General features: G+C 43.2%; 1 protein-coding gene across 2 annotated transcripts; it reads left to right on the forward strand.

Annotated features, from left to right (window-relative positions):
• The first annotated feature begins 17,406 nt into the window (after window positions 1-17,406).
• On the forward strand, window positions 17,407-60,278 carry LOC147449786 (serine/threonine-protein phosphatase PP-X isozyme 2). Of its 2 annotated transcripts, XM_086522141.1 has the most exons (10): window positions 17,407-17,763; window positions 20,218-20,370; window positions 21,177-21,239; window positions 21,394-21,479; window positions 21,590-21,665; window positions 21,746-22,011; window positions 22,114-22,192; window positions 50,951-51,149; window positions 59,570-59,656; window positions 59,740-60,278. In XM_086522141.1, the coding sequence occupies exons 1-10, from the start codon at window positions 17,623-17,625 to the stop codon at window positions 59,742-59,744; spliced, it is 1,155 nt and encodes a 384-aa protein (XP_086378267.1). In that variant the 5' UTR covers window positions 17,407-17,622; the 3' UTR covers window positions 59,745-60,278. The 2 variants fall into 2 exon arrangements, with proteins under 2 accessions (XP_086378267.1, XP_086378268.1); XM_086522142.1 differs by lacking the exon at window positions 50,951-51,149 and having other exon boundaries at window positions 17,413-17,763.
• Window positions 60,279-72,089: the final 11,811 nt, after the last annotated feature.

The following is a 72,089-nucleotide window of genomic DNA, read 5'->3' on the forward strand; positions in this document are numbered from 1 at the left end:
ACCCACCCCGCTTCCGTGACCACCGGGACCCGCTCAACCTCGCCTGCATCCACGTTTGCACTTATCTTGTCCCGCACTCGTTGCCTCCGTGCACACACTCTCTAACTAGTCTCCGCTCCTTAACCTCGTGTGACCCAACCCCTGCGCGCGCGCGCACACACACATAAAACAAAAGCAAAACAAACAAAAGAAGAAAAGACAAAAGACTTAAAAAAAGAAAATACAAGAAAGTTAACACACAAACAAACATACATGCAGCACATACACAAACACACATACATTTTCTCTCTCGCGCACACACACAAGAGACAAAAATAAAAAATTAATTTAAAAAATAAAAAATAATGATTAAAAATTAATCAAACAAAAGTTTTTGTTTTGTTTGCTTTTCTATGTTTTGTATCTCTTTATTGCATTGCACATGCATCAAACATCCGCACACGCCCCCGTTTATACGCATTTAAGCACGAATAGACGCATTTAGAGCCCCGAGAGTTAAATTTCATCCGATTTTGTCTATTTGAGCCGTTTTTAACATATTTGAGCCAGATCACACACACAGACCTTGTTTGAGACAGATTTTGATTTTGGATCTACGATTTTTCTTTACACGCTGTTGCACGCGCAATACTACATTTTGGCTCGATTTGACCGCAGAGTCCCACGATTGACCATATTTGACCTCGACTTGCGATCGAGATTCGTATTGGCCTTGATATTGACCAAATTTAGCTAGTTAGAGCTTGTTCCCACGCGAAATCTCGATTTGGCCACTTTTGGCTATTCTTAGCACATCAACGCGCGATTAGAGCTCAATTTGGTTACTAAACCTACATTTGGCTACGCCTTTGACCGAGTGACCGATTTGAGAGCTAGATTACACAGAGAGATCCCGATTACCATTTGGATAGCCATTCATTTCCAGATTATGCCTTGCACCTAGTGCATTAATTTAGTGCCCCCTAACACCAGATTTGACCTAGACTGCTAGACTTTGGCAGTCATGGATCTTGAGGCCATATTTGATCGATTATTATGGATCCATGGCGAGTTAGATGGATTACATGTGTCCATCCATGTAGATACCCATCAGAGGTATATCCAGATTCAGCCCATAGACAACCAAGCCCCCAGATTTCAGATGCTTAGAGCTCGGGCACATGCCACATTGCCAGGTCATCTTCTTGATGGTGTCGGTATAGTATATAGACACATGACGGAGGATAGTCTGGAGCATATCACTTTAGCCCATCTTGAGGATTGCAGAGACACACTTGAGCTGCCACAGACTGCATCATTGTGAGTGTGTGACACTAGATCCATATATGCAGATGAAGATAGGAGGTTTTACATGAGAGTGCTTGCTAGCTCTGGAGAGTATCCCTTCTATGATACACTGATTGTGATCCCCCCAGGTTTCTTCAGAGGTACCTACAGGAGTGTCCATGATGATTCTACATATGTATTACTATGTGGACTACGATATTCTCCTTCACGGCCTAGTGATACTGAGCATACAGTAGATATGATGACTATGCAGCCTATAGGACTTCAATCACCTCCAGGATTTCCATCCTCACCACCATCTAGGAGACTGACCTCATCAGAGATCATAGTAGAGGCTAGGGCAAATATGGAGCGTAGGATGCAGAACCATACTAGTGCACACCCAGAGCTACGAGCCACAGAGACAGATACACCTCCGATTTTGATTGTTCCTACTATTAGCACACATGCTAGAGAGGTTGTAGACATGGTACCACCTTCCACATTTCCAGCCATGAGCACACCAGATATTGAGCTTTCCAGCTCACATGCACCAGATTCACTGATGATTGCTAGATCACCTAGAGCCACCATGCAGCCACGAGGCGAGCCTAGGGTTGACACTCAAGTATTGAGGACCGAGATGAGATTGTGCTACATTTTGTACGTCATAGAGGAGCCATGCCTTGGTTTCTTGACCATGACGGACATTCATATACCAAAGGTACCTTCTTAGACGACATAGACCCTTCTATATGGCAGATAGCCAAAGTTCAGAGGAGACATTTTGGTACAATTGAGTTCTTTACCAATGAACTCAAGGGCACATACATGTCCCTGCCAACCAGCCCATATGATGCTATTGACAGAGCACATCCCGATGATTGTTTAGATACCCATGTACATCCTAGCATAGTGCAGTTATGTAGATTGGAGCACACATTGACTTATGTTGATGATTGTGGGTGTAGATACAGATATGAGAAAACGAGATGGTATATTGATCCAGCCATGATTGTTATGGCATATCTTATTGGAGATCTTTGCGATAGGATTTATAGGACCCATTGGGTGAGATTACTATTTGATGATTGGATTACCCTATTCTCGACGGCATGGCCATGATACTAGACAGATACCCATTGAGAGTTCACATACACCTCTTGGACAAATATCCCCTACGAGGTCACCTCCCAGAGCTTCATCACCTAGACAGATTTTGCCACAGAGCATAGTTGATCAGCTACGATCTAGAGTGATTGAGATGAAGAGGATGAATGCTGAGATTGACAATAGGATGAGTACACTAGAGGGCCGTACCATGGAGCCACTTACATTGCCAATTCCAGAGATTGATACTTGTTCTACGAGGGATGTATAGCCTAGTGAGATTTCTCCTACACTAGACACGAGCACTGAGCCACTAGAGATTGATAGAGTGCCAGATTCCATAGCTATTATTGACGATCCCCTTGCACCTATCATAGAGGTAGATGTCCCACCACATCCTATACATGAGGAGATAGCCGATGCACACGACCATGAGAGTCTTGACATTACTACAAAGCCTTTAGAGACCGAGATACCTATAGAGACAGATGCCTGCATAGAGACACCTACTCATGAGCATTCACCACCAAATTCATTGATGATTGAGCACACAGACCCCCCATGTGAAACACGGACATATGAGGTATTTAGAGACCATGACTCTCACCCCCCGAGTGTAGACGTCACACATCAGGATCCAGAGACCCCTTTGACGAGAGTGACTTCTACCATTGTACTTGAGATACCCCAAGAGGTAGAGCCTACATCAGAGGATGTTCCCACCAGAAGTAGTCCCACCCATGAGCCACCTAGGACATATCAGGCCTATAGCTCATCATTGAGAGCTTATGATAGGACTACTAGAGATGTTTATGTGCCTCACATGATGACACTTGTTAGACCTTTAGCTAGTGTCGACATGCCAGTTTGGATTGAGAGCCACAACACACATGATGGACTATCACATGGTTGGCTCACATCTAGGCAGTCACTAGAGGCACATGGATTCTATAGAGGACATAGACAAATTTGGGTTCGTAGATCACAGACCATTGCACATCCTCCTAGATCTACTACGATTTCTTTGACCACACCTATGCCACAGAGATCTAGACCCATTTTCATGACCATTAGAGAGGCCTACTCCAAGCCGAGGACATTCATGAGCTAGATATCCACGACCACATATGAGAAGATCTCGACATACCTTCCTTGAGATACCACGGAAATTGAAAATTTGGCTACCAAAGAGCCTTACACTTATAGCACCACAGGGTGCCATGAGCCATAGCTCAATAGAGATTCCTATTGATCATGCTATTGATTTAGAGCTAGGCAAGAGTCATCCACTGAGGGATTCTAAGCTACAAAGTTATTTGACGACACAGGCTGATGTCCTTCCTAGACCCATTACTTGTGCTATAGATTCTACCATCCATATGGAGCTAGGTGCTAGCCAGCCATTGACCATTCAACAGAGAGCTAGAAGATTACCAGCTTTATTGTTTGGAGAGAGTTCTCTTCTCCCTCCTTATTGCACTAGACCATTGGCTTGAGCATATTGACTATGGTGCATTAGCTGCATGCATTTATACTAGAGGAACTTTTTTCCTACGAGTTTCCTCTCTAGGTATCGAGGTTTGAGACCCTAGTTTAGGATTTCTTTCATTTTGTAATAAAACTTTCACTACTATGCTGACACACCTTTCTAGGTGGTAGTGTCTTGCCTTATGATTTTGCAGCATAGATGGACTTCAGCTTCCAGATTGCATGGTTCCATTGAGCTTCAGAGTTATATGCCAATTTCCACAGGTACTAAGGATCTGCATCATATTTCTCCAGGTGTATCAATTCCTATGCTATATGTTTTTGTACACCTATATTTGCGTATTGTGGTTTTTCATGGTTTGACTGAGTCCATTTTATTATGTCTTGTTATCTACCAGAAGAGATAAATAAGTTTGTACATGCTTTAGTTAATTAACATAGAGTTTAGTCTTAATGATAAGCCTTGAGGTTAGGAGGTTGTGACTTTAGGTTAACTCATTTACTTGACCTACTAGTCCTAGTTGGTAGAAGTATTTAAATGTTTGAGACCTTAGGAGGGTTTTAGGCATAGAGAGGCTTGCTCACTTCACAACAAAGAGCACTAGTAAGAATACAAAGGATATGGAAGCACAAAAGTGCCACAAGTGTAAAAAATTAAGCTGGAGGAGAAATCCCAATTGGATTTTGGTACTTCACTCACGTATAGCCTATGGTATTAGTGTCCTAGAGATTCCTAGTGGGGCGCTTTTCCTTGAGAAGCAAAAAACCTCGGGCATACAAAATAAGCACTCACGAAAAATACTCTTAAAAACATTGTGAAAAAAACACGAAGAAGAAAAGAGCAAGAAAAATGAAAGAGAAAAAGAAAAGACTTCCATTGAGCTTAAAGTAAAAAAATTCAAGCTTTTGTTTAGAGTTGTATAGTTACTTCGCTTATCTCTGCTCATAAATACAAATAGGGAATCTTGTCTTTAGATAATTTTTCTAACTTAACTGGTACTAGAGTGATTGTTTTAACCATTTGTCATAGCTAACTAACTGATAGACTCATCCATAAGCCCAAAACTCTTGTTTAATTATTTTTAGCAAGTGCAATTTATTTGTCTTTTATTAATAGTTTAACAATTCATAATTCTTTGCACTTAGTCATTCCATGATGTGCTTTACTTTGCCTTATGACTTATTTGCCACATGATTATGCTTGCTATTTCATTGCCTTTTGTATTTTGCAGGCACATTCTTCCTGGAGCGTTCACCACGACATATCTTTGTCAGAGACGACAAAGCCTAGAAAGGGGGTAATGTTGGATGTATCCAACGTCAGTAGCCATTTTCACCTTCTCATGGACATTATTTTTCCATTTGCTATGTATATATTCATGGGCTCGCATTGAGTTCCAAGTTGTATCTGTTTATTCACTTCATGTACTTTGGACGGCCGGCCATAACTTTTAAAACCCTAGGTATATAAGTGAATGTAGCTCATGTGAAAGGGCATATCATTTTGAGAGAAACCTGGAGTAGAGAAGAAGAAGGAGGAGGCTATGGAGGTGGAAGCATGGAGCCGCATGTACTCTCTTCACGGACTAATTGTATGCATGCAATGAAGATGAATCCTTTTGCCTTTCTCTTGCTTTTCATTAAGCTGTGTATTAGTGTCTTGATGGTGTAGATTAAGAACTAATCACTCTCTAATTCTTGATTACCTATTGTATGTTTGATTCTAGTAGTGTGTGCATGATTAGATTAGTGTGTAGATTAAGGATTTGTGCATGCATTGCTCTAATCATAACTCATTTCTCGAATCATAACTCCATGATCTTGGGTGAGCTTGTGGTTAGGATGTGACCACAAGGATTAGTAGACAATGCAATGATTAGCAACCTTGATTAGCATAAGGGTTAGCGTGTGTGCATACACTAATCCCCTTCATTAGTTCTCTCTTCTTCCTATTGTAGGTAATCTCATGTGATTTCCCCACTCAATTCTATCTCATTTCTTTCACACAATCACCCATGTGTGATGTTTCCATGCCCTAGCTGGGTCGCTACCATCCTTGGATTGATAATTTTGTTGATTCTTTGGAGCTATGCTACGAGGGAGTTAACACCACAACTACATTTGCAAAATTCTACCCACACTTGTCACACAAAGTGAGCTTATACATCCCACAACACAAAATACTAGATGCAACAATTTCATCATCAAAACTGAGATCATGAAATGTATATTTGTCATCCACAGATTTGACAATAAGACCAATTCTAGCAAGTGTGGATACAAACAAAAGATTCTTCTTGATCCTAGGTACATAAAGTGCATTAACAAGTGTGAAAGAACTACCATTTTTACCAGACAACACAATCTTTCCAGCTCCATGGACCAAATAAGAGGCATTGTTGACACAAGTGACTATATTCCCATGAGGGACAGCCTCAAGAGAGGTAAACAAGTCGTGATGAGAGGTAATGTGCTTTGTAGCATCACAATCAAAGTACCACACATATGAATTTGTAGCAACTGACATACATGCATCATTGACATAAGGATCATAAGTACATTCTGCACTGAACGTCCACTCTGCATCTACATCGTCATCACAATCTCCCTTCGTAGAGTATTCTACAATAGCTGCACTTGAACTAGCCTCTTTCTTCTTCGCCTCTTTTGCCTTCAATTTAGGACACTTCTTGATCAAGTGATCATTAGCCTTGCAATAATGGAAACGCATCTTCTTTTTTTCCTTTTCAACAAAATTCCCAGACGAGGTGTTTCCAGTAGAAACATTGGAAATGTGTGATTTGCCACTCGCTAAAGAACCATGAGAAGTAGCTATATTGTTGTTACCACCTTTTCTTTGAGCAACAATAAAAGTCTGCTCAACTGCACATTGTTTAGCCTTGTTCTTTCTTGAAAGTAATCTTGCAATAGCAACATGCATAATGCATCAAACTTGACAATATCTGGATTTCCTTGGGTTATAAGTCTCCAAGAATTAGCAAAAATCTCGTAAGAATCTGGCAATGCATCAAGAACAGTCTGCACAAGGAAACTGTCAAAAATGACTTTGCCTGCAGAATGAGTTGCTTATTAGTATCCTTGATACCAACAAGGAAAATGTCCATGTCATCTTCCTCGTGCATAATCTTCAATTCCAGCACTTTACGTAACAATGCAATTTTAGCCTCATTGCGACTTGCATAAAGACCAGCCACAATATCCTAAGCCTGCTTTGCTGATTAAGCTGAATGAATGTGATGTGAGGAGTAATATTGCGCTTCATAGATAATGCGATCAATGCATCAGACTATGCATCTCTAACATCCCAATATGAAATTGCTCAATCATAGGCAAAATAGCTCTAGCAGTAGTAACCATGCCGCCAAACCCTACAACCTCCTCAATAGAGCCTGTATACACAAAATCAGGACGTACATCAATGCCTTGCACAAAATTCAAAATTCCCTTTGACACAAGAACATGTTGCATCATGTAAGCGCACATTGGGTAATTGTCTCCATACAATTTATCCTCAACAACAAACATCTTGAATACATATGTGTTGTTGTCAACCATGGCGAGTGCCTGCACCTGATGTGAAAGCTGCCCGAAAAGAGGAGAAATGAAGCAGAACAAACACGTGCTATATAGAACAATCCAAAGAAGATTGTAAGGGACATGTTATGCACAAAATTACACTGATAGAAATTATGCAAAAAAGAACAAAATTTCATGCACAGTACTGCTTGTAGTGGAAACAGAGGTTGAAATGAGCCAGAATGAAAAATCTTAGCAGATCAAGCTCTATGAAATCTCCCAGAGTATTTTTTGACCTACTAATTCTCACAAAAGTTCACCCAAATCATAAATAGTGAGGAGGCAAGTGTTGGCGATGCTGACAACTATGCCCGAGAGGACGCAACCTGCTCTGATACCAATTGCTGGAAAATAGGGTTGCAAAGAAACACACACAGCTTGGAGAAGATGAAGACGCTCAAGGCACACAAGAGTGCAACAAAGATGTGGTAAATATCTTCCTAAGTAAACGGGATGGTATTCATGATCTGTGTTATACTACGGATGCAGTCAGGGCACTATGAACTAGTTTAACACTAGAAGGTAAAGCTTATAAATGGTGGGTGTCACTCAAGGAGAAGGGCATTGTACAATGCTCATGGGCTACCTTTGAGGATGTGTTTAGAAATTAAATTTTTATCACTAATGAGAAGGACATAAATTGGATTGCATGGGACAAGTGCTCTATGCATCAGCATAAGATACTACTTGAGTATATCTCGCATTATAGAGCTATCATTCTCAAGCTGGAGGGTCTATATGCCTTCCAACAGGTATGTGGATTCATTTGTGGGCTAACTCTGGGGCTTAAGAAGCATGTTGAGACCCAAGATCCTAAAACGCATGAGGAAACTATAGTGTAGACTCATATCCATGATGATCAAGAGAAAAAAGCATTGCATAGAACACATATGCCCGACACTTCAAATGCATGTGCATCTCATAGTCATAACAACAGGAGATTTATGGTAGCCTTGTCTAATGCGTTCAAAAAGTTCAAGGGACCTAGAGGTCATTTTTCAAGTGAGTAATTTGAAAACGCAAAGAATGATAAATTATATTTTAATTGCTTGGGAAGTGGACATGGAAAAAAGGATTGTCCCAACAAGAAATCTACTGCCCAAGATAACTAGAAAGTTCTGCACATGGTGCATTTGCTTCCCCTGGAATCCTCTTCTTGCTATTCCAATGTGAAAGTAACACGTGCCAAAACGGTTCACGAGAGATGTATCACGGCCTCTATGTGGCTGTAATGGAAATTGCCTATGAACTTTGAGAGTAGCCGAATTAGGAAATTAGGTGAAGCACTTTTGAGAGATTCTTTGTGAGCATAGCGGTTGAACTGAATTGATGGTAGCAACATAAACATGGTACTTAGTTAACTTGGCATGAGCAATACTTTTGCAAGAGAGAGAGAGAGTTTAGAGAACATGAAAATAGTTGAGAACCGGATTCATATGGAGCCGGTCCCCCCTCCAATAGGCATTTGTATTATAGTTTCTCCCATCAAGAGAGACTTGGTACAATACAACCTTTGTGTTCCTTGTAACCTAGGTGATGCAATGAAGATGGCAAGTTTCATGCATCACAAGCATAACATAAACTTGGAGAAAGCATTAACTATCCATAGCCTCAGTCCCAAGGCCTCAAACACCTTCGAAGGTGGAGAGAGCTAGCGGGGAATGAGGATAGGGAAGAGGAAGAAGAAACATCCATAGGAGAAAGAAATAGTTCCTCACTTATCATTACTCTTCTTGCTAGCATACATAATAGCATAGTAATGAAGATGAAGAAGATGGCAAGCTTAAGCATTGAAGCATGACTCTTGGTTGGATTTGCATTCCATAGCCAAGAGTGTTGGTGTAGGCTTTCACTCTCACAAGCTTGGAGAAGGAGGTGGTGTTCCTCAACTTTCACCGAGTGAGAATGGCTTTTCAAATCAGTGTGTGTGTGTGTGTGTGGAGTATATCCCCCTAGCACCCCCCCCTCCTTGCTTTGGGCGAGTGGTGACCTTTCTGCATGTTGCAAGCTCATTGGACCTCTCCCCCTAGCCAATCACATGCAGCATGCAGTCAAGTACATGGGTAGTCTTTTGACAAGTGTCCTCCTTACCCCTTAGAGAGAGAGAGCTTGAAAATATCTAGATTTTTGTTAGATGGAAGTAGAAGCTCATTGGACCCCTCTTTAGCCCAACCAATAGCATTCAAGCACACCATGTGGTTAAGCTTAGTGAGAGTCTGGCATGTGTCCCATGTGCTCTTTTAGAATTCCCCTAACTTTTAGATTTTTATGCATAGGAAGTTTCTCAAGCAACTTCCTCATTAAGTGTGTAGGTTCTCTTTTTGACTCAAGCATCTTACCCCCCATGCATAGGAAGCTTCTCAAGCAACTTCCTCATTAAATGTGACAAGTACCTCAAGTACGTTAGTCATCAAGCATGACAAGCACCTTAGGTGGAGTTCCCACCTCAAGTACAACCCTAGCTTGCTTAAACTAATCTCAGGTTCCCACCTCAAGCACATCCCTAGCTTGCTTAAGGTTTCCACCTCAAGCACAACCCTAGCTTGCTTAAGTTTAGGTCGGGTTCCCACCTCAAGCTTAGCCCTAGCTTGCTTAAGGTCAAAGGACTTTTAACACTAACCATTGGAGGTCTCTAATGAAGCTAACCCTAAGGTCTTTTAAGCTTCATTAGTTAACCTTGCTCTTTGATAGACCATCTCTCATTTGGGCCCCTTTACCATTGGCCCCGTGTTGAGATAGATCCGTAAGCACATGTCTATATTCTGACCCTTGTTCTCGTTTATTATCCCATATTAAATGATCAATTTAATATGAGAAAATCATTTGGGTTGGTTAGATATTAGATATTTAATGACAGTGGCAATCGAGTTTTGGATCACACAAGGTAGTGAGAATGCATGGGTCTATCCAAGGTCACAAGGTGAGAATAATGGTAGATGATGGAGCTTCTCACAATCTCATTAACTATAAGTTAGTGAAACGTCTCAATTTGCCTAAGACCCCTAGTTCCCATTGCTACAAGGTATTTATGATAAATGGCCATGATGCGGAAGTGTGGGATACACATGTAAAGAGAGTGCCTCTTGAGATTCAAGGGTATTTGATAGCTTTGGATTTTCAAGCAATGAATGTGGATAGAGTGGATATGGTGTTAAGTTGGGAGTGGTTGTATGGGTTAGGGTCATCATTACATCATAGCTATGAGCATGTGCATTCAATGGTGTGCATGTGCTATTTTTGGGGGAACAAGATGTGCCTTCCTCACCACTTATTTGTACAACTAAGCTTATGAAGCTCTCTTGTAATGATGAAATAGAAGAACTCTTTTTGTGTTGCTCTTTGTGTCAAATTTTTTACCAAATGTCGGTGATAATTCAATTATAATTGATGATTCCTCAATGCCACATGCTTCTTTCCAATTCTCTTACTACTCCTCTGTCACCACAACCCACAACAAGCAAATATTTATAGTCAATTAAAGATAATTTTAATTGAATACAGATGTATTTCTAAAGATTTACCTCTTGGGTTACCACCAATACATTCTGTGCAACAAGCCATAGATGTGATTGCAGGTAGTAAGCCCATTGGTTAACCACCCTGCATAATGAGTCATTGTGAGGCTATTGAGGTGGAACATACACTTGTTGACTACCTCAATAGAGGGTTTATTCAACCTAGTTCTTCACCATGGGGGTACCATTAAGAATAAGTATACACGCTCATATTTTTATGAAAATGGATTTACAATCAAGGTATCATCAAGTGCAAATTTGAATTGTTGATATACCTAAAACAACTTTCCAAACAAAGTTTGGACATTATCAGTTTTGGGTTATGCCTTTTGGCTCAACCAGTGCACTAGCTACTTTCATGATGCTCATGTATAGTGTTTTAAAAGCATATCTTGGTAAGTTTGCCTTTGTTTTTCTCAACGACATTTTAGTGCACAATACATATGAAGAAGAGCACTTATGATTTCATATCAATGGCCTTTTTGCCAGGAGTCCATGTGTCATTTTCTATAAGTGCATCATATTTTGATTGCATGGCAGTCATCCAATTTTTTGAATTTTTTGGTTCATCAAAAGACAGAGATTCCTCAATATCACATAAACTAGACACAACCAAAGCATAACAATATGATGCATAAGATGCTTGGAAAGAACCTAAACAAGTACGACTAGACAAAGGTGCATCCAATTTACTATCACACAAAATATGCACTAGCCATTTTGGCATACCTCTAGCCTGCTCATTCTCAGGCCTTTCCTCATCAAGTACATTTGCATCAATAATAGGCTGATCTGTAACATTTTCAGAAACCCCCATAGGTGATACATTTTCCTCACTGGAATTTACATTCGAGCTTCCACCACTGAAATGAGGCAACAAAGTGTTATAAATGTCCTGTGAGCTTACATTATTGTCTCTAGTACATGACAACAAGGGTTGAACAGAATCTTCCACACACACAACATGCCCGTGAGACCAAGATACGCTTTGTTTGAGGATGATAAAACCTGTAACCTTTGCTTTCAGCACTATAATCAACAAAAATACATTTGACAACTTTATCATCTAATTTTTTGTGATGTGTTTGTGGCACCGCCAAAAACACTAATGTGCTCAATAGAAGGCTTTCAATCATGCCATGCTTCATAAGGAGTCATAGACTGCAAAGTTTTTGTAGGACACATGTTAAGTACATAAGTGGCACACATGATGGCCTCAAGCCAAAACTAATGTGGCAAAGCTTGACTTTGACCATACATCGTGCCATTTTTGTCAGTGACCTATTTTTCCTCTCAGCAACACCATTTTTTTGAGGCGTATACGACATTGTACATTGGTGTTTTATCCCACGACTAGCCAGAAATGCATTAAATTTATGAGAAATATACTTCCGCCTCCTCGATTTGAACGGAAGGTGCCCATAGTACATTTCAAGACGTTTTCAACCATAGCCAAAAATTGTTTGAAGCACATAAACACTATGAACTTTGCTTTAAGTGGATACATCCGTGCATGCCTAGAGTAATCATCAATGAAGGTCACAAGTAGAGGTAATTGCCCAAGGATGGAGTTTGCATGGGTCCACAAACATCACTATGCACAAGCTGTAATCTACATGAGACCCTAACTGATCCATCCTTTGGAAATTTTGAACACTGCATCTTACCCAAATACAGCCTTCACAAACATGTTTGATAGGTGCTTCAAGAGGCGGCAAAGAAGCAAGAATATCAGATTTTTGCAAACGTAGCAAACTGGAAAAATTCAGATGCCCAAAACGTGCATGTCAAAGTTTTGCATCTGGAACAACCTTAGAATCCACAATAGCATTTGCAAAATTTTGTCCACACTTGTCATAAAAAGTGAGCTCATAAAACCCACATCATAAAATTCCATATGCAACAATTTCATCACCAAAACTGAGATCGTGTATTGTACGTTTGTCATCCACAAATTTGACTACAAGACCAAGTCTAGGAAGTGAAAATACAGACAAAAGATTCTTCTTGATCCCAAGTACATAGAGCGAACTAGGACACAAGAGAGGAATCCTTGAGAAATTATCTCTCTCTCTCTCTCTCCCTCTATCTCTATATCTCTCTTCCTCTCTCTCACACACACTCTCACCTCATTCACCCTCTCTACTCCTTCCTTTCTCTCTCTCTACACCATTGCCATTTGCAGTAGTAAGCAGAATCCTTCTAACTCCCTTGACCAGATAAGAGGCATTGTCGGCACAAGTGATTGGATTCCCATGAGGGACATCCTCGAGAGAGGTAAAAAAGTCACAATGAGATGTAATGTGCTTTGTAGCACCATGTCAAAGTACCACACACAAGCATCTGCAACAAACAACTGACAAACATTCATCATGGACAGTAGGATCCTAAGTGCACTCTGCACTAAAAGCCCATTTTGAATCAACATCAGCATCACAACCTCCTTTCATAGAAGACTCAACAACGACTGCATTTGTAGTGGAAGCAGCCTCTTTCTTCTTAGCCTCTTTGGCCTTTAACTTAGGAAACTGCTCGATCAAGTGATCATTAGCTTTACAACAATGGCAATGCATGTTCTTTTTGCCCTTTTCACCAGAATTCCCAAATGAATTGATGCCAGCAAAAGCATTAAGAACATGTGATTTACCACTTGTAAAAGAACCATGAGAAGTGGCTACATTGCTATTACCACCTTTTTTTTTAGCAGCAACAAAGGCATGCTCAACTGCACGCTGTCTAGTCCTATTTTTTTCTAGATAGTGAATCTTGCAACAACAATGTGCATAATGCATCAAACTTGACAACTTCTGGATTTCCTTGGGTCATAAGTCTCCAAGTACTAGCAAAAGTCTGGTAAGAATCTAGCAAAGCATCAAGAACAGTCTATACAAGGGAAATGTCAGAAATGACTTTGCCTGCAGAAATAAGTTGTCCCCATCCAATCTATCCTCAGCAGAGCAAACATCTTGAACACACATGTGTTGTTGTCAGCCATGGCAAATGCTGTCCCTGATGTGAAAACTGCCCGAAAAGAGGAGAAACGAAGTGGGAACAACACGTGCTATATAGCACAAACTGTAGAAGAATGTAAGGGATCTATTATGCAACAAATGGCACTCACAAAATTTTTACACAAAATGACAAAATAGCATGCGTAGTAGTGCTTGTAGTGGAAACAGAGGCCGAAATGAGCCCGAATCAGAAATCTGAGCAGACCAAGCTCTATGAGCACACCCAAAGTATTTATCGACCAGTTGATGCTCGCCAAAGCTCACAAAAATTGAAGAAACTGAGCAGGCATGGGGTAGAGATGATGGCGACTAAGCCCAAGAGGATGCAACTTGCCTTTAATACCAATTGTTGGAATTAGGGTTGTAAGAAAACACACACAGCTTGGAGAAGACTAAGGAAGCTCAAGGCACACAAGAGAGAGTTTATTACTTAGTGTGCAATGGAAAGATAGATAGCCCTAGAGTGATGGGTGTGTGTACAATGCACGAGGGAAAAAACCTCCTGGTGAGGAGAAAAATGCGTCGGCGGTCCTAAGTGTGTTCACCCACATCCCTACCACATGTATATGGTAACAACAATGTCTAGAGGTGTGTGTGTGTGTGTGAGAGAGAGAGAGAGAGAGAGAGAGAGAGAGATTTATTTCAAAGGAAAGTAAGAGCACTTTCTTATACTCTTACTTTCCTTAGTCTAAAATTTGAACAAAAAGGGGGTATAGTCCATACCACTAGCGCTAGTGGTATGCCCCTTTTAGCCTACCTCAAAGGGGTGAGGCCTTAGTGATACCTCCCCTTTTTGCTAATGAAAGAGGAAACATTTTTGTTTTCTTGACACAATTTTTTGATTGGTTGCTAGAAGGAGAAAACACTCATTACACAAACAAGAAAATATATTCACATAATCATGGAGAGGAGACTCATGACTGATATTAACACTAACACTGGGTAGGCTCGTTTCATTGAAAGGTGCTCTTGAAATCTTTAGAAGTCACACCTTGCAATGACACCATGTTGATACCTCAAAATGAAATAAAATATTTGGGTCTATCATTTCTCTCTCTCTCTCTCTCTCTCTCTCTCTCTCTCTCTCTCTCTAGGATAGCATTTTAGGCTGGTGGAAGGCCGAGGGTTGAGGCCCTTCTTTTTCTTTGTCTCTCTCATAGTAATAAGATCTTGTCAAATGTTGCTCTCTCTCTCTCTCTAGGATTAGCATTTTAGGCTGGTGGAAGGCCGAGGATTGAGGCCCTTCTTTTTCTTTGTCTCTCTCATAGTAATAAGATCTTGTCAAATGTTGCTCTCTCTCTCTCTCTCCCTCTCTCTCTCTAGGATTAGCATTTTAGGCTGGTGGAAGGTCGAGGATTGAGGCCCAACTCTTGTAAATTATGAGTTATTTGCCTGACAATCGAGACTATACATATAGTTGAGGCATGCAGACTCCAACGTGAGGAAGTATTTTCTCCGGGCATCAAATTAAACTAGCATCAACAATCATTCTTTTAATTCAACAAGCTTGCTTCAACGATCAGATTTACTGATCAATGAGCTTGGTTTAGTGATTAAATTTAAAGAGATTCCCTGAATGAGCTTAGTTACGATGTGGTATCCATGTTGTATATGCATGTGCAAGCATACACACATACAAACAAACAATTTTAGCTAGCTTGAGAGTGCAACAGACACGAGTTCTCTTATACAAACTCAATATAATATGCATTGCATATTGTGATCCATATAATCTCATTTTTGCCCCTAGTAGAGTGGCACTCAATGAACAGAGGTATCCTCCCGTCAGTTACAGTAGGCCTATGTGGGTTTCCCCTCTTGCTGTCTTGCTCCTCTATGTATATTTCCATCTCTCTCCTTCTCATCGTTGAGACATGGCGACAACAATGCTCATCGAAACCATGACCATTGAAGTAATACGTAACACCCGTAATCTGCAATGCTCACAGATAATCAATCCGCTTGGTCAAAGCCCAATCAAGTGAAAGCCACATCAATTTGCTGGTTTCTATGTGTGAGTGCTCGCTCTTGTACCACCAGTGCTGTCAACCAACCATGCACTGCTAATTCCTTTAGCTTTGCCGAAACCACTTTGCTACTAACCATGCAATTACGCTTCTTTTTTAATCCACCATGGTGACTATCCCGCCCTACTGTATGCCGACTGACCTTGGAGCGTTGTCGAGAGCTAATACTTGCTAGTCCTTTGCAGAGTGCAGGCTTTTTAGTTCAAGCCCAATGAAAGGGTTGTTGGGATTATCTATGGGCCCTTGTGGGAAATCCTACTTGAGATTAGATATCCCTGACATTGTCTGTGATTCATGTATCCAAAGGTAATATTGTAGTGTGTCCCAAAGACCAAAATGCATCTCTACTAAGGTAGGTCAAAATTCTCTATGAGACTGATGTGTGGGGATGTTGATGAAGTACTGAAAGTAAGCCCTAAGGTCTAGTCTTTCTCTTATAGAATGAGCTTGATATAACTCACTTTGTGTGGTGATGAAGTGAAATTATCGTTTCTTCTACATTATGAATGTCACCGTTGTTAATCTTGCCTACTCGTATAAGAGGTATGATTTGCTACTATTATACAAATAATAGACTCAAAGAAATAGGCCATCATGCCTATTGAGATCAAGCTTATGTGACTAGTAAAAAATGAAAGGATAAAAGTGCCTCTTCTACTCATCAATTGGTAGTTGTTGTTTTAGAACTAAAAAGCCACAAAGGATGAGGCTAAGTTAGAGAAGAAATTATTTTACAAGTATTAAAAGGCACATGTCACACACACACACACGTGTGTGTGTGTATGTAGACATACATACATACATACTTCTATACACCCTTGAAGGTGTATCAATTGAATTCATTGATTACAAATGGGAAGAAGAATCAGATGAACCTAAAGGGGATATGACGACTGGCGAAACCAGAGTAGGAGTCAACAATTGGTATATATATATATATATATATATATATATATACATGTATATATCATACATATCTATGTGGAAATATGTATATAAATAAGAATAAATACACATACATATGTGCATGAAATAATTGTTAAATACATAATACGTAAATACAATTATCAAATGCACATGCACAAATATATACCAAGGCCACTTGTCCTCTCTTCAAAAACTGATTGGGGGAGTGATGATCCATCTGTCACTTCCTCCACACAACTGTTCTCCTTAATCGATTGTCATCGATATTCACAAACTCTTCTAGATTTATGGTTGAAAAATGTAACAACATCCTCCTGCCATGTCTTGAGAGACAATCTAACGAATGGTCTCAATGCTATGCGTGTGTGTACACACACACACACACACACATATATATATATATAGATATATCATTTAAACATATATTCATTATTCATATTATTTATAATTCATTTCCTCCAACCCGTCGGAAGATCTTTTTCTCACCAATCCTACGAATAACAGTTCGTGCTAGAGCTTGCACAGCGAGCAGTGCGTCTGCGCCTGCGTGTCCCCGAATGATCGACCAACAACTCGAAGGCTGGAGGAACAGGAAGCGAAGCACGTCATCGCTCGTCCGATCCAATTGCTGCCGTCTTCTTGTTTTCTGTGCTGTCATCCAGGCTTCGCGCCTGCGAGGCCATGTCCGACCTCGACCGGCAGATCGAGCAGCTCCGGCGATGTGAGCCGCTCAAGGAGTCCGAGGTGAAGGCCCTTTGCCTCAAGGCAATGGAGATTCTCGTCGAGGAAAGCAATGTCCAGCGTGTGGATGCCCCTGTCACGGTAAACATTCACTACCGTGCCTGTTTCTGTTAACTGTAGTGGGTATTTCCACTGGGTGAGAAAAATCCACATTTTTTTTGCCCCAGTTCTTGACTACTTGCAGACTACCCTGGCTTTAGCTTGGCTTTATATAAGTCCCCACACTGATCACTTTGTTTTTAGGGTTTCATGGCTACCTCATGTCATGCTTAAATGTTCCTTTGTTTTATTGTGGCACTCGTGATGACAGGACCCAACACCTGCAAAGAATGTGCATAGGATGTTACGTGCATCGAGATAATTGTAATGACGAGCCTATCGAAGGACTTACGTCCGCCCAATTTCGCGTTAAATTATTACGTGAAGATGAATGAATCATATCATATTCACAAGTCTATTTTTCAATTTTGATTTCTTGCATTTAGCCCTTTGTCGGGTCTGATGACAAAAACTACTATGGGACTCAGCATTCAACTCATTGTACTTCACCAAAAAAATAGTGGATACTCAAGAGTCTCTTGGTTTGAGTGGAGCTAAGGCCTTGCAGAATTTTAATATTTGGAATTTCATTATCTAACTTTGAGGTCTTGATCCTCCAATTTGTCATGCTGATTACCCTTAGCCTAGTGGTCACAGGATTTGCTTACTTTTACTTTTATATACTAAGTAAGCTTGATTGAGGTTGTTGATTTGGGCTATGTCATCTCTATAGATAGTGTTTCGCTGGACCCCGCAAAGGTAAAACAGGTTTTATTTGGGAGTTGCCCAAAACAACATATGATGTGCATTCATTTCTAGATTTGCGTCAGGAATATAGTTCGGATATAAAAGATTTTGCACACATTGCTGCACCAAGGTAGGATCCGTACGTACGTACTGAGCTGTATAGTACGGTACGTCCGTACCGTACGGATTCGTACTGAACGTTTTTTTTTTTTTTTTTTTTGGGTGTGTTTGGGCGGAGTGCTGTGGGTAATGTGTGGAATTAAACCCTATTGTGGCAGGAATTTTTGGTTTGCCCTTCTTTAGCCTTATCCCGACACCTAGTTTTGTAGACATTTCGACACAACTTGCATTTGTAGAGCACACATGAACGTCATTGCGGTGGTGAATATAGGAGGGCAAGCACGATCAGGAACTCGTATGAAAGCTTTGCCTTGGTTTACAGAATAGTGAACTAACATCCAGGGAGTGATACTTATGAATTTTTTATCAAGTACAGACCGTATTGTAGGTTTTTGGCATTTAAAAAAAAAACCTACGAATTTTACGTGCCTAACAACTCTATCCATTCGGTACTACGTACAGGTCGTACCGAATACGTACCGTACCTTACGTACCTTCCACCTTGTGCTGCACCAATGATGTTTTGCAAGGGGTTAAGGCTCGCCGTCAGGGCGTTGTCTTGCCCGAGACAACCATCAAGACTTTTGAACCTTTCAAGGTTGCGGTGACCACTGCTCCCTGTCTCATCCTTGCCTCTTGGGATGATCCCTTTGAGATATTAGGTATGGACGGATGCGAACAACATCACTATAGGAGCTGTGCTGCTGTAGCATGGCCGCACAATTGCATTTCTTTGTAGGAAGTTAAATAGTGCAGACTGAGTGTACGATAAGAAACTTCTCATTATCATTCATTCTCTAAGCATTGGAATGAGTTTTTGTATGGTAGAGATTTTATTGTTCATATTGAACATCAAGTCCTCAAGTGGCTCAAGCTATGCCTGGTGCGCATTGGAGCGATTGCTAGGCAAGGTGGTTTGAGTTCTTTTAGCAATCTGGTGATTTGATTGAATATATTCCTGTAAAGCTAACCCCATTGCAGAAGTTTTAAGTTGCAAAAGACAGATTTTGACGCTCGAGTCAAGTTCCAAAATCTTCAATCTCTACCGCCTCACATGCTTTTGGTAACAGCGAGACATGAATAGGATGTCTTATGTATTGTCCGAGTCATGTATGTTAAAGGGTCGATCTTCGCATCCTATTTAGATAGAGTGTGAAGCTAAGGTCGTAGAATCGTGTTCAAACGTGTCTAGTAATGCTACATTCGGGAAGCTCTTTATAATGTGCATTCTTGAGCGAAGAAGAAATTGAACCTTTGTTTTGCATTTCTATAATGATAAGAATTAGTAGATTTTAGAATTTAGTCATTGCACATTTTCCTTATCTCCTTCCTGTGAATGACTTCAAAGTTGATTTTTTGTAAAATTTTATCTGAATTTCGTTGAAGTAAAGCTTCTCCCATTTATTTTACCATTTATCGTGCATTTCAGTTTTAGGTGATTTTTTTTTTGTGTGAAAACCATAGTGTAAATTAAATGTCACTTGATAGTGTGTAATGTTTATTAACCATTTCTCTGCCTCTTTTTATAGTTAGTAAGAGTCAATATTTCTAACCTTATGATGAATGTGATAATTGGACACCGGGGTTTGATTAGACATATGATCATAAGATGGTCTTTGTACATTGCAGATTTGCGGTGACATACATGGCCAGTTCTATGACATGAAGGAGCTTTTCAAAGTAGGAGGGGAATGTCCGCAAACCAACTATCTATTCTTGGGTGATTTTGTTGACAGAGGATACTATTCTGTGGAGACTTTTTTATTACTTCTGGCGCTGAAGGTGTGAGCTATATCCTGGCTATTGGACTATTAAATTGGGGTCCTGTTTGTTAAATATCACTTGCCCTTGTTTTGTCAACGGTTTTGCCAGTTGTGAATGTATTTCAGAAAGTTCCCTTTAAAGGTTGAAACCAAAGCTTAATGAACTTGGCTATCCAGTTCCCGCAATCCCAAGTTCTTGAGTGTTTTTCTGGAAGGTGTTCCAACTCAAGCTTGAAATAAAAGTTCAAGTTATTGGTCACATGGGATGATCTTTCTCCTAAAGAACTAATAATCATTTCATATAGGGAAAGGCAACTAATATAGAGCAATTGCAAGGTTGCATACTACAAAATACAGTTGGGGAATCAGAACTTGTTACGGAGAGGTGTGGCAGTACTACTTTTGATGCCCTTCTTTTTTGGGATTTCAAACTTTGAAATTGAAGCAGACTGTAGATTCTATGACTCAAGAAGCTCGGACATGAAAGGCTAGAAGTTCCTAGTTGGAATTCATAGGAGTTTTGTATGTGGTTTAGTAAGGAGGTCATAATGATAGCCATGTCAGTCATTAATGTGGAACAAGGACTATGATTATCTTCAAAAGAAGAAAGGCGGGGCTGTAAATGTAAACTGGCTGATGGGGACAGGGTGTTCATTGGATGGTATATTTGGAGTAAGTCTTTCCACTGTAAATAGACCAATATTGCCAGGGCTAAGCAATCTAGCTTTTCTTGATATCTTTTGACTTGTCTTACGCTCTGTCTGGTATTTTGTTGCATTTTTGGGTTAGCTTTGGTGCTCAGTTGTTCTATTCGAAGTGTTTCAGGTTAGATATCCAGATCGAATTACACTTATTCGTGGCAATCATGAAAGCAGACAGATCACTCAAGTTAAGTATTGGGCTCCCCTTTGTGTATTGAATAGCAAGTTGTCAAAGCTGCATTGGTTTGGGTTAATGTTAATCCGAAGGTTGCCTTGCATGGCGTTATCAGACATGTAAATCAAGCTGTTTTATGAAACTTTTTTTTCAAATGATGTTGCAGGTATACGGTTTCTATGATGAATGCCTTCGCAAGTATGGTTCAGTCAATGTGTGGCGTTATTGCACAGACATTTTTGATTACCTGAGGTATGTTGGGTGTCACCTGCATTGGATCTTCGGTCATACTCAAGAGCTTCCTTGTATGTGCTGTTTTTCCGTCTTTGCCAAAATCCTGGCTGATCAGATCTTTGTGGCAGCCTTTCAGCATTGATTGAGAATCGAATTTTCAATGTCCATGGTGGCCTTTCGCCTAATATTAACACCTTAGACCAGGTAGTCTTGTGCACAGCATCAACTTATGAATTTTGTATTTTATAACCAATGTATTTATTTTCAGCTGTTTGGTTGAACAGATTAGGACAATTGATAGGAAGCAAGAGGTACCTCATGAAGGGGCTATGTGTGATCTTCTCTGGTCAGATCCAGAGGCAATTGAAGGCTGGGGTTTGAGCCCAAGGGGGGCAGGGTTCTTGTTTGGTGGGAGCATTGTGACTCAATTCAACCACACAAATAAGATTGAACTAATATGTCGTGCACATCAATTGGTAATGGAAGGCTACAAATGGATGTTTAATAGCCAGATTGTTACTGTCTGGTCAGCTCCGAACTATTGCTACAGGTGCAAACCAAAAATCCAGTATCTATGTGAATGTATCCAGAAATTTCTGAATATCATTGTTGTGCCTTACACAATCGCTCCGTTGGAAATTGCTTGGCACAGATGTGGCAATGTAGCAGCTATTTTGGAGCTGGACGAGCATCTGAACAAGAAATTCAGGGTTTTTGAGGCAGCACCGCAGGTAAGCAATCAACAAGAAGAGTTTCTTTTTCTTCCCTTGCAGGGCGGGGGGGGGAGGGGGGGTTTCTACCCTGCATAACAACTGATTGAGGTGTTTTTAACCTCTCAGGCGTAATTCTCCCTGTCATTCTGTAATATATGTTTCCCCAGAAACTACCATGTTTTGTCACTAGTGCTACAGACATTCACTCTAATCAGTAATCGGCGCCTACACATCCTGTTCTATATGCAGAAATTAGGGCGTGTTGCAACTTTTCTGCATCCCAGTAGGGGCTACATTTGGGGGAGCCATCAAGTGGTTGCAGGGCCACTCTCAGCGGCCTCCTGCAGCTCTTTACATGCCCCAATACTTATGGCTGGCAGACAGCTAGACTGTGGGCCCATACAAGGGTAGTTTGCAGTAACCAAGGCAGTTATGTAGCCTGGCAGGTGCCCATCTAAAGAGGATCTACAGCCAAGTGACCTCTTGCTTGAGGCTATCTCAGCAAGCTGAGGCCCAGTTTGAGGGTGGTTACAATTTCCAGGGCACTTTCTTCAGCCCAGCCCGGGCAGCCGTAGTCATGGCCGTAGATCGGTTGAACCCACCAGGTTTTAGGCTCCCCCCTAAGGTGGATTATGGCTGCTTCCCCACAGTTGCAGCCAGCCCTTTTTATAGCGGTTCAGTCCTGCTGTTAACAAAGTGCGTATATAGGTTCCAACATAGGGGAAATTTTGCAAAGATGAAGCATGCCCTCTTAAGATGCCCTCACTCGCGGTAGATTACAGCTACAAATGCCTCCTGCATACCGCTGACGTGACTTTTGACATAGGCACAATATGTGTGAGAGAGAGAGAGAGAGAGAGAGAGAGAGAGAGAGAGAGAGAGAGAGAGAGAGAGAGAGAGAGAGAGAGAGAGAGAGAGAGAGAGAGAGAGAGAGAGAGAGATTGATTTTAATGCCTTTGTGAGGCCGAAGTAGGCCTATGAGACAAATCAAGTATACACGTGTGTGTGTCTTCCATCTATTGGAAAAGACAAATCAATCCAAATTGGTACAAAATAAAGAGAGAACCTTGGTGTAGTATTGTAACAAACTTGGACACCCCAAGTCAAGATTCTATCGCGACACAACAGAGATTCACTTCAAAATAGTTCACAATTCACAATTAGGTTGACACGGCCCAGCGTAGTTCCGTTCCTAGAGGTATTGGCCCCAAAGATTGGCGCCCCTTTCAGTATTTCTTTTTGTACTAATTCGTGTTTAAAGTACAAGAGAGTGGGTAGGTGCTGAGTGCTCACTCTCAGACTCTGCGTCCAGATGCTCTGAGAAGTGAGGCCTAGCTCACTTATTTATTGGTACAAGGGATGCCCAAAAGCAGAGCCCCAAAAGCATTAACCTGAAAAGCTTTTAACTCAAAAGCTATTATCCCAAAAGCTGCTAGCAGAAACCAGCCAGCGTAATTTGCGGAGATCCGTACGTTGCCACGTCAGCATGTCAGCGCGTTTTGCGCCACAAAATCCGGAAATCCGTAGAGTGGCCACGTCAGCTTGCCAGCGCATTATGCGGGGTCCGTACTGTTGTCACGCGTCAATATGTTCGGGGTCTGTTGCCATGTCACGAGTTTGTGACATACCCCCCTCTTGAAAGAATTGTAATCGTCCTTGATTATGCCTGCAAATACAGATAGAGGCCATAAACTGTATTAGTAGACACTGATTGTTAGTACCGACGCACTAGGCACAACACATCTAGCACATGTACCAATCGACAGTCACATCACAGGACATCACTTGACAAATCACATTTAAATTCATTCCAAATCTCAGACCATGATTAATTGGCAACGTATTTAGCAATCCTATCTAGATACAGTCAGGACCTCATAGATGCCCAATTAACTAATCCATATTGCAATCATGTCTATAGAGATTTAAGAGACCGAAGTGCTGCAATCATTTCATCTATCAGTTCGTGCACTCAAATAAGTCAAGTATAAATCAATTAGTATCATATTCATTTTCGGGAATTCTAGTTCATAAAGTCATACAACAAAATACTGTCAGCTCAGCAGTATCCCTGTAACCCAAAGGGACATCAGTGACTCTATTTGAAAAATCGGGGTAATCTGTTGACAAAGGAGCGGAGTGACTCCCCTCTTGTGCATGCCCACTGCACTAGATTCACCCATGCTGAACTCGGGGTTCTATTGGAGTAGACTATGCTAAACCAAATGTTTCAAGATAAAATTCCACAATCTGAGGAGTATCTGCTAGGTCCTCCTCCTCGATCCACTTCGCATCCAATGCAGGATAGTTCTTGAATTTAACCAAGAACCGCCTAATTACTTTACCTTTAATCTTTCCATCTTTATGTGCCAATATCTGTTCTGGAACGAGTATCTCCTCGCTTTCCTCCACTTCGGGCTGCTCATTTGGCTCCCCATCATCGGGCACATCACCTTCAACAGACTTCAGGAGACTCACATGAAAAGCATTGTGAATTCTCGAAGTATCGGGCAACTTCAGTCTAAAGGAGACGTCATTTATCTTTTCTTTTATCTGAAAAGGTTCATAGTATCTCATGCTAAGCTTTGGAAAAAGCCGCTCCTTTCCCTTTTTCTTTCTCAATCGTGCCTTCTCAAAACTTAAGAGCACCCAATCGTCTTCCTTTAATTTCAAATCGTGACGGTGTCGATGCCTTCTTGTGTCTTCCTTGAGATTTCGCTAAAGCCTCCCGGACCTTGGCAAAAGCAGTGTCCAAGTCCCTCGTGTACTGATCGGCTTCAAAAATCTTATCTTTCGTGCTTAGGAAGGGTGGAACCTTCGTAGCACCTTGAATAATTTCAAATGGTGCCTTCCCCGTCGAAAAGCGAATCGTGTTACTGTAAGCAAATTCCACCAAGGGCAAAAACTTTTCTCATTGAGTCTTCTGATCAGAAATGTAAGACTTCAATAAATCCAGCACGACTGAATTTGCAATCTCAGATTGCCCATCTGTCTGCGGGTGAAAAGATGACGAGAACTGCAACCGTGTGTCAATGTTCTTCCAAATAGCCTTCCAAAACAAACTCGTGAATCTGGGATCTCTGTCAGAGACTATTGTCTCAGGCATGCCATGTAATCTAAATATCTGGGGAATGAACAGTCTCGCTAAATGATCCGGCTTGATTGTTTTCTTCACTGGAATGAAATGAGCCTGCTTGCTAAATCTGTCAATAACAGTCCAGATACCATCGTGCCCACTCTGTGTCTTCTGGAGATAAAAAATGAAATCCATTGCAATACTTTCCTAGGGGCGGGTGGGAATGGGTAAAGGCTGTAACAATCCCTGTGCTTTATGTCTGTCAAACTTGACCTTCTGGCATACCAAGCAATTGCGTACAAAATCGTCCACGTCCTCCTTGAGTCTCGGCCAAAAGAAGTATTGCTCCACACCTTTCAAGATGGTATCAATGCCGCGGTGACCCGTAAAAGGCGTACAGTGGCATTCGGTTAGAACTTTTTCCCTCAACGGTTGTGTAGCGCACACATCGTTTTCTTCATCAAGTAGCCATCCCGAATGGAATATCCCACTACCAGCTCCCCATTCTGTATTCGACTGAATACATCTGAAAAATCTGGATTTGTGGCGTACTGATCGACCATGTTCTCGAAGCTTCTACGGTGAATCGTGGAAATAGCCAAGACTAACGGCTTCCGAGACAAAGCATCTGCCACCAAGTTCTTCTGTCCCCGCATATGGACAATCTGGAAGTGAAATTGTGACAAGATGTTAGCCCACCGCATCTGCTTTCCCGATAGCTGCTTCTGTGACAAGAAGTAGCGTAAACTCTGATGATCAGTGAAGACCGTAAAATTGGCTCCGAGTAGGTAATGTCGCCACTGAGTAAGAGCATGGATAACCGCCAAAAGCTCTTTCTCCTAAATCTGTGCTGACAATTCCGGCCTTGAAAACAATTGGCTCTCATAGGCAATGACATGGCCTTCTTGCATTAAGATCGAACCCAGACTACGACCACAAGCATCACAATATACTTCGAATGACTTTTGCAAATCCGGCAAAGTCAAAACTGGTCCTGTAGTCAATTTCTCTTTCAAAGTCTGAAAGGCAGTCACCTCTCTGGGCCCCTTCGAGAAAGGGACTCCTTTCTGTGTCAAGATATGCAAAGGGGAAGCAACCTCTGCAAACTTTCTAATGAACCGCCGGGTAGTAAGAACATAAGTCCAAGAAGCTTCTAACTTCATGGACATTCTTCAAATCGGGCCAATCACGTATAGTCTTAATCTTGGCCGGGTCAATCTGTACTCCTGTTGCTGAGACGATGTGTTCCAAAAAGTGTATCTCTGGTAAGAAGTTTTCACTCATCTTGGCATTGATCACCAACTTGTGATCTCGCAATGCCCGAAAGAACTGTAGCAGATGTCGTCTATGTTCTATCTCATCCTTGGAGAAGACTATAATGTCATCAAAGAAAGTGCCAACAAAAGATCTGTACTCTCTGAAAATCATTCAGTTAAAAGTCGCTGGAGCATTGGTAAGGCTAAAAGGCATCACCAAAAATTCATATAAACCGAAGCTCGTCCGAAAAGTTGTCTTGTAGACATCTCTCGGCGCGATTCGGCTCTGATGATATCCTCTTTTCAGATCAACCCTACTGAAATAAGAGGATCCCTATAATCTGTCAAGAATATCATTGATCATGGGAATCGGAAATTTGTTCTTGATGGTGATTTTATTGAGAGCTCTATAATCAATGTCTTTCTTTAAAACCAACAACATTGGAGAGCAATATGGTGAAGTACTCGGCTGAATAAGACCCTTTTTTAAGAGGTCTTTCACTTGGTTCATAATCTCTTCATTCTGGGCTGGCTCACACGGTAAGGTGGCCGGTTCTATGGTGTGCTTCCAAGTATCAGATCAATAGTTTGATCCACAGGACGAGCTGAAGGCAACTCGCCTAGCGGGCCCTCTGAAAAGCAATCGGCATGAGTGTAGAGAAAATCTTGGCGTTCTTTATCAAGTTCAGACATATTTGTCCTATGTTCATCATTTAACTCTTTCAAAAAGATCAAGTAAACAAACAGACTCGATTTCATTAATTTCAAAATGGCCGAAGCCGATACAATAAGGATAGACTCGCCCTTCAATTTCACATCAAGCACAATCTTTCGGCCCTTTTCATTAGTCAATGTCGCTTTCTTTGCCCGTTAATCGACCTCGATATTGTTCTTATTGTCACAAAGTGATGACGTGGCGGACAACAGAAACCCTAATTTCCGGAAATCGCGGAGGCGGATTATTTAAAAAAAAATAAAAATTGAAAAATGATGAGCGACGCAAATTTCGCTTTATCTCTACTTAAATGAGAAAGAGAGAGAGAATGCTTTTGCTTTCATGTTTTGACTCTCTGTGAGAGAGAGAGAGCAATTGCTTTTGATTTGAAGCTTTTGGGGCTCAGCTTTTGGGCATCCCTTGTAACCTTTAAATTAAAATTAGTGGTGAGGGCCTCACTTCTCAGAGCATCCGGACTCAGAGTCTGAGAGTGAAACCCTAACCTCTCTCTTGTACTTTGATGATTGATTAATATAAAAAGAAATACCGAAAGGGGCGCCAGTCTTTGGGGCCAATATCTCTAGGCACGGAACTCCGCCGGGCCAGTGCAAATCTATTGTGATCTGTGAATTGTTTTGAAGTGGTTATTTGGTGCTGTCGCGGTTGATTCTTGACTTGGAGTGTCCAAGTCTGTTACAGTGGTATCAGAGCACGGCCGATTTCTCTTCTATGGGAAATCCGATCCCCGATTTTTTTTTTCCGCGGCACCTATGGCTTCAGGCAATGATCAATCGACTCCCTCTGCATTTGGAGATGCGGGCAGGGATCACAAGGAAGATTCCGGCAGAGAGTACGGCCCGCCTTGGCCTACTTAGGCGGAGCGGCGAGAGATGGAGTGTCGCCAGTTGATCGGCGATGCAACAAAGATGATGCTCAATTTTGCCAAGGACTTGGAAGATGGCAAAATATATGAACCAGACCTCTTTGGAAGAGAGGCAGAGAACCACAACACCACTCCCGAAACCCACTCTCAAGAAACCTTTTTGCCTCCAAGAAATATACGGAGAAGGAACTGGAGAACGTGGTTGATGCACGGATTGCTCAGCTTTTCGACGTGCGAAAGAAAGACAAAAAGCACAACAAAAAGCAAAAGAAAGGTATTGACTTCCCGGGATATTTGGGTCGTCGGTCGACATTTGACAAGGCAAAGAAACAGAAGAAGCGTGTTCGATTTGAAGGAGTACCCAGTTCTTCTTCTTCTTCTTCTTCTGACAGTTCTTCTAGCTCTTCAGATTCGAGCGAAGAAGACAGAAAAGGTAAAAAGCGAAGCAAGAAACAAAGCTTCAGAAAGGTCAAGAAGAAGGCTACATCTCGCCCAGAGACTGACAGTTCTACTGAGGACTCGTCTACAGACAGCGCAGATCCCGATGACGGAAAGTTTTATGCGAACAAGAAGAATTTTTACAAAGCCAACCAGTATGACTTTCTCGAAGAAAAAAGCAAGAAAGTCCGAGAGTTTAAGGAAGGTGGCCACTCGATCAAGTTTGGTACTTTTCAGGATACTCAGATGCTTCGAAGGCTTTGTCTTTTATTCAGCAGTTTGACATCGCTTTCGCGGAAGGACGCTATTCAGAGCACTCCAAGATTCAGAGAGCTACCTATTACCTTAAGGGGAATGCTCGTACTTGGTGGTCCACGTTTCTTTTAACAAGAGTGCGCCAGTTAAATGGCTGAAATTTAAGAAGCTTTTTATTTCTTCTTGGTTGACGCAAGAATATGAACGAGATGTACGAGCTGCTTGGAACCATCTTCGGATGACCAAGAAAGATACAATCAATGCTTATTGTGAAAAATTCTGGAACTCTTTTCTACCCGCCTCTTCATTCAAGAAGATCTCGTTCAGAGAACAGATTGAGCGGTTTACCTTGGGTCTACCTACAGAGATCCGAGATCACTGCTTGGAACAGAAGTCGGCTTCTATGCAGGAGTTGATGAGTCATGCGAAGCGGGGCTTTGCCATTCACTCTGGCAGTCTAACCTACCCCACAGATGAGGCCATGACACAACGAGCCGAACAGACTTCTGGGAATGAAAGAAGAATTAAAAAGAGCAACCCAGAGAAAAACAAAAAAGGATGCACGACCCAAGCTTACTCCTAAGGAGAGAGCTCGCTTCATCAGAGAGGGGAAGTGCTTTGGATGCGGGGAACATGGACATATCTCCGCGAAGTGCCCTGATAAGGCACAGAAAGAACAAAATGATAAAGACGACGACAGGCCTAAGAGTTTGAGAGCAGTTGAGGAATGTGGCAGAAAAGGCAGATAGAAAAGCAGAACTGGTACCTTATGGCGTGGGACCTGCACCGAATCTAATGAATGAAAGTACAAACTTTGCCGCTTTCGGGGCAAAGTGAAGGATCAGGAAGCTCTTTTGAAGGAGCCAAGGCAAACTTCTTTTCACTTGGAATTGGCGGCTCGATTTGGAACTACGCCTGACAGACTGACGCCACAGGCGGAGGTAGTTCGACTAGCACCCGGATGGGATGTTGCCATTACACCGAGCATTGGCAAACTTCGTTTGCAATGACAGGGGTGTTCAGGGCACGCGAGTGACGTTCTACTCGGGATCCCTTGGTACCACAAGAACTACGCCGTGGTTGACTACCGGGCCGAGAAAGCGACTTTGATAAATGAAGGGCTTAGAGATTGTACTTGATGAACTTCAGTTTTCTTACTCATTCTTTTGGGAGAACTGAACGATGGATAAAGGTTGAATATGTTTTGACCTGAAGAAAAGAACGCCAAGATTTTTTTCTCCACGCTCATGCCGATTGCTTTTGAGAGGGCCTGAAGATCATACCATTGATCTGATATCTGGAAGCATTCCACCGAATCGGCCACCTTATCGTGTGAGCCGAGTACAGAATGAAAAGATTATGAACTCAGTGAAAGACCTCTTGGAAAAGGGTCTTGTCCAGCCTAGTACTTCACCGTATTGCTCTCCAGTGTTGTTGGTTTTGAAGAAAGACGGATCTTGGAGAATGTGCATCGATTATAGCACTCTCAACGAAATCACCGTCAAGAACAGATTTCCGATTCCTAGGATCGATGATATACTGGACAGGTTACAGGGATCCTCGTGCTTTAGCAGGATTGACTTGAAGAGTGGATATCATCAGATCAGGATAGCGCCAGGAGATGTCTACAAGACAGCTTTTCGGACGACTTTTGGGTTATTTGAGTTTTTGGTGATGCCTTTTGGCTTAACCAATGCTCCTGCGACATTTAACCGGATGATGGATAGATTTTTCGAGAGTACAGGCTATTTGTTGGCACTTTCTTTGACGACATCATTGTTTTCTCCAAGAATGAGGCAGAACACAGAGATCATCTGCTTCAAGTCTTTCAGGAATTACGAGATCACACGCTAGTGATTAATGCAAAGAAAAGTGAATTTTTCCTACCAGAGATACACTTTTTGGGACACATTGTGTCAGCAGCAGGAGTGCAAATGGACCCGGCCAAGATAGAGACTATCCGTGATTGGCCCGATTTGAGGAATGTCCATGAAGTTAGAAGCTTCTTGGGACTGTGTTCGTACTACAGGGGGTTCATACGAAAGTTTGCAGAGGTTGCTTCCCCTTTGCATATCTTGACACAGAAAGGAGTCCCTTTCTCGTGGGGACCCACAGAGGTGACTGCCTTTCGGACATTGAAAGAGAAATTGACTACGGGACCAGATTTGACTTTGTCGGACTTGCAGAAGTCATTTCAAGTATATTGTGATGCTTGTGGTTGTAGTCTGGGTGCGGTCTTGATGCAAGAAGGCCATGTTATAGCTTACGAGAGCCGTTTGTTCTCTAGGCCGGAGATGACAACACAGATCTATGAGAAAGAGCTTTTGGCGGTAATCTATGCTCTTACTCACTGGCGGCATTACCTACTCGTAGCGGATTTTACTGTCTTTACAGACCATCAGAGTTTGCGCTACTTCTTGTCACAGAAGCAGCTTTCGGAAAAGCAGATGCGGTGGGTGAACATCTTGTCACAGTTCCACTTCCAGATTGTCCATGTTCAAGGACAGAAGAATGTGGTGGCAGATGCTTTGTCTCGAAAACCGCTGGTTCTGGCTATTTCCGCGATACATCATAGGAGCTTCGAGGATATGGTCGATCAGTGTGCCACAGATACAGATTTTGCAGATATTTTCACACGGACACGGGATGGGGAGACAGTAGCTGGATACTCCCTTCGGGAAGGCTACTTGATGAAAAAGACTATGTTGTGCGTTACACAGCCGTTGAGGGAAAAGGTTATGACTGATTGCCACTGTTCACCTTTTACGGGTCACCGCGGCATTGCTACCACCATGAAAGGGGTAGAGAGATACTTCTTTTGGCCGTGACTCAAGAAGGATGTGGAAGAGTTTGTGCGCAGTTGCTTGGTATGCCCGAAGGTCATGTTTGACAGGCATAAAGCACAGGGATTGTTACAGCCTTTACCCATACCCACCCGCCCCTGGGAAAATATTGAAATGGATTTCATTTTTTTGATCTCCCGAGAATACAAAATGATCACGATGATTTTTCGATTACATGGCACGTCTGAGACGATTCTTTCCGACAGAGACCCTAGAATTATGAGTTGGTTTTGGAAGGCAATTTGGGAGAACATTGGCACGCAGTTGCAGTTCTCGTCATCGTTCCACTTGCAGACTGACGGGCAATTTGAGATTGCCAATTCAGTGATTTTAGATTTATTGAAGTCTTGTATCTCGGATCAGAAGACTCAATGGGAAAAGAACTTACCTTTGGTGGAATTTGCCTACAATAACACGATACACTCTTCAACGGGAAAGACGCCATGTGAGATTGTTGAAAGTGCTGCGAAGGTTCCATCCTTTCTGAGCACGAAAGATTAGATATTTGAAGCGGATGAATATTCGCGAGATTTGGATACGGCTTTTGTCAAGGTTCGCGAGACTTTGCAGGAGTCTCAAGAACGACAGAAAAAGACAGCGGATCGCCATCGTCGCGACTTGAAATTGAAGGAGGATGATTGGGTGCTCTTACTTTTGAGAAGGCACGCCTAAGAAAGAAAAAGGGAAAGGAGAGGCTTTTTCCAAAGCTTAGTATGTGATACTACGGACCTTTCCAGATCACTGACAAGATAAATGATGTCTATTTCCGATTGAAACTGCCAGATACTTGGAGGATTCACAATGCATTGTATGTGAGTCTCTTGAAACCTGTTAAGGGTGATGTGCCTGATGATGGGGAGCCTGATGAGCAACCCAAAGTGGAAGAAAACGAGGAGATCCTTGTTCCTGAACAGATTTTGGCACATAATGATACGAAGAAAGGTAAAGTCCGAAGGCGGTTCTTGGTTAAGTTCAAGAACTTTCCTGCATTTGATGCGAAGTGGATGGAGGAGGACCTAGCAGATACTCCTCGGATTGTGAAACTTTACCTCGATGTTTTGGTTTAGCATAGTCTACTCCAAACGGAACCCAGAAACTCAGCTTGGCCGAAGATCTGGTGCAGTGGGATGCACAAGAGGGGAGTTACTCCGCTCCTTTGTCAACAGATGCCTCGATTTTAATACTAAAGTCACTGATGTCTCTTTGAGCTTCAGGGATACTGAGAGCTGGCAGTATTCTGCTGGATGACTTTATGAAATGGAATTTCTGATTATGATACTGATTTGTTCTTGACTTCTTATGAGTGCAGGAACTGATAGACGAAATGACTGCAGCATTTTGGTCTACTTGATCTCGAATAGACATGGTTGCAATAGGGGTTAGTCAATCGGACATCGATGAGGTCCCGATTGGACCTAGATGTAATTGCTAGCTACATTGCCGATAAATCATGGTCTAGGATCCGAATGAATGTTGAATGTCATGTGATGTCCTGTGATGTTTGGTGATGTCCTGTGATGTCGTGTGATGTGACTGTCGATTTTGTACATGTGCTAGATGTGTGTTCCTAGTACGTAGGTACTAACAATCAGTGTCTGCTAAGACGGTTTATGGCTTTTGTCGGTTTTGCAGGCTTAATTGCGGTTGATTACAATGCTTTCAAGAGGGGGTATGTCACAAAGTGATGACGTGGCGGACAACAGAAACCCTAATTTTTGCCAGAAACCCTAATTTCCGGAAATCGCGGAGGCGGATTATTAAAAAAAAAAAAAAAGGAAAATGATGAGCGACGCAAATTTCGCTTTTTCTCTACTTAAATGAGAAAGAGAGAGAATGCTTTTGCTTTCATGTTTTGACTCTCTGTGAGAGAGAGAGAGCAATTGCTTTTGATTTGAAGCTTTTGGGGTTCAGCTTTTGGGCATCCCTTGTAACCTTTAAATTAGTGGTGAGGGCCTCACTTCTCAGAGCATCCGGACGCAAAGTCTGAGAGTGAAACCCTAACCGCTCTCTTGTACTTTGATGATTGATTAATATAAAAAGAAATACCGAAAGGGGCGCCAAGCTTTGGGGCCAATATCTCTAGGCACGGAACTCCGCCGGGCCAGTGCAAATCTATTGTGATCTGTGAATTGTTTTGAAGTGGTTATTTGGTGCTGTCGCGGTTGATTCTTGACTTGGAGTGTCCAAGTCTGTTACACTTATGGTACCAAGGGACTCTAAGGAGGACATCACAACCTTCCAAGGGCATAATGTAGAAGTCCTCGTGCCCCAAATACCCCTGACAATGCAACCGAAGTTTGCCAATGACAGGTGTAATGGCCACGTCCCGTCCGGGTACCGCTAGAACTGCCTCTGCTTGTGGTCCCATCCGATCGGGTGCAATCTCGAGCCGTGCCGCCAATTCAGGTGAAATGAAGTTGGCCTTGGCTCCTCCATCAAAGAAAATCAGGGCTTCTTAATCTTTCACTTTGCCCCAAGCTCGGCAAGTTCTGTACTTTCATCAATTGTGCTTGGGTCAGTACCCATGCAATCTGGAACTAGTCCTGCTTTCATCTTGCCTTTTTTGCCACGTTCCTCAGTTGCTCTCTAACTCTCTGGCGTGTCTTCATTCTGTTCTTGCTGTGTCACGTGACACATCCCAACCCCATGTGTCCGTGGACAAGCTATACCACAGTAGGGTTCAATCAGTTCAGTCAAGTCTAGATTAGCAGTGATCTGGCACTTTTGTGAGTCTATTCGTAGATCGTGCATGCCCAGTCACTTAGCATAGATGCATATCCTCCGGTTGCACACAACATGATCATCGGAATTCCCATCAGAATCCATTAGCATTAGTTAGGGCAATTTTCCATTGCATTTAGCCTATTTTCCTATTTATTGGTATTTTCACTTATTATTTTTAAGTGACTTTCCAACAAAAGTAGGTAGGGCAATTTTGCTAAGTTAATATATAAGCAAACCAAAGTTCACACTTTCTGGCAGAAGAGGCAGCAGGAGCACCTTGCTCAATAGGCAACTTCTCAGCAAGACCAACCCCCGCGACTACTCTGGCGTTTTCTCCACAGAAGACCTAGCGTTTTTGCATCAGATCAGCCTTGGCGATTTGTGCACAGCAGATTAGCCCCAGCGTCATCACGACACAGCAGATCAGCCTAGCGTTTTTGCATTTGTAGCACCCCGGCGACAGAAGGACCAATTTCAGCCCCTGGCGTTTTTGGATTTCAGCAGCAAATTAAGACCGGCATTATTCACCTAAAGTGTAGCAGATTCAGCCCGTAAAGACCATCAGTTTTCAGCCCTAAGAAACCTCATTTTTCAGCCAAGAAAACGCAGCCAAAACAGTCATTTTCAGCCACCGAAACAATCCCGAAATTCAGTGATTAGAAGATCTCAGATTTCAGCCATCCTCGTCGTCATCGTCGTCGTCGTCATCGGCATAGACCAAGTTGCATAGTCCATTGCATACGCGTTGTACACCATTGTGCAATCAAAGAATAGACCACTCTTGCCGACGAGAGTGGGGCTTTCGGAGGAGGGTTTTACAACCTCTCGGGTGTCGTATCTCTTCTCTCTCCTTCTCTCAGTCTCATTCACTTGCACGCATAATCCACTCACTTTGTTCGTGATCATAGCACTCTCCACAAGACGGAAAGCTCTTTCTTTCCCTAAGAACTAAAAGGAACCTTGAGCAATAAAGATCACTAATCGTGAGAAAATACAACATTCATTCCGTTGCACCTAACATTGGTATCAGAGCTTTGGAAGTGTTCTGCATTACTCAAGGAAAGAACCACACGAACGGCAAGTTTTTTTTTTTGTGTGTTGCGATCGCACGAACCCAAGTTTACTTGGGCGTGGCGATTCCTAATCGTGTTTGTTGAAGAGTGACAGGAATCCCAAGAAAGAAGGGCTTGTCCAGCCTCCCCTTGTGTCTCTTTTCACTCATTGAGAGCGGACCGTGCACTTAGCGGCCGGCCAATCGACGTGAGGTGGGAAAAAGCAACCTTGGTGTGAGCGCAAGGCCACCAAGGGGTGCGCCCGCAGAAAAGGGTAGAACTCGGGTGAAGAGAAGATCCTTCTCAAGGCGATTTGCAAGCGAAAGAAAACCTCAAGAACCCCAAGAACCCAAGACCCTCAAGAACCTCAAGAACCCTAGATTCTCACGAATCAAGGACCTTAAGAACCTCGAGACCCTCAAGAACCCAAGTTCCTCGCGAACTTCAGAACCCAAGATTATAGTGCATGGTCGTCACCCGAAGCGGAATGGATACTTCGCATACAGGTGATGAGCATGAGAGAGGCGACGAAGATTTTTCCCCACCAGGAGACTTTTTCGACTCTCCCCCTTCGCCATCTACGCCAGGAGTTGCACTCACTCCTATGGAGATGATGGTCAAGTCGATGTTGGACACAATGGCACAACAACAAGAACGAATCGAGTTGCATTGGCACAACTCGCAAGCAAAGCAGAAGCACAAGAAGCCAAGGACCGCGAGCACGATGAAAATCGCCTTGCTCAAGAACGTGAGCGCATTGCTCTTGCCGCAAAACAAGAAGAAAATCGACTTGCTTTCGAACGCGAGCGCGATGAACGAGAGGTTAAAAGGGAGATTCGTCATCAAGAATTTATTTCCCACATTCTAGCCTCGAAGACTGAACCACCCAAAGATCGTGGAAGTTCGTCAAGTGGCGCAAGCCACGACGCGGATTCCAACCATCCAGTTACAGAGAAGTTGACTTTCAGTAAGTATGACGGTAAGATGGAAGCTACGGTGATTCATTCTTGGTTGCATCAATTTAATGCTTATTTTGCGACAACTAAGAAAACAAGAAATAGCAAAGTTTTGACGGCAACTATGTACCTTGCCGGTGATGCCATCAATTGGTACCATGCATGGCAAGAGGCACAACTAGCCGCGCACCTAGAGGCAGCCCACGATTTCACGCCCCTCTCTTTTAGTTGGGCTGATTTCCAAGACAAGCTCAAGGCGCGGTTTATGCCACCTCAGTACCTTGCACGATTGAAGGACGATTGGCGCTCTCTCAAGCAAAATGGTATGCCGGTCATGTCTTTTTCTAATCGTGTTTTGCAGCTAAATAACCAATTACGCACGTCGGATGATGAATGCAAAGAGGCTTTTCTCTTTGGATTGGACGAGTATATCGAGTACGATGTCGAGGTATTCGATCCAATCGATCTCAACAAGGCGGTAGTGATTGCTCTCGCACAGGAGATGAAGCACAACAAGGGAAAGCCTAAGGAGAACAAGACTTCCACAAGTACCTCGCAGACTCCTCAGAACGGTAAGAATGATAACTCTTCTAACCAATCTATCAACAATATCTTATCAAAGAATTCTTTCTATGAATCTAAGGGTAAGGCTAACACAACTGCTAAACCTAAGCTTACTCCATATGAAAAGGTAGCACAAGGAATTGTAGGAGGATACATCACTTCGAAAGAACAAAGCACGTATTCTAAGGAAGGTCGTTGTTTTCATTGTCACATTAAGGGTCACATAAAACGAACATGTCCTAAGCTTGAATCAAATGAATCTAAAGAACCCACAGTACCCACTACATCTGTCAATGCAATGAATGATAACACGATTGTGCCCAAAGTTTCTCAGGACCCTCCCATTGATGATTCTCTCATTAAATGTTATGGTCGTACGTCGGGGCACCGTTTTGTCATATTGTTTGACCCAGGTAGTATGCATGATGTGATCAGTTCTTCTCTTGTTGAGAGAGCCCGTCTCGAAGTTAGTCCGAGATCTCCTATCGAGGTCTCTGGCTTTCGTCCTGGTATGGACGCTCTCATCACCGAGGATTGCCTTGATGTGTTATTTGCAATTAAACAGTCTGCCTTCACTAGAAGATTTGTTGTTTCTGCTCTCTCAAGATGTGATATGATTTTGGGCATTCGATGGTTTCGTGATAATGACGCTCTCATGGATTTTCTGACTAACACTATAACTCTCAATGCCAAAAGTGATTCTCCTATTGTCATTCATGGAGAGGACATTGCTCATTCTCCATCTCTCATTGCTACTATGCAGGACAAGGTTGAAAGGATTCGAGATAAGGAGACTCTCTCAGTCTCTTTTTCTTCACAACATGCCACACAGGATTTGCATGATTATGAGAAGCATGAGGATTTGAATGGCCATGATTTGCATGATGATTTGGATGAAAAAGACAAGCATGATGAATTGCATGAAGAAGATGTGATTGTTCACAAGGATGATGTGTTAGTGGATGCTTTTTCTAGCGAAGCTAACCTCATTGTAGATTCGATCAATCACCAAGAATCGATCTTGGCTTTCGAGTCGAGGTCCACAGATCCCCCACAAGAAGATTCGATAGATTCCGAAGAAGCGATCTTGGCTCTCGAGCATTGGTCCAAAGAACCATCACAGGAAGTATTGTGTGTTCGCATGATTGATATGCACGCATTGTTCGAGTGTTTCATTCGTGAAGGTTTCCTGTATTTTAGTCAGCATCGTTATGTGATCCCTTTTACTAGGCATGACATATTGTATGTTGAGCACGTTTCCCTCATGGATGAGCACGAATGTATGCGGATTGTTCATGAAAAGCTGAAAAGTTTGTATGTCAGGAAGTCACTTTCCCTGTCCCTTCCTTGGCATGACACAGTTTCCGAACGAGCACATGATTGTATGAGTACCAAGCATGGGCATTTTCATTGTGATTTGCCACGATTGATTGATTTCGATCAAACAGAAAAGATTCGAGCGCATTGTTTGCATGTGTTTGATGAACGGGTTGTCACTCCGTCTCTATGTTCATCTACATTGCATACACAGTCTTTAGAGAAGACAAGATTTTTTTCCTTCACTTTACATGGAATGGGTTTGTTCATGGTTTTGTGTTGGAGATGGTTTCAGGAATTTTCAGCCATGGAGATTCTTGAAGACGAAAGAAGCAGGACTCTAGACGAAGTTGAAGCATCACAAGAGCCACAAAAGACTTTGAGCCGCTTTTGGCGCGGCCCAAAGAAGCAAGGGTTGCAAACCTTTATGAAGTTCAAGTATCGCTCGACCCACACAGCAGAGTGGGCCGGCGAAGAGTCCCTTCGAGGATTCCGGATGCTGTTGGCGATCTCCCTCGACGCCATACAGTTCGGTTCTAGTACCTCACTTTGAAAAGGAGGGGATGTCACGTGACACATCCCAACCCTATGTGTCCGTGGACAAGCTGTACCACAACAGGGTTCAGTCAGTTCAGTCAAGTCTAGATTAGCAGTGATCTGGCACTTTTGTGAGTCTATTCGTAGACCGTGCATGCCCAGTCACTTAGCATAGATGCATATCCTCCGGTTGCACACAGCATGATCATCAGAATTCCCATCAGAATCCATTAGCATCAGTTAGGGGAATTTTCCAGTGCATTTAGCCTATTTTTCTATTTATTGGTATTTTCACTTATTATTTTTAAGCGACTTTCCAACAAAAGTAGGTAGGGCAATTTTGCTAAGTTAATATATAAGCAAACCAAAGTTCACACTTTGTGGCAGAAGAGGCAGCAGGAGCACCTTGCTCATGAGGCAACTTCTCAGCAAGACCAACCCCCGCGACTACTCTGGAGTTTTCTCCACAGAAGACCTAGCGTTTTTGCATCAGATCAGCCTTGGCGATTTGTGCACAGCAGATTAGCCCCAGCGTCATCACGACACAGCAGATCAGCCTAGCGTTTTTGCATTTGCAGAACCCCGGCAACAGAAGGACCAATTTCAGCCCCTGGCGTTTTTGGATTTCAGCAGCAAATTAAGACCGGCATTATTCACCTAAAGTGTAGCAGATTCAGCCCGTAAAGACCATCAGTTTTCAGCCCTAAGAAACCTCATTTTCAGCCAAGAAAACGCAGCCAAAACAGTCATTTTCAGCCACTGAAACAGTCCCGAAATTCAGCGATTAGAAGATCTCAGATTTCAGCCATCCTCGTCATCGTCGTCGTCGTCGTCGTCACCGTCGTCGTCATCGGCATAGACCAAGTTGCATAGTCCATTGCATACGCATTGTACACCTTTGTGCAATCAAAGAATAGACCACTCTCGCCGACAAGAGTGGGGCCTTCGGAGGAGGGTTTTACAACCTCTCGGGTGTCGTATCTCTTCTCTCTCCTTCTCTCAGTCTCATTCACTTGCATGCATAATCCACTCACTTTGTTCGTGATCATAGCACTCTCCACAAGACGGAAAGCTCTTTCTTTCCCTAAGAACTAAAAGGAACCTTGAGCAATAAAGATCACTAATCTTGAGAAAATACAACATTCATTCCGTTGCACCGTACATGCTGTGCCTTTTTAGGACACTTCGCGGAGACGTGCCCATGTTCCCCATATCCGAAACACTTCCCCTCTTTGATGTAGTTGGCCCTCTCTCGAAGAGTGAGCTAGGGTCGTTAATCATTGCCTTTCTTTTCTTGGGAACTCTTTTTCTTTCTACTTTCATTATTAGAAGTCTGTTGGGTTCTCTGAGGCAAGATCTCATCAGTGGGGTAAGTTTGATTGCCTGAATGTATGACAAAACCCCGTTTCGCATGACCCATCAATTCTTGAATAGAATTTGACTTTTGTTCCAAGCAGTAGTCTCGGATCTCTGTAGGAAGTCCGCAACAAAACCGCTCAATCTGTTCTTTAAACAAGACCTTCTTAAATGAAGAAGCTGGTAGAAAAGAGCTCCAAAATCTCTCGCAATAACCGTCGAGAGAATCTTCCTTGGTCACCCGAAGATGATTCCAAGCAGTTCGTATATCTCGTTGGTACTCTCGAGTCAGCCAAGAAGAAATAAAAAGCCTTTTGAATTTCAACCATTTAACTGGAGTTTCCTTTCTTAGTAAAAGGGTGGACCACCATGTTCGAGCATTTCCCTTGAAGAAAGATGCAGCCCTCCGAATCTTGGAGTGCTTTCAGTAATGCACTCCAAAGAAAGCTATGTCAAACTACTGTATAAAAGCTAAAGCCCTCGGAGCATCTCGAAATCCAAAAAAAGAGTCAAACTTAATTGACTGTCCACCTTCTTTGAATTCTCTTACTTTCTTGCTTTTATCTTCGAGGAAGTCATACTGGTTTGCTTTATAGAAATATATCTTCTTTGCATAAAACATGTGATTGTCGGAGTCCGAACTGTCTAAGGATGAGTCCTCTGAAGAAATGTCAGAAACTGGGCGAAATTTAGGCTTCTTTGCCTTTTTCTTGCCCTTTCCGAAACTTTGCTTTTTGCTTCGCTTTTTCCCTTTTCCGTCTTCTTCGCTCGAGTCAGAAGAGCTAGAAGAACTGTCAGAAGAAGAAGAAGAAGAAGAAGAAGAAGAAGAAGAAGAACTGGGTAGTCCTTCAAATCGTACACGCTTCTTTTGCTTTCTTGTCGACGACGCAAATAACTCGGGAAGTCAGTTCCTTTCTTGTGCTTTTTCGCCTTATTGTTTGCGTCCAAAAGCCGGTTGATCTGTGTCTGAACCACCTCTTGTAATTCTTGCTCTCTAAACATCCTCAAAGAAGGAGGTTTCTTCAGTGCCGGTTTAATGGGTGGCTTTCTGCCACTGGGTGTGCACGTCTGCGAGGGATTGATGGGCCGTTCAAAAGCCGACTGATCTGTGTCTGAACCACCTCTTGTAATTCTTGCTTTGTAAACATCCTCGGAGAAGGAGGTTTCTTCAGTGCCGGTTCGATGGGTGGCTTAGTGGCTTTCTGCCACTGGGTGTGCACTTCTGCGAGGGATTGATGGTCTGTGGCCTTCTACCATTGGGTGTGCACTTCTGCGAGAGATTGTTGAGTCAAAAATTTTGCAAATTTTGGATCCTTCGCAATTTTAGTCATCTGCTTTGTTGCTTCGTCAACCAATTGTCGACGTTGCATCTCTTCAATCTCAGACTGAGTAGGCCAAGGTGGGCAGTACTCTTCTGATTGCTCATGAGAATCTTCTCCGCGATCTCCTCTTGCACTCGCAGATGCAGAAGAAGTTGACTGATTTCTGTTGGAATCCATAAGTGTCGCAAGAAAAGGATCGGATTTGTCGGTAGAAGAGAAATTGGCCGCACTCTGATACCACTGTAACAAACTTGGACACCCCAAGTCAAGATTCTACCGCGACACAGCAGAGATTCACTTCAAAACAGTTCACAATTCACAATTAGGTCGACACGGCCCGGCGTAGTTCAGTGCCTAGAGGTATTGGCCCCAAAGACTGGCGCCCCTTTCAGTATTCTTTGTGTATTAATCTGTGTTCAAAGTACAAGAGAGTGGGTAGGTGCTCACTCTTAGACTCTGTGTCCAGATGCTCTAAGAAGTGAGGCCTAGCCCACTTATTTATTGGTGAAAGGGATGCCCAAAAGCAGAGTCCCAAAAGCATTAACCTGAAAAGCTTTTAACTCAAAAACTATTATCCCAAAAGCTGCCAGCAGAAATCAACCAGCGTAATTTGCAGAGATCCGTACACTGCCACGTCATCGTGTCAGCGCGTTTTGCATCACAAAATCTGGAAATCTGTACAATGGCCACGTTAGTCTCCTAGCACATTATGCGGGGTCCGTACTGCTACCGCTTATCAGTGTGTCCCGGGTCTGCTGCCACGTCACCTGTTATACTAGGGATGTGTGCATGTCTATATGCTCAGGGTAGTACAACCATGCAGATGCAGCAAGCTAGCTAGCTCCATCCTGAGCTAATAGGGGGGTGTAAATGTGGTACATGGGAGGATTGGGAGCAAGGGATTCTCGGATGAACGTGTTGGGTGAGCCATCATCTGGGCTCGTCTCTCCTTAGCAACTCGACGCTCTTGGGTTTGGATCTCCTCGATTTGTCTGTGGAGTTGTGGGGTCCGACATCCGTAACACACGGACATCGTCTGGCCTGCGGCTCATCTCAGTCTACTGGAGAGTCACTCCCCTTGTTGGATCTGGGAGTGGAGGAGGTATGGGGAGGTATGGTCCTTTGGAAAACATCTGTAAGCTGTGACTCCCCCCCCCCCCCAAAACCCACCCACCCACCTACCTATGTCTTTGTATGTGGCTGCAAAAGTGTCTCTCTATGCCTTTGTATCTCTAGCAGGTAGTGCCCCAACTGTCTCTAATCTCGAGAGTGCATGATCTTGCGGAGGGTAGGCTGACCTCTGAATAGTGACTCGTATGTGCCTCTTATATCATCATAAGCTCTGCATCTGCAAAAAAAATGCTCCTCACTCTCCACCACCTCTCTGCATACTCGATACTCTCCTCCTTGGGAATCTCCTAAGCTCACCCCACCTCTATCTCTGGTCTGTGTGATGATACTCTGAGCCGACCGATTGCCACCCGTGAGCTGTGTGGCATGTAGGTGTCCATATAGCGCGGTCGCTGTCTGAACCCATCCTCGAGTATGGTAAGGAAATGATCTCTGTAGTGTGATATCTTCCGCTACAGATGTTGTAAGGTGCAGCGGATGTGAATGTTGAACTTTGCTCAAGATGAGTGCTCCGAACTGTGCTTAAGGTTCCTTTTACTTACGGAAGGGAGAGCCTTCCGTTCCTTTAGTGAGAGAGTGCAAATGATCACAAACAAAGTGAATGACACTGTGAATGAAGGGGTTGAGACTGAGAGATAGAGAGAGAAGAATACGACACTAGAATGTTGTCAAACCCTCCTCCGAAGGCCCCACTCTCTATGGCGAGAGCTGTCTACTATTGATTTCACAAATCTCTACAATGCTTTGGACTTGCCGACGATGTCGACGACGATGAGGACGACGACGAGACGGGTTGAAATCTGAAAACGCTAAGGGCTGAAATCTGCAATCTTTATTTGCTGAATTCTGACTCTATGTCGGTGACGATGATGCGATGACGACGCGCTGAAAACGCAGATGTTGAAATCTGCGTTTTCTGGACTGAATCTGCAAACTTGGATGGATTTGACCGTGCGGCGAGGATCTGCTGCGAGAAGGTGAGATCTGCGAGGTTTGGGGGTTGTTCTGCGGGATGTGACTACTGAAAACTGAAAACATAGGTGCTAATCTGAGTCTTGTTGCGATGAATCTGCAAAACGTTGGGAGTTCATGCTGATGCAAAAACGCTAGGGCTGATTTCTGTCCTGTTGTGGAAACGCTAATGATTTGCTGTGTCTGCCAATGCCGGGGCTGATCTGCAATTGCAAAAACGCTAGGCTTGGGGATGGTTGAAAACGCTAGGCTTTGCAGATGCAAAAATGCTAGGTTTGCTGATGGGGGGGATCTTGCTGTGCCTGTTGAATAGATGTTCCTGCTGCCTCTTCTGCCAGAAAATGCTAGCGCTAGGTTTCCTTTTATACATGCTTGGCTAATTTGCCCTACCCAGTTCCCAACAAAAGTCACTTAAAAATAATAAGTGAAAAATGTCAAAAATAGGAAAAATAGGTGTATGCATTGTCAAAATGCTCCTGATGGGTTCTGATGGAAATCTGATGGTCATGCTGTGTGCAACCATAGGATATGCATCTAATCGAAGTGTTTGGACACGCAGGGTCTACGAACAGACTCACAAAAGTGCCAGATCACTTCCTAAGCTAGGCTAACTGAACTGAACTGAATTGAACCCTTGTCATGAAGTAGCTTGTCCACGTACACATAGGGTTAGATGTGCACGTGACATCCTCTCCTTTTCAAAGTGAGGTACTGATACCGAACTGTATGGCGTCGAGGAAGATCGCCAACTGTATGGCATCGAGGAAGATCGCCAACAGCGTCTGGAATCCTAGGAAGGACTCTTCGCCGGCCCACTCTGATGCGTGGGTCATGCGATACTTGAACTTCATAAAGGTCTGCAATGCTTGCTTCTTTCGGCCACGCCGAAAGTGACACAAAGTCATCTGTGGCTCCTTCAATGCTTCAACTTCGTCTATAGTCATGCGTCTATCTTCTTCAAGAATCTCCAAGGGTGAAAATTCCTGAAACCACTTCCAACACAAAAACATGAACATACCCATTCCATGTAAAGTGACTGGAAAAATTCTAGTCTTCCTAAAAGACTGTGCATGCAATGTAGATGAACATAGAGACGGAGTGCCAAACCGTTCATCAAACACACGCAAACAATGGGGTCGAATCTTGACTTTCTGATCTAAATTAATCAATTGTGGCAAATCACAATGGAAATACCTATGCTTGATGCTCAATCCTTCTTGTGCTCTTTCGGATACTGTGTCATGCCAAGAAAGAGGCATGGAATGTGAATCCCTTGAATGCAAACATTTCATCTTTTCAAGAGTAATCCGCATACATCCGTGCTCATTCATGAGTGAATCGTGCTCAGCGTACAATATGTCTTGCCTACGAAAAGGGATCACATAAGGACGATGACTAAAATACAGGAAAGCATCACGAATGAACACTCAAACAATGTGTGCTGACCAATCATTCAAACACATAATACTTCCTGTGGGGGTTCTTTAGACCTTGACTCGAGAGCCAAGATCGGTTCTTCGTGATCGAATCTTCCTATGGGGGTTCTGTAGACCTCGACTCGAAAGCCAAGATCGGTTCTTCGTGATTGATCGAATCTGCAACGAGGTTAGCTTTGCTAGAAAAAGTATCAACTAAACCATCATCCTTGTAAACAGTCACATTTTTTTCCTGCAAATCATCATGCGCGTGAATAATCACATCTTAATCATGCAAATCATCATGCTCGTGAATAATCACATCTTGATCAGGCAAATCATCATGCTTATCATTATCAAGCAAATCATGTGTGTCGTGCTTGGGAGAAGAAAAGACTGAAAGAGTCTCCTCCTGTTCCTTTTCAAACTGCGCCTGCACATTAGAAAAAAGTCGCAACAACTCTTTCATGTGTTGGTCGCTCATCGCTTTTCTTGCTTTGTTCTCGCGATCGAATTCTGCTTCTCTTTCTTCGCGCTCACAATCCAATTCGGCTTGTCTTTCTTTGGCTTCCAAGCGTGCTTGCTCGCTCCCACGCTCTATGGCTGCCATTCTATCTTCGCGTTCACGTGCTATGGCTGCCATCCTTTCTTCGTATTTACGCTCTATGGCGGCCATACTTTCGTCGCTTTCTAGCTTCCTGTCCATCATCATCTTGTCGAAAGCCTCCACAGGAGTTAGTGCAATCCTTGGCGTAGATGGGGAAAGGGGAGGGTCAGAAAAACTTCCCGGTGGGGAAAACTCTTCTTCGCCACTCCCATACTCACCACCTCCATGCGAAGTATCCATTCCGCTTTGGGTGATGACCATCCATTGAAGTCTTGGGTTCTTAAGTTCACGAGGAACTTGAGTTCTTGTGGGTCTTGAGTTCTTGGGTTCTTGAGATTCTTGAGTCCTTGAGGTTCTTGAGTCTTGAGGTTCTTCTTTAGCTTGCAATCTGTGTTAGAGAAGGATGTTCTCTTAACCCGAGCTCTTCTCTTTTCCGCGGGCGCACCCCTTGGCGGCCTTGCACTCACATCAAGGTTGCTTTTTCCCACCTCACGTTGATTGGCCGGCCGCTAAGTGCACGGTCCGCTCTCAATGAGTGAAAAGAGAGACAAGCGGAGGTTGGACAAGCCCTTCTTTCTTGGGTTTCCTGTCACTCTTCAAAAACACGATTAGGAATCGACATGTCCAAGTGGACTTGGGTTACGTGTGACCACAACAAGCAAAAAAATTTCTGTGGTTCTTTCCTTGAGTGATACAGAACACTGCCAAAGCTTTGATACCAATGTAAGGTGCAACGGATGTGCATGTTGAACTTTGCTCAAGATGAGTGCTCCGAACTGTGCTCAAGGTTCCCTTTACTTACGGAAGGGAGAGCCTTCCGTTCCTTCAGTGAGAGAGTGCAAATGATCACAAACAAAGTGAATGACACTGTGAATGAAGGTGCTGACACTGAGAGATAGAGAGAGAAGAATACGACATGAGAATGTTGTTAAACCCTCCTCCGAAGGCCCCACTCTCTATGGCGAGAGCAGTCTATTATTGATTTCACAAATCTCTACAATGCTTTGAACTTGCTGACGAGGACGACGACGATGAGGACGATGACGAGACAGACTGAAATCTGAAAACGCTAAGGGCTGAAATCTGCAAATGTTTATCTGCTGAATTCTGACTCTTATGTCGGTGATGATGTCGACGACGACGATGCGATGACGACGCGTTGAAATCGCAGATGCTGAAATCTGCGTTTTTGGGGTTGAATTAGCAAAACTTCGATGGATCTGACCGTGCGGCGAGGATATGTTGCAAGAAGGTGAGATCTGCGAGGTTTGGGGGTTGTTCTGTGGGATCTGACTACTGAAAATTGAAAACGTTGGTGCTAATCTGAGTCTTGTCACGATGAATCTGCAAAACGCTGGGAGTTCATGTTGATGCAAGAACACTAGGGCTGATTTTTGTCTTGCTGTGGAAATGCTAGTGATCTGCTGTGTCTGTCAATGCCAGGGCTGATCTGCAATGCAAAAACGCCAGGCTTGGGGATGACTGAAAACGCTAGGCTTTGCAGATGCGAAACCGCTAGGTCTGCTAATGATGGGGGGATATTGCTAAGAAGGTGCCTGTTATTGCTTGCTGTTTGAACTGAGATTGTCGCTGTTGACTTTGGCTATAACTTTCTCTGCGATCGCGCTGTGAAAAGTGAGCGATATTTGAAGATCGGTTGCCAGGGAGAAAATTTCGTGTAGGGCGCCGATTATCGCCGAGATGTTCCACATAGGCAATGGCTTCATCCAAGGTAGCAGGGTTGTATTTGTGCACATCGTCCTTCAGGTTGGGTTCAAGTCCGTCGATAAAACTGTGAAGTTTATCAGAGGGACTAAGGGTCTCTATCTCCAGAGTTAGCCTTTGGAACTCTACGATGTACACAGCCAAGGAACGTGTCTGGCTCAAGCGACAAAGAGAGGACCGGACATGAAAATCCGCATTGGCACGTTCGAACACCTTGCAAATAGCACGCCGGAATTTATCCCAAGAGGATGTGTGTTTATCATCACCAACCCGTCGTTGCCACCATAGAAATGATGTGTCCTTGAGCAGAGAACTAGCAAGCCTTATTCAACTCCAAGGTTCTACTCTCAAGATCGCCAATCTCAAAGCAGATCTTCTTCAAATGCTCCACTTGATGGTGGTAAAGGACGTGATTTTTCTCAAGATCGGCGTTCCAATACTCAGCACGGCTTTTCGTCAAATGCTTCCTGGACTTGAAAGAAGGAAGGATTATGTACAATTTGCGGTGGTGAACATAGATGGTATCAATGCCCAAAGAAGGAGTCCACCGCAAATTGTACATAATCTTTCCTTCTTTGAAGTCGAAGAAGCATTTGACGAAGAGCCTTGCTACCATCTATGGTCACCACTGCAAATTGTACATAATCCTTCCTTCTTTGAAGTCGAAGAAGCATTTGACGAAGAGCCTTGCTACCATCTATGGTATCGTCTAATTTGAAAAGAAATTTTAATGCAAAAACATCATCGAATGCTGAACAACTAGCTTTTGCTCAAGATAAAGGAAAATCAGTGGTCAATATAATTCATGTCAAAAGATACGACTATTCTTATGAAGCATGCTCAGTGCAATTCTTCAGTTTTGGAGCCTCTCTCAAAGAAAGTTTTGAGCCTTCTTGGAACTCTCAATGGTGGCTCCATCAACATTATGGGAGACAGTGGATACTCAAATAATTTCGTCAGTACTAAGATAGTTCAACAGCTTGGCTTACCAACTCAGAAGACATTTGACTTATATGATGTGGAATTAGCAGATGGATCAATTTTAACTTGTGATGAGACAGTTCGACAGTTGAAGTTTGGTATTCAAAATTATGCAGATCAACTGGATTTCCAAGTTATGCCTTTATCTTACTACGACATGATTCTTGGTGAATATTGGTTATTTAAATATGATCCAGCTATTAGCTTTTGAGAACATACTATCAATTTGTTCAAAGATGGAGGTGAATTGACTTTACACGGGCTTTATCATGCCGAATGAGTGATTCTGGCCTCACACGTACAAGTCAAACAACATGATAAAATGGATTATGAAACGAATATCTTTTTCGATGCAGATGCAAAAATTGTTCTTGATGAAGAAGTTTTTCCAAGTGATACTTTGCTACCAGAAAAAGATAAGGACATAGTTGCAGATTCCGAGTTTGAAGACGACTATACTTTCTTTGATTCTTTGCTGGATGATGATATGCCAATTACAAGTCATGAAGTGGCAATTTGTGAAGATGATTCTGAAGAATTTTGGGATTTATTATTGGAAGATGATTACAATCTCAAGCAAAAATCCTCTCCAATGATTAGTAAAGTTGAAGTTACCCCCTTCGAAGAATGCCTTGAGAAGATTTCCTCTTCACCAAATATTTCACAGTTATTGGAAGATTTTGAACCAGAAATTTTACATCGCATGAAGGATTTTGAAGATCAATCTCTTGTTGCAGTCAACCTGATTATGCCAGATTCCTCTAAAAAGTCTTTGAACAATGCAATGACATGGGATTTAGCAGTCAAAGCAAAAAGGTTTTGCAAGAAGCAGAATTTCAAGACAAAGGTTTTAGATAACTCAAAGATTGAAGATTTTGGAAGATTTAATGCTTTTCCAGAGTTCTATCAACATCAGAAGTCATTTTTTTGTCACGGGCTCTCATTTTAAATGGGAGGGAATGTCACGATTGTGACTATGTTACAGTATTACATCTACTCCTAGTTGCAGATACGCAAAGTGCCATGCCAAGGAGAACCCCTACGCTTGGATGGTCACGACCCTTCGCTCAAGAAACATGCCTCTTCGCCAAAAGCCACACTCCTTCGACGACTGGTCACACCCCTTCGCTCTACAGTTGCGACTCTTTGTCCAATGTGTAGCTCTTCGCCGAAAGGATGTGTCTTTACTTCTAAAGTGGCGTCTCTTCACCATGAGATGTGTCTTTTCATTTGTGTCTCTTCGTCTCCTATATAAGGAGCCTATTATACTCAGTTTTAAAGCATTCATTCAATCAATCAAACAGACATTTTGTCTCTTGAGTCTCAGTTTGATATTAAGTATGAAGTTTAAGGTTTAATTATAGGATTAGCACCACTAATCCTCACAGACGCAAAGTGGATGGAAGAAAGTGAACTGATAGGGTCACCAAATGTATTGCAGCTTTACCTTGAAGCTTTTGGTTTACAACCCACATATTCCCCAACCCTCAAAAGAGGGGTGATGTTGGAGTCAACACTTCCCATATACATACGGATTGAGTGCAATAGAAGTGTACATTGCCTTGAAAATGTTAAAAATACAATGCTCACTTCTAGGATAGACACAAATGACTAAAGTATGAAGGTTCCATAAAGGCATTTGAACACATGTTTTATAGGCTTCCTTGCGGATACATGCGATGATAAAAGAGTGCTAATCACACCAAATCATCTGTGGCATGAATAGGATGCATGCAATCGAGGACGTTTGCGATTTCAAGAGGGGGGTATGTTACGAAACTGTGACAAACACTAACTTTATTTGCTGGTTTCTTCCCTTTATTTTTATTTAATTTCTGGGACCCTCTTTTTGAAATCACAAATGTGCGGACATTGCATGGCCACTATGAAATGGCTGTAGGTTGAAGATTTTCACCCGTTGGAATGAAGGCTAGGCAGCCACTGGATGGTTGGGCTGATCGACACTAGAATCCGACTAGTAAAGAAGTGGCTAGGCTCATTTAAAGTCATTTAGGCTCCTCGACAAGTCTTCATAAGCTGGTGGGTACTAGGAATTAAAAATACATGGTAGTAAGAGAGCAACCTGCAAGCCAACTCAACATACGGAATGTCTCATCCCAAGAGGGGACGCCCAAAATTGAGAGGGGGTTGGTTTTTGCTCGTTAAGTGAGTACAGTGTGTGTGTGTGTGAGTCGTGGGTGCAGGTGATCACAGCTCTAATGGAAAGCTTGCCCTCTCCCTTCTCTCATGTAGCGCAATGATCTGCTCATTTGCATCTCTCTCTCCCCTTTGCACATATGGTAATGCCCCACTAGTTGGGCTTCTCAATGACCAGGGCTGTACGCGCGTTGGCCAAGGCAAGAGCCTTCTGTACAGGAACCGAATTAGCTAATTGCTACTCCCCCACAAGTACACACAGTTCCATCGCGAAGAATTGCGAAAACGGAGAGTTTTCTCGAGTGAAAACTCGTCCAAACCATAGGGGAACTGTCCCATTGCATGCAGGACTTGTTGAGACACGCGTAGACGTGTTTGTCCTGCTCAAAATGATTTAAACTAGAGAATTACAGTCTGCTGTGTTTATTTTCAGGTTTAGGGTTTCACACCTTAACTGCAAGATAACACGAAGGGAGCCTTGGGGTCTTTTACAGGGCTTTGGGCACCTGATTGTGATCAACAGAAAATTACAGCATGCTGAAATCCAGTTACAGCTCACCAGAAAGCTTCTAAAGTGCAAGGGAAACCGTCCTAGATGTGTACTTTTGATCTGCAGGGGTTTTGGCGCCGTTATGCCACCAAAAGTGGGACGAAAACCTGCAATTTTTGCCCTTGACAGGATTGGACAGCTTGGTAAGAGTTTGGTAAAAGTGCTTGGATCGTTTATTTGCAATTGAATAAAGAAATACCGAAAGGGGTGCCTTTCTTTGAGGCTTGCAAGGTTATCATTGGGAGAGCTCTAGCTACCAAATTGTGAATAAAGTGGTGAATTCCAATTACATGTTTATTTGTGAAGTTGCTTTGTGTCATAAAGTTTAGGTAAAGTTAAACAACGTATAGATCGGTGAGAGCGCGCTTTAGTGAGGCTACATGCCGGTTTCAAAACTATTCCATTGGAGCTTAACATGGCTTTCTCTTGCTGGCAGGGTTGTTGTGGCCATCCAAGTGCTGTTGGCTACTATGTGGTACATCAGGTCTTACTGGATTTTCTCGAGGTCTTGCATTAGCCAGCTGGAGAGGCTGATCAGGAACTTCTTGTGGTCCGGGCGAGACACACAGCCGGCTTGGGCCAAGGTCTCTTGGCAGGGCATTACTTTACCTTGCTCTCAGGGAGGGTTGGGGATCATCAACCGAGCACGGCATAGTAGAAACCTCCTTGGGAAGGTTGTGTTCAGAGGATTTCTTCCAGGGGAGGAGCCGTGGAAGGAGTTGTTTGCTACATCGGATTTGCCCACAGACGGGTGGCCCATGGAGCCCTTGCACCCGTTGGATTTTCATAGAGATGCGTAGAGTTGGCCTGAGCAGGAGATGGGAAGACCGCTTCGCGATCTTGGGATGGCCTTGAGCAGCACCAGCTCACATGCATTGAGGAGCGTTTGAGGCAGTTAGTCGTTTGGAAACCCTATGGTCCCCATGACAGAGGGTTTAACCCGCTCTTATGGGGAGTGGCTGCATTTTACAGTTCTTTGTGAGAAGATACAGGGCATTCAGCCGCGAGACATGAGGGGGGTGCAGAACTTGTGTCAAGATATTGTAGAGGCTATATTGCAGAGCGGCACACCCCTATGGAGCTGACAACTCCTTGGTCGATGGGGGCTTTGACGTGACGGGAGGTCCTCGTTGCAGTTAGGGCTTTGCTCAGACACAGGTTCTTGCGTGCTTTTCGAGGTTCAAAGGGAGGGTTGCCTCGACAGAGTCACTGCTGAGGCACCAAGGTGGCGGAGTGCTACTTTCTGGGGATCAAAGTTGTGGGCATCAGTGGGAGGACTTGTGTTATAGACCCTGACTCATCACATCTTGAGTCAGAACATTGGCGGCTTTGGCCCCTTTCTTTGAGTACACAGTTCGGCTGGGTCATCACATACTCACATCGCGGAGAGAGGCTTGTCTTGTTGCAACGATTCACTGGCAGGAAGAGGGTCTCACGTCCGAGTTCTTTGCAGGATTTGGGGAGCGCTTTTGGAACAATAGACAGCCGAGGGGCTGCCCCATGGCACAACAGGTTTAGCTTCGGATTCTTTGTTCTTCGGCTGATGCCTGCACTCTCTACAGCCATCCAATACACTTTAGGGTGCTACAGCTTGGTCCACACTCATGGGTCGTTTTGAGATGGCTTCAGTCAACAAGATGACCGTGATACAGGAGGGCCGGCTTACACTCCAGTCAGCCATAGAGTTAGTCCCTTAGTAGTGGAGCAAATATAGAGAGTGGTGTTGGGAGCTCATCTGCCGCCTGATAGTGTGGTCCATCTGGGGAGATCGCTGCTTCCGCATCTTTGAGGCTCGACCTGTCCCACCCGTGGAGATTGTCTGTGACCTTTGGCTAGAGCTTATTCACACTTAGGGGTGAGTTTGAGAGACTCCAAGGCAGCTCGACCACATGCAGCAACGTCGCGAGGCTTTCTTGCGACTTTGGCGCCCAAGGCCCTTCGTCACCATGGTTCATGGCGCACCAAGGTGGTAGTGCCGTTCACTAGTGTGGTTGTTTCCCCCTCCCATCTCCTGATTTAGCCACGATTGTACATATCTTGTCTGAGTCTTGCCACATGTTGATGTAGCTCTCTCTAGTAGGGGCAGATTGTAGCCCATTGGACAATCTTGTTGACAAACCCCCCCCCCCCCGAAAAGGGCGTCAGTCTTTGGGGCCATTGCCGTCTGGGGGTGGAACTCCGCCACTCCGCGTCTCGCGTGTGGATTCTCTCTGTCTCTCTCTCCGCTTTTTATACTTGTTCAAGTTTTTTTGAAGTAGTGAAAGTGTTGTTGAGTGTGTAGATTCTGTCCGATCACTTGTTGGAAGTGATTACAATGGTATCAGAGCACAGCTTGCTTCCTTGCCGTGTGCAATTAGAGCACTATCGTGACATGGACGGAGAACACATACAAGTCAGTGACGTGGCACCACCAAGTTTTGACCAATGGAATAGATCTCGATCGAGGGGCCTACACTCTTGTAGAAGAAGAAGAAGCTCTACCAACTTATTAAGACTAGCCGAGAGGCCTAAAAGACAAAGTGGGTGAGGATTTTTAATCCTAACCCAACCAACTTATAGAACTTTGGCCGAGGGGCCAAAGCCATAAATAAAGTAGATTCTTTCTGGACTAGAGCTTTTGGGGCTCTGCTTTTGGGCATCCCTTGTACTGTTATAACTGTCTTCAGGGCTACTCTTTTAGAGCATCTAGATGCAGTGTCTCAGAGAGCTGGACCCTCATGGAGTTGTACCTTTATGAAGCAATAATAAAGAAATACCGAAAGGGGCGTCAGTCTATAGGGCCATTGTCGTATGGGGGTGGAACTCCGCCACTCCATGTCTCGTGTGGATTCTCTCTCTCTCTCTCTCTCTCTCTCTCTCTCTCTCTCTCTCTCTCTCTCTCTCTCTCTCTCTCTCTCTCTCTCCCCTTTTTACAGCTATGCAAGTGTTTTTGAAGTACTAAAAGTGTTGCCGAGTGTGTAGGTTATAGTTATCGTTGTGTTTTCGTCCCAGTACTGGCCAGAAACGATTACATCTGGTACCTCCATCATGTTTTTTCTTGCTTTGGGTGTGGGTGTGTTGTGTGAGTGAGTGGTGCTTGGATTTTGCATGCTTTGTTCTATCTATGCCTTCTTGGCTCTCTTCAGGGTGTGGGGGTGCGTATGGATGCGTGAAGCTTGTCTTACGAGGTGGTGTTCTTTTATGTTTGTTTTCATCAGTTTTTTACTTTACTTTTTTCTGGGTTTGCTTCAGGGTGTGTGGGTGTGTGAAGCTTGTCTTACCATGTATGGTGTTCTTTAAAGTTTGTTTTCATCGCGTTTTTTTACTTTCCCTTTTTTTGGGTTTCGTATGTTGTGTGTTGGGTTCTTGAGGTGCGCTTGGGTTGGTGCTCTGTTTTCTCTACCAAGTTTTCTGCTGATGGATTTCCTTTGGTTACTATCTCCTTGCATGAGAGAGAGAGAGAGAGAGAGAAAGAAAGAAAGAAAGAAAGAAAGATTTTTAACGTCTATGTCAGGCCGAAATCGGCCTATGAGACAAATCAAATGTACATGGTGTGTATGTCATCCGTCTATCGGAAAGACAAATGAAACAAAACTGATACAAAACTGAACTGAATGTAGGTAGTGGGGTATCTGAGGAGGGATGGAGCTCTATCTCTAGGGGTATATGCATGTCTATATGCTCAAGGTAGTACAATCATGAGAATGCATCAAGCTATCTAGCTCCATCCTGTACTAATGGGGGGATGTAAGATGTGGTACATGGGCGGGTCTGGTGCCAAGGCTGCCCGGATGAAAGCTGTCGGGTCGGCCCTCATCTGGGCCACTCGCTCCTCAGTGGCACGGCGCTCCCGGGCACGAATCTCCTCGATCTGTCGGTGGTGGGAGCGCGCGCCCCTGTAGCCTGTGACTCGTGGTCGTCGTCTAGCTCGGCTCACCTCCGCCTGTGGGAGTGTCACTCCCCTCTGAGTGTCTGGTGGGGGAGGGGCGGTAATCCTCTGAAAGAAGTCTGTGAGCTGCGACTGTCTCCCCTCCGTCTGTGTAGCTGTGTGTGGCTGTAGTAGTGTGTCCCGATGGCTCTGTATCTCTAGTAAGAACCGTCCGAGCTGTCTCTGATCCCGAGAGTCCATGATCTCTCGGAGAGTGGGCTGTCCTCTGAATAGGGCCTCATACCTGCCTCTGATCTCAGTGTATGCTCTGCATCTACATACAAAGTGCTCCTCACTCTCCACCTCCTCTGTGCAGGCTCTGCAGACGCGCTCCTCCCTGGGGACACCAGTATGTCTCCCGATCTCAATCTCTAACCTGTGTGAAGCCACTCTCAGCTAACCAATCGCCACCCGTGAGCTATGTGGCATATATGTGTCCATGTAGCGTGGTCTCTGTATGAACCCCCCAGACAATATGGTGAGAAACTGGTCTCTGTAATCTGACATCCTCGTCCCCAAGCCAGGTGACTCCCAGACTCTCCTAGTGTATAGCTGCCACAGATCCTGTCTCAGTACCAAGTTCCTCTCACTGTGAGAGAGGTGAACATATGGTGAGTGGGGGTCGTACTGGAAAGGTGGTAGGCTCTCCATGTCAAGACCGTGTCCCTCAAACCATGCTCTGACCTGTGAGTACCATGCTCTCTCATGCCCACTCTCTGATAGCTGTATAGCTGCCTGAAATGCTCTACGAGTAAGTCTGTCAGGAGGTAGCTCTCTCATCCTCTGGATGAAGCAGACTGTCTGGAATAGTGCCTCTACCACCATGGGTGGTGTGGCGAGCTCGGCTCTAATAATGTCATGTGGCACTGTCTTCTTGCTGCGGAGCAAGCGTGAGATCATACATATCTGTGGCCTCTCAAGCTGTGTCCACTGGTCAGCTGTCAATCCTGGTGCCCATACTGCCGCCGAGTACATCAAGGCCGGAGTGACTAAGGTGTCGAAAAGCCACCCCTTCGTGCGGGGTTCCTGAAAGTGTGCCTGGTGGCATCTCCGCTCTAGCATGGCCAGAGTTGCATATCCTCGGGTGAGCCTGTCAGCAGCAGCCTGCCTCATAGTGAAGGGTCCTGGTAGGCTGGTGAATGTGATGCCAAGGTAGACATAGGAGGTGACTACATCAACCTGTCCTCCTGCTGCTGTGAAGGTGGCAGCGCTCCTCACTGCACTGGATGTGTGAAAGATCATAACCTTGGTTTTGCCAAGGTTCACAGTCAACCCCCTGTGTGTGCTGAATTTGTCCAAGGCCTCAAGATGGCGTTGCAAGCCCTCGGGTGACTCTGAAATCAACACAATATCATCAGCATATAACATGATGTGGACCGGAGTACCTGCCAAGTCGCTCCCCCCTCCCCCTGCTCGCAGTATTTCGTCGGAGATCTCGTCGATGTAGAGCCCAAAGAGTGTCGGGGAGAGTGGGCATCCTTGCTTAACACCAATGGTGCTAGCAATGGTCTCTGAAAAACCGCCTGGGCAACGAACTCGACCCGTCACCTTCTCGTAGAGAGCATATATGGCCCAAATCATCTCTGTTGGTACCCCAATGCTGTGAAGGCGCTGGAAGAGTCTCTCGCGTGGGATTGTGTCAAAGGCCTTGCGGAAATCCACAAAGCAGCAGTAAAGCCTCTTCTTCCGCGCCTTTGCCCCATCAATGAGGCAGCGCAGAACGAAGATGTGATCAGTGGTGGAGAAAGCTCGTCTGAAACCTGCCTGGCCTGGAGCTCGTAAACCCTCGATCTCTGCGTAGTAGTTGAGCTGTGCCTCAAGTACTGCTCCATATAGCTTGGCCATCGTGTGGCCAATCATGATAGTCCTGTAGTTCCCTGGATCCAGGGTGTCGCCAGATTTGTGGATAGGCACTATGGTGTGCTGTGTCCACTCCTCTGGGAAGCCCTCCCCTATAGCCCGGTTGAAGACATGTGCAATCAACGGGGCTATAGTGGAGGCCGCATAAATGATGTGCTCACTCTGTAATCCAGTATGGTTAGCTGATCGTCTGTGCTGCATGCGGCGTATGGCCCTCTCTACCATCTGTGCTGTAAAGAAGGAGGAGCACGTGGGGCGTGGCTCGTGTGGCTGTGGGATAGGAGGCTGTCTTGGCACCTCGTAAAGTCGCTCTGCATAATCATGCCATATCTGTGGATCCTCAATAGCTGTAGTCGGACGTGGCTCGCGTAGGGTGCGCCATGCCGTCGCGCTATCCATGCTCATGAATAGGCGGTATAGCTCAAGCTCCTGTGCCTCTTCGAATGCTCGCCGCTTTTGGCGTGTCAGCGTCTTCATATGCCGTCTGGCCTCTCTCTCTGTGATCTCTCCTAAGGCTCGCTGTGCGCGGAGGCGTCGGTATAGCTCTCTGCACTCATCATCATACCAGCGGTTCTGAGGCATAGTCCCGGGGGGGGGGGAGTGCGTCCTGTGTGAGTGGTGTGTGGAAAGGAGCTAATAGCTGAAGTGTGGAGAACGGAAGAGATATGTGATGTGAGAACTGAGAGTGGTGTGGATGGGTGGAGGAGGCATAGGCCATGCTCGACCTCGGCCGAGTAAAGAGAGGCTAGCTCATGTGTGAAATGGATGGTGGTGTGTGGAGTGTGTGCTGTGGAGCTGTGTGGGATGGTATCTCCGGTGATGGAGAAAGAGAGGTATGTGTGGTCGGCTCCGATGGGTATGGGTGGAATGGTGAAGGATGTGATAAGGTGTGTAGCCTCCCTGGGTCCCAGAATATAGTCGACTGTACTCCCCCCTCCCTCTGCAACTCCATGTGGCATACAAGTCAGGCCCCCTGAGGTGGGCCATTGGACCATCCCGTTATAAATAACGAGACGGTGCTGGGAGCCAAGTCGAAGTAGATGTCGTCCGTAGGCTGTGACTGGAGCTCTGTCTGCTGTATCTCTCATAGTAGCCTCCTCATCTAGAGTGTGTAGTGCCTCTGGGTCCTCGTGGTCATATGCCTCACACTGCTCACTGCGCGTACGAGCATTGAAGTCTCCCATAAGGAAGACTTCACCCAGTGTGGAGTACTCCATAATCTCCTCCGTGAGGCATGCGTACGGTGACTCCTGCTCAATAGGGGCGAATCTGGAGCCTGTGGGAGCAAAGTAGCAAAGGGCAATGTAGACGATCCTGTCTCGTGAGAGCTCGAGGCGAATCCACATGTAGCGGGCCTGTGGGTCCCGGGCAGCAATCTGTAGTCTGCTGTGAAGCCCCTGTCTAAAGAGTATGGCCACTCCTCCTGAGCCACGAGTGGTGTGCTGGCGCATACATCCCCGATGTAGAGACTCCCACTGGAATCCATGTATCCGTGGTAGCCCTCTCTCTGGGCTCTCGTGTGTCTCTGTAAGTAGAATGATGTCTCGACCTCTCATCACCTCCTCAAGTCTCTCTGGGTGTGTCCATAGGTCTCCATTGCAATTCCAAACCGTGACATGAATCTCCTCGTGTGTCCCACAGGCCGCGAGTCCCTATGCGATGGTCTTGCCATCAATGATAACCCTACCATCTCGATATACTGCCTTCTTCCCTTCTTTGCGGGCTTGGTGGACTCTAGGCATGCACGCGCGACGGTGATCTTGTTGCATCTTTGTGAGGTCATCATCAAGATAAATCGGGGGGCCTTCTAGCCCTCTCAAGATGACCCTCTTTCGGAGGAAAGAAGTTCGAGACTCCTCGGAGGCGAATTGGAGGATGAGAGCTCTCTTCTTTGGATCTTTGCCGGCTCTCCAAACTTTGGAGAAAGGGATTTCTTCTTCCTTGTATCCCACTTTCTTGCATAAAGCTTTCCCATCGCTCTCGGGTGTAGACCCTTCTTCTTCTTTGATGCCGGTCACTCGCACATTGAGACGGCGAGCTTGTCGCATCTTCTCCTCCTCGATGGTTGTGTGTACGATGAGTACCTCATCTTTTTGGGCTTCCTCTCTTGCAACCTTCTTGATGTTCTTTTTGACCACTTCGACCCATCCTTCTTTGGTGGCCTCTAATTTGTCCTCAATGCTTGCGGTGAGGGCTTTGGTGATCTCCTCCTTGAGGGCTTCCTTAGCCTCCTCTTTAATCTCTCCTTCTTCGGGGGTGAGGGATGTAATGGAAGCATGAAGGAGATCGATTTGTGCCTTCATCTCTTCTTGCTCTTTCCTCCATCTCTCCCTCTCCTTGCCGTTCTCCCGTTCCCTTCTCTCCTTCTCCTCTTTGAGATTTTGGATTTCCGCTCTCATGTCCTCTTTCTCTTCGTTCCATAGCTTGATGAGGGTGGCTTTCTCCTCCTCCCATATCTCTCTCTCCATCCGCCATTCTTTCATGTCCTTCTCCAATTGTGCAAGCCTCTTGTTCGTGAGCATGAAGGTTGTCTTCATTGTCGATGCCGGCGTCTTGATGATGGGGGAGGAGGGAGAGAGAGAGAGAGAGAGAGAGAGAGATGTGTGTGTAAGGAGAGCTCATGGCTGAAAATGTGGAGAAAGCAAGCTCTAATGTGATCAAAAGCTGAGAGAGAGAGAGAGAGAGAGAGAGAGAGAGAGAGAGAGAGAGATTTACCTTCGCCTTCAGTAAGAGATGATGGGTTTCAAGCCCCTTCTTCTTTCCAAAAAATAAGTGAAAGATTCCTTGTTATTACAGGAGGCACGTGGTGTCCCTTCAAAGAAGCCTGCTCCCGACTACTTTTTGTAATGTCTTGCTGCTGGATCATAAAAGTGGCAAAAGAGGGTAGGCTGATTTCGCTAGTTAAGTGTGTTTGCCACAAATTTCCAAAAAGTCGATCTTTATGTTCTGCTTTGAATTTTTATCAGGATAGGTCAATCACTGATGGTTTGGTGTGGTGGAGTGGATGCGTAAGCACCACATGATGCAGAGCTGTGCCTGAGATTTTTGGATAAGAAAGCCTGGGTGGGTGGCAAGCTCTGCACTGGTCAAATTGTCATGTATCAAAACTGCTTATGTTAAATTTGGCACTAAGATTCCAGGTTTGATCTCACGATTGGAGCAAGGTAATAGGCCGTTGAGAGCCCCTGAGTTGCTCAGGAGCAGGTGGTGCTTGCAATTCTCTCTCTCTCTCTCTCTCTTTCTCTCTCTCTCTGGAGGATGTATACAAGTGTGGGATACATTGGACTTCACACTGAGCAATGTAATAGTCAATGTAGAATATGTAGTGCAGGTCAAGAAGCTCTCTGGTGGGGCTCTTTTGTTTAAGCATTGCTGCCAGTTTCTCACTTCTTTGAGCTCTTTGTAATTCAATTAAGTTTGGCCCGGACTCCCTTGTAAAATTCGTTCTGCCCTTCAGCGAAGCTTTTTGCTTCATTTAAATGAAAGTTGCCTGCTTTGAAGGTGATAGGCACTGGGAGCATTTTATGAGTTCGTTTCTCGCACCTTCTTTATAATGGGCAAGGTGAGTTCCTTCTACTCTGTGTATCAGCACTTGTTTCAATCTCTGAAGTCTGTAGTTGAGGTTTGTATCAAGAGCCCTCGGCATGCAGTCAATGAACGAACCCCCCCCCCCCCCCCCCCCCCCCCCCCCCCCCCCCCCCCCCAAATCCTGCGGGCTACTGGTCTGCACGGGTTTCATTATACTATCATTCTTTTCTTTTATTGCCTTTATGTCATGGATGCCAAGAAGATGTGACCAAGATGAAAGGAAGTTAATACTCTCTCTCTCTCTCTCTCTCTGGCTTCCTCTCTACATTTGATCTTGTATCTAATCTGTTCAAAGTGTGTGCACGCCATGGGCTTTGTGATAAAAATTGCCTGCCTATTCTTTCGAGTTTATGTGAGGATGGTATTGTAACATTGTAGAAATTGCCTGCTAGCTGTAAGATTACTTGCCCTATTTTGCCACAATGCCTATAATCATTTCACAAGTGCTTCACCAAACATATTATCATATTTCCCAAGTGCACATCTGAAGTCTGTAGAAATTTGCTTTCTTATTACCAAATGTACAATGCTGATCTTGGTTGTCATTGACCAGGCCATCATCTAAGCTTGGGTTGAAAAATGAGTTGTTGCTAAAGCCGTGTGCCTTAGTGCTTCAATTATAACATGCCGAAGATTCACCTTGTACGCCTTTCTCCTTGTTCTCATGTATGTTTTAACATTCCGTATAATTTTTAAACGTCAACGAAGAAATCAATTTGCTCTACAGCTAATAGCCTTTCATTATTGCAGCTGACATTTTACATACAAACCTCTTTTGCAGTTGCTCAATGTTCTTTGACGTAATTTTGAGACTTTTCTTTATTGATTCAGCTTTGAATCTCAGATCAATACAGCTTTAATCATAGACATCCATTTGCGATGCAGGTTCGTGTTTAACTTCTATTATCCCAGCAAAGAAAACTAAGACCCCTTCAAAACATTGTTATTCACAAGATCAAAATGGTCATTGGAAGTACCAAATGCACCAGGCCCAAGTATAATAAGACCTTTCATTGAGTAGCATCAAGAACCACCAACCCACTATTGATTCAGACCTAAGAAGCACCAAAAGTGCATGCACTACCAAAGATTTTATCAAATAGTACCAAAAATGGTCAAAAGAAGTACCAAAGAGCACCGACCAGATTCAAACCAGAGAGTCGATGCTAGTACCAATATGATAAGAGCAACACAAACACTATCCTATGCTACCATTTCTACAATACCAAAATGGCCAGCTGCAGTTTTTAAATACACCAAAATGTACCAAACAGCATCATATCAAATCTACACCTTTCATTAAGTAGCTTGAACAATCACAAAGCACTAGCTACCTACTTGGACCTAGGAAGTACCAAAAGTGTAGGCGCTAGCAAGTGTATGTGGCACTAGTCAGAGTGGTTGATTTTATTGATCTTCAAATTTTTAATGGTAAGCATTGTTGCCACATAGACAGAAGCGTTCGAAATTTATCATCGCTCATCATTCAAGGCTTCTTCTCAGTAGGAGAGCCACCACTTAGAGAGAGACCATTTTCCCTTTTGTATGTCTCTATCTTCTGCTCCAACCCTCTTGTCTTGCACATCTACAATACACAATCATTGAACATGCCCCATGGCGGTCTTTAGTAGCACATAGCACCTTTGAACATATAGCATTGCACAAGCTTCATCACGATCTCGCCACAATATGAGGAAACTTGATACACTTCTTGAAAGAGTGGAGTGATTCATCCGCCATGCAAGCATGAACATGGTTCAACTAAATCTTACCATGTTTTTTATCTTTAGGTTTGAAAATGGTCAACCATTGATCTTTGGACGCATTATCACCCCATATTCTTCATGAAGCTCCTCAATTGTATGGCGGAATTTTGTGAGTGATCAGTATTCTTTCATTTGGTTTTTCCCTTAAGTGTGTCAATAAGGATGTGGTCAACAAACTTAACAATCTTTACTATGTGCATTGTTTAAAGAAGAAATTATTTTTGTCCCCAAAGAGTTGGTCTAACGGTAAGGCTTTGGCCTCTCGACCTACAAGTTGTGGGTTCAAATCCCCCACTGGGTCACACTCTAAAGGGACACCTTGTGCTCACCTGGTGTTTCATATTGCTAGGGCTCTTGCCCTTGAACACTCGAGTGCATCCTCCTCTTGGGGTGGGTCACCCGAGGAGGAGGTTCCTAGCTGGTTGCTACAAGTTCTCTTTGTTGTTCACAGCACGTGGTGCATCAATTAGGTGGCCATGGTGATGCCTACGTGTGGCTCTTGCCCGATGATACGTGGCCCTTGCTCGACCATGTAACATGGCTAATATTTGGAAGGATAAGCACCTCCCACCCCGTGGGCCTCTGGTGTATCGAAAAGAAAAAAAATTATTTTTTTGAGTGCTTCAATGTATGGAAAAATAAAGCAAAATGACTTATTGGTGTAAGTTTTAACATAGCACTGCCCTTGGGTGGGCTCCCCTTAACGCCCGGTTCTCTTTGACGGTGCTTGGCTCTCCTTGAAAGCTTGCTGATTCTCTTCCCTATGTTCGAGGTGATGGAGTTGTTATGCTCCCCCCTTAGGCGGCCTTATTCTAGTTTGTACCTGGATCCTGTTGTGGTCGGGACTTGTCTCCCCTGTTCGGACTATATCTTTTGTTAGTCTTGGTGGTTATGGCTTTGTTGTGACTCTAGGGTGGGTTGATGCCTTGGCTCGAGATGTTGAGCATGGCTACCTATGTAAAAAAAAAAAATGGTTTTGCTTAATTCAATCTCTCACTATTGTAAGTTTTGGAAAAAGCAAAAAAGCCTTAAACATAGTACTGCAGGGTACCAACTTATATTCATTTACGCTCTTGCTTGGAATCACACTACACTCACACACACACATTTTGTTTCACACATGAAGTGGATTGGCCTGTGGCTTATGCCTACCCTTTTAAAAGTAAGCCCTATCTTTTATGTCCACATGAATTTTTAAAGAAGTTCTAATTCCCTCCAAAATCCAAACTATTACATTTTGAAAGCAACAACTAGGGTTTAAAACAATTGGTCCTTTTTTAGTACCTCCAAACCATGCGTTCAACCCTTACAATGAAATCTTTCAAGGTCTTGCTTATTTGGAGACTTACTACGATGTCCACGAGATTTACTGCGCTCTGAGGCTTCCCTCTCGATTGATTTCTCCTTTGATCAACTGGCACTTTGCTTTCCTTGATCCTTACTACAATGTCCATGAGATTTACAGTGCTCATGCGGCTTCCCTCTCAATCGATTTCTCCTTTGATCAACACTAAGGGTGGCACTTTGCTTTCCTTGATCCACAACCTTCCATCTAATCTCCTCAAAAAGCAAGCTGCCGGCTACATCATTAACCTTTAGGGTACCATTAGCTAGTGTAGAATTACTAATAGTAGTTACATATTAGGCTATGGTCACACGAGGCTTAGTTATCAATTATTAATAACTATGCCAACTATGCCCAGACAAAGCATGAAATGAATAACTAAGCCTCTTGCATGGTCACACGAGGCGTTAGTTATTCATTCATCCTCCCAACTATGCCTTGAACTTCACAACTATGCCAAAATCGACATAGTTACAAAGGGTAGGCATAGTTACTCATTTAATGCTCCTTTTTGCGTGTGACCAAGAACGAGGCTTAGTTATTTGTTCAAATAACTGATAACTAAGCCTCGCGTGACCATAGCCTTAGTCTCATGATGAAGGCAATGAGCATAAAAGATATATGGCTTTCCCTTGCTCATCCAAGTTCATCTTATGAGCCTATAACTAGCTAGAAATAATAATGAACTCATGCAAATGTGAAGCAATAGAGAGAAATAGATAGATAGATTTTATTATCATCCTCAAAGGTTAAATATGATGTGTGGGACCATATATACATGTGATGTAGTATGTATGGGGTTGATACGTGATTCTCGATGCTCCAGAATTGTGGTGATGAGAGTCGCAATGGAGAGCCCCACATTGTGACTGGGAGAGGAAAGTGTGTAGGTCTAAGTCTTGGCTCAAAATGTGAGGGAAGAAAGTCTGGATGTGAGAAAAAGCTGAGCACTCTCGAACTTACAATGAGAATAATATGCAGATTCAATTTGACTCTTCTCCATTTCCCTAGCGCCCTATCTCACGTCAAAGCGAGTGTGAGCTAAGACGAATGGCTGCAATAGTGCCGACAAGGCGATAAGCTCAAGCATATAAGGGTGAGTATGGTTTCCTCTTTCGGCCAAAAACGTAGTTAGGGGAAATATGGTACCGTAATGTATGAACTACGACCCACCGGATTCCTCCCAAGCCGTAATACATCGGCATTGTCGAAAAGCTTCATGCACTTGGGCATCTATTGAGGAATCATGTAGCAAGTATAATGCATCCCATCTCCAAAACCACTTCTTTATGTCTTGCATCCATCTAGTGCTCAAGATCTTGCTTTTATGCATCTTTAGAGAGAGAGAGAGAGAGAGAGAGAGAGAGAGAGAGAGAGAGAGAGAGAGAGAGAGAGAGAGAGAGAGAGAGAGAGAGAGAGAGAGGATGTGGGTAGAGGTCTTACAACAACAATCTGTAGCTCCCTATTACACTATTATGCAGATAATGTAATTGAATGGTAATGTTAGTAAATTTAAATGTGGGTGGCCGAATATAAGCACAATCACAGTGGTGGCCACTTACCCAACATATTGCAAGAGCAATCTAATGTGAATGAAAATGTTTTGTCTGTTGAACCTAAGTGTGATCTATGCTAATGTTCTATTATGGTTTAATGCTTATAACACGACTCTTTTTTTCATGTAATTATTTAGTATTAATCTTGCCATTACTTTTGAAAAGTGAATCAAGGATTACTAAGGACATACTTTGGGTAGTTTCTGTTAACTCTTTCTTGTAGTAGTTGTTTAAACATCCACACCCTCGGTTATAGTATGCTAAGATTCAACTTCCTTCATAATAAGCATGGCTATTTGCAAGTATTTCCTTTGTTTAGGCCACCAAAGGGTGGGTCTTATTCTTAATTATCCGTGCTAGAATAAGGGTTTTGATTTAAGTTCAGCATAATTGCTATGTCACTTAAGAGTCCAATGCACGATGGAATAGGAAAAATTTATTCTTATGGCAAGCACCAATCAAATTTTAAAAATGGACACTCCACCTCCTGTTTCTTCAATTTTCTACGACAATTCAAAGATGATTGTCTATGGATACTTACGTCAATTGTTTGAAGGAATGGCTATATATGCAAGACCATGGGCATTATAAGTTTCCACAATCTTCACTGCATATAGTCACCTATAGAAGTATCTTCTAATTGTGACTGCAATATGCCTAAAAATATGCCTAGAGGGCCTATGGAAGAAATGTAGGAATTCCAATATGCTTTGCATTGTAGAAAGAAGATAACCACTTGAAAATTGAAAAAACTCGGATAGAGTGAAAATGGTTTTTATTGGAGAACATTTAACATGTGAGAACCAACATATGTAACTATGGATTGTGGAAGAAGCTCTTATTGGGGCATTACTCCAATGAGATCCCAATAGTGCCCAAGTTTGTCTTATGTTTGTAACCGCTTGTGCATGGGTAGTCTTTGTACTGCTCTATTGAGTTGGTACTATCTGATACTAGTAGCTAGCATCAATACTCTCCTTTGTTCCCAATCGATACTCTTAGATATATTTGTTGGTTTTTAGTATTTCTTTTGAACATTTTCGTATTTTCTAGCACATTTTGAAGGCTATTTCTGTTGAGTGTATTGCTTGCTACATTTTGGTGCTTATTGAGACTGCCTTTGGCCATTTGGTACTAAGCAGATGGTAGCTTTTGGTGGTGTTTGTATTGCTTGGTATTGACTGGATCTAATAGGCGGAGATTATTACTCCCATAATGGTTTTGGTTGTTTTGGCACTGTTTGAGAGCTGTTTTTTGTAACTTTGTATTTTCACTTGATAGAGTATGTATGACAAGATGAAGGCCACCTTGCAAGGAAATTCATGGCCAGATTTTGTGCATCATGTGATTGTTGAGTCTCGACGTAGGGGGCGGGGCAGGAGATCATGATCCGGTCTTAAACATGCACATCCCTTTACTGACACTCTTAGACCTTTTGCCCAAACCCTCCTGGATGTGGTTCTCAAAATTTCTTATTTTGATTCGCGTGCTCTGCCCTTCCACAATTTCTATATTAACTTTCTTGCCTTAAGCTTGAGACACTTGCATAGAAGACCTTAATTTGCTCTACATATAGAGCTATATCTTGCTCTTAGATGCCCATACCTTATCTCTCTTGTGACCACTACTACTTTGTGTTGAGATAGTCTTGCACAGGAAGTAAACACATAATGTCATACGTGTTTCAAGAAAGTCTAGACGTAAAACACATTTGCATCATTTGCAAAAGTCTCAATTTTCATTTGTTCTGATTTGGATTTTTTTCCCTCCAAATAAGGACACACAACTAATTGATCAACCTTATCTTATTTACCCTTTGAGTCTTAAGCCCCCCCCCCCCCCCCCCCCCCCCCCCCCCCCCCCCCCCCCAACAAACACACACACACACACAAATAGCCGCCGTCCATTTAAGTGTTTGTGGACACTTTCTACTACATGTGTTGTGTTTTGACTAGGTAATTTTAACTCATCTCCATTATTCAGCTCAGGTGGAGACATCCCAGCCATTGCATATATCTACTTTGATGCACGAGAGAGGGGATCTCACCTAATTGATTGGATCAATGGAGAAATAAACATCACAAGATCGGATAGACACAAGGATAAATAGACCAACACATGGAATATTGTACGTCGGGTATTTTGTATGAGTCTCTATATAGGGAGAGGGGATGGCCCCGTGTTTCAGCCTTGTACACTTGATCCAATGTAGTTTGAAGATCTAGGGTAGGGAATGCCAAACACTAGAAAAAATAGGTCAAACCATGCGTGGATAGTGAAACTAGTTGATTTTCAAAAATGGGTAAAAATGTGTGATGAGTTATGAGATCCTTTTGATCATCTAGCAAGTTTTTGTTTAGTACTTAGAGCTAAAAAATTCAACTATTTTCACACATAGGGTTTTGAAATGACATTAGAGAGCAATGCCTTATCATGGTTTCAAACCCTAGAACCGAAGAGTGTTCACGACCTTCATACTCTAGCCCAAAGTTTTGTTGCCTCATTTGCTAAAGTAGGAATCAAACATAATACATTGGCAAATCTCTAAATCTTTTAAAAAGAAAAATGGGAGATAGTGAGAGATTGTGCAAAGTCGATTGAGATAACATGTAGCGCGATTTTTAGAGAGAGAATTTTCTCAACAAGAGAGACTTGTCTCTCTCTTCTTGGAAGGGTTCTTGAATAGGGAATTACATGCAATCTTATATAACATGATGCATGCCACACTAAAGGCTTGCATACACGATCCCATTGAACTAGAGGATAAATGTTAGATGCCCAAGGAGTATATACAAGGGTGGTAAGATAGACATTTCTATACCTACGCAAGTGGGTCCATCAAGAGATTCACCTATGGAAGAGTATAAGGAAGCAGTGAGGAGAACGAATCAATTGATGGGTAATCTTTAAAGACAAATGCAGTTGTAAATGTCTAGACAAGGGAAAATCACCCCTTGAGAGCATCTCATGGCTCAAAAGAAATACCTTAACTGGTGTGCCATAGAAGGAAAGTGAACAAACCATGAGACACATGAATGTTACTATATTTCAAAGTATGATGGAAATGTGTAGTATATGGCCCTGGAGGCACGAGGGAAACAAAGTCATGTACACCTGGTGGTTATTCAATTTCCTTGAATAGATGCAACCTATAGAGAAAGTGGACAATAAAATCATGGCTCCTATCATCTCCAATGGAGAAATACCTCTTCAATGCCGATTAATGTAGGTTGGTATAGTCCACCAGCTACAATTGAACCAACCTATCATATGTCCACAAAAGTGAATGTAGTTTACTTTGGAGAAAATAATCCTCAACCAAAACAAAGGATAGAAGATTTTCATAATTATGGAGCCCATGATTTTTGAAAGACCAACAACTTGGCAATGAATCAAATTATTGTACAACGATACAGAGGTGCCTCTTATATACGAAGTTGAGGCCCTTAACTACCCCTCTTAGTAAATTTCCTATGCAAAATCTTGTCAAATGAGTCAATAAATACCTAAAGGACAAAATTAATAATAGGATCACATTGGGTGGTTACCTTGAGATGCATAAACTTTAACACTCTCTGTAGCTCGTAGTGGATGTATGTAAGAAGACCAAGTCAATGAAGAATCTACCATGGATACCCTAGCAGAGGCCTCAAACTAAGTATGCCTTGTATGTAAGAGGACCAAGTCAATGAAGAAGCTACCATGGACACCCTAGCAAAGGTCTCAAACTAAATACGCCTTGGATTTGCAACTACCAACTTGTCACCATAAGATAGTGCCATCTTGAGAATCGATTGCCTCATAGAAAGTTGAAATGAAGACCACACTATGTCTAAAAATCCCCATTCGTGAATTGTGAACAGATCACATCCAAGATTCTAAAGGATAATGAGGGTTGGAATACACCATATCCATAATTAAGTCAATAGCAACGAATTCTCTATAGCACACCCATAGTTTTATATATATCATGTTGGCTCCTTGCTAGATGTAATGTCTTTTTAAACTCTAACACACAGGTTAAAGCATTGATGACTTGAACTCACACGTGTCCAAATCGATGGGAAATATTATTGACCCTCTCTACTAGTCACATGCCTCTCTTTGGCTGAAAAATGTTACAAAAACCACCACCTAGCTAGGAATTAGAATCTTAGGGCTTTGTAGCCACACCAAGTGTGCCATGCCATTGTCCTCAGTGGAGCCATTGTCATTACTATCCTTTCCAAGCTTGCCTTTGCCTTAATCCTTTCTCAAGACTTCAACCTTGTCTTAGGAGACTGAGACCACTTCCTCTTCAATGAGAAAACAACCAAGATCATTAATATCTTGCTTTTCCTTTGTGATTTACAAGTGTGGTGCCTTGGCGACAATCTCACACTCCTCAAGCAATTTCACAAGTAGCAAGGTTACTAGATGTGTACCAGTCAATGCACATGCACTATCCAGCTGAGTGTTGTTCTAAAATCATTATGACTGCAAAAAACCACCCATTGCTGTAGAAAATCCTTGCCCTTGGTGTTTCCAAAATCTAGTTAGACATTGATTATTCCTCATAGCATCTTAAAATGCAAGGTCTCTGCGGTAGCAAACATAGACAATTTGTCTTGATGTCTCAAAATGCAAGGGGTTATTTGGTAGCCAGCACAGGTAGTTCTTCAGAGCGTCCTAAAAAACAAGGGTTACCTAGCATTAATCCTCTGGTAGCATCTCAAAATGCAAGGGTTTTCCAATAGCAAATGTAGGCACTTCTCTGGTAGCTTCTCAATAAATAGTAGAAAGTGTTGTTGTTGGGAGATCTCTTTGCATTGTTGATCTCAAGCCCCCTTTTCTCATTGTGTCACAAATCTCCCAACATCAAGAATCCAATAGATATGATGCCATTTCAAAGTCGATGATGTAGAAGCGTAGAGTTAGGGAGAGAGAGAGAGAGAGAGAGAGAGAGAGAGAGAGAGAGAGAGAGAGAGAGAGAGAGAGAGAGAGAGAGAGAGAGAGAGAGAGAGAGATTGTTGAACCAACCAACTTGGCAATGAATTAAGTTAATTTACAACAAGGGTAGAGGTTCCTCTTATGTACTAGCTTGGGTCCTTAAATACCCCCTCAGGAAATTTCCCTACGTAGAATCATGTCAAATAACTAAAATAAATACCTAAAGGAAAAAATTATAATATGATCACATTGGTTGAGTTGATGATCAATCACTTAAATGTAGGTTATTCCTTATCACTTCATCCAATTTGGCATGCATTTTTGATGTGAGGTAGAGGGCTTGTCTTTGTCTCCATCTTGGTCTTCTTTAGCTTCTTTATCAGTCCTTGTTCCCATTCCACATCACAATTTATCTCTATGTTTTGGATCTCTATAGGGGCAACTATGGTCCCTTCATTGCTTCATCAAGATTTTTACTAAGTCATCTCCTAGTTCATCTCAAGTTTTTTGTTGAATTCGTTTTCTCTTTACAAGAATATCTTTCACTAGAGTTTCTTGTTTTAAGCTTTTTGTTATTAGCTCTAAGAGCACTTTCTTTAGATCTTCTTTCAATTGTTGATAGCCTCATTGTATGTGGATGCGAGGACCACGAGGAAATCTTTTACAAAATCCCATACTCTCTTTTTATAGAAGGATAATTCCTCATTAGCCAACTTTAGAGTATAGAATTGAGTATGTTAGTGTGTTATGTCCTTCTGGAGACTCTCCATTATTGCTTTGGACACTGCTTGTCTTTCTCCTTTACAACTTCTTCTAGAGTAAAAGTGTCGGCTCTAACCACGTCCCTTTATTCTTCTTGTCTTCTATTTAAAGTTTGACTCTCTTCATGTGTAGCTGTGAGCATTGCTACTTCTTCAACATGTGCTTCCTTTGCTTTGTCTAGATTCTCCATAACTTTCTCTTTCATCTCTCTATTGTGATCAATTTTAGAAACAATGAGCTAATTGGTAAGCTTTCATATTTATGTTGTATTTTAATTTTACTATCAACACAGCTTTGGATTTATAATCATAAAAAATGCTTTCAATTAGGGCTTGCACTTGTGCAACCTTTAAAGAGCATTGTATGTATCTTCATGCTTTTCCATTTGGCTTTTAATGAGTTCTTTTTGGCACTTTGCCTCCCTTTTCTAGGTTTCATCTTCTAAGCCCACTATATGTTCTGATTGAGGTTGTCAAGACACAGAGGGTTTCTCACTTGGAGCCCCACTAGAGCGGGTTCTATAGCCTTGCCTTCTTCTTTCTTTTCCTCTTCTTCATTGTGATATCTTTACTCCTTATTTACCTCTTCAATGTTTTGATCGTGTCTTTCTTCATCAAAAGTGAAGCATCCAATCACATTGGCTCGTGTGCCGATTTGAGTTGTAGCAACCTTTGGCACCTTTGTTTGTTGTAAGTGGTTTCAACCTCTTTGCTTATGTGGTCTCATATTCCTTAAAGGAGATGATAGACTGTAGTTGAACATCGAATTTTTGTTTCTCTTCCTTCTCCATATCACACACTTTGTTTACTTCACTCTTAGATCCCATTGACTCTTGTTTTTCTTGACTAGGTCCATGAGCCCCCTCTTTAAATCTTTTTCTTTTCTTTCTTTTGATGATGCCTATTCATCTCTCTTTTTGTTTGCTTGGGCTTAATGAGATATCAAGATCAACACATGCTGTGTCTGGACCACTTTTTCTCTATGTTATCATTAACACAAGATAACGGACACGAGGATCATTGCTAGTGGCACTAGAACTGGACTTTACCCATATGATGTACCTACACGATCAATTTTCTTGCTAGCTCACTCATTAGCGTGTTTCATATTGACCCTTGTGTATAGTTTTTATTATGTTGTATGTCTACTTATTTTTTGTAGACCTAATCATAATTTTAAGTCATAAAGAAGAATAAGCAACATTGTGCCTCTATCTCCATTGTTTGCCCTCTTGGTTGTGAGCCTCTATGCGGATAATTTGTTTGTTGGTGGTAATCATGAGGCTAAAGTTGAGCATGTAAAGAGCCTCTTAAAATAGGAGTTTGACACAAAATATTTGGGAGAGTTGTGCTACTTGGTATTGGAATTAT

Source organism: Adiantum capillus-veneris, chromosome 10 (assembly GCF_014529385.1).
Source record: "Adiantum capillus-veneris isolate H3 chromosome 10, ASM1452938v2, whole genome shotgun sequence".
In the NCBI taxonomy this organism is placed as follows: domain Eukaryota; kingdom Viridiplantae; phylum Streptophyta; class Polypodiopsida; order Polypodiales; family Pteridaceae; genus Adiantum; species Adiantum capillus-veneris.

What these genes read in the sequence shown, in the direction of transcription:
- LOC147449786 (XM_086522141.1), top strand. Translation starts at nt 17,623, where the DNA reads ATGTCCGACCTCGACCGGCAGATCGAGCAGCTCCGGCGATGTGAGCCG. An exon ending in AAAGCAGACAGATCACTCAA is followed by an intron (nt 21,240 to 21,393) that starts GTTAAGTATTGG and finishes ATGATGTTGCAG; the next exon opens with GTATACGGTTTCTATGATGA. An exon ending in GCTCCGAACTATTGCTACAG is followed by an intron (nt 22,012 to 22,113) that starts GTGCAAACCAAA and finishes TGCTTGGCACAG; the next exon opens with ATGTGGCAATGTAGCAGCTA.